The sequence below is a fragment of the Fringilla coelebs genome (assembly GCF_963513975.1).
Source record: "Fringilla coelebs genome assembly, chromosome: Z".
Lineage (NCBI taxonomy): Eukaryota > Metazoa > Chordata > Aves > Passeriformes > Fringillidae > Fringilla > Fringilla coelebs.
In genome coordinates this window covers 7802711-7863658 of record NC_140031.1, presented here as the reverse complement: position 1 = coordinate 7863658, position 60948 = coordinate 7802711, and the positions used below count along the sequence as shown (strand labels likewise).

General features: G+C 49.8%; 1 protein-coding gene across 1 annotated transcript; it reads left to right on the top strand.

Moving 5' to 3' along the window:
- Positions 1 to 18151: 18151 nt before the first annotated feature.
- Positions 18152 to 44609, top strand: NOL6 (nucleolar protein 6). Its single transcript, XM_084225116.1, has 26 exons — positions 18152 to 18167; positions 18267 to 18479; positions 19762 to 19878; positions 20113 to 20292; positions 20887 to 21055; positions 21775 to 21909; positions 22058 to 22221; positions 22413 to 22533; positions 22858 to 22916; positions 23079 to 23180; positions 23713 to 23828; positions 24202 to 24379; positions 24779 to 24901; positions 25056 to 25204; positions 25919 to 25994; positions 28261 to 28401; positions 28691 to 28802; positions 29026 to 29180; positions 29407 to 29570; positions 30003 to 30155; positions 31316 to 31413; positions 32293 to 32417; positions 32579 to 32668; positions 34753 to 34950; positions 43057 to 43158; positions 44240 to 44609. The coding sequence occupies exons 1-26, from the start codon at positions 18162 to 18164 to the stop codon at positions 44387 to 44389; spliced, it is 3396 nt and encodes a 1131-aa protein (XP_084081242.1). The 5' UTR covers positions 18152 to 18161; the 3' UTR covers positions 44390 to 44609.
- Positions 44610 to 60948: the final 16339 nt, after the last annotated feature.

Below are 60948 nucleotides of genomic sequence, written 5' to 3'. Positions count from 1 at the left end.
CTTTCCCACTGGGCAGCTTTCCAGCCCTTCTACCCCAAACCTGGAGCTGCAGGAGTTGTTGTGACCCAGGGACAGGACCTGGCACATGGCCTTATTGAACCTTGCACAATTGTCTATCCATCCAGCCTGTCTAGATAGTCACAGGTCATGACTGGGTACAACGGGGCATGGTTCGCCCACTGACACGCACCCATGGTCACAAAACAGATGGTTTTGAACAGAGCATGATTTTTGAGGAGAGAATTTGCATGACTCAGGGCCCATAAAAATCCTGTAGCGGCTCCCAGGCTGCAGCAGGACACAAATAGGCAGCTGCCATCCCTCACCCCAACATGTTGTTCTCACATTCTCCACAGATGTGTGATGTAGTCACACCAGAACATACCATTTCCAGCCTTCCTGCCGTACTCTGGCTTGGTTAAGGGTGAAAAATGCTTGCAGAAGTGTAGAGATCTATCAACCAGTACCTGTTCCTTAGTGAGTGTTTAATGAATAACATAAATAATATTCATTAAAAAAATAAAGAAAGAAAAATAACAGTAATTGTCCAGGAGGAGGATGACCCATTTCTGCTTGGCATTTCTTTCATCCTTCTGCTTATGGCAGAGCTCAGGCCACCTCACAGGGGCACCTGCTCCTTGGACAAACAGGTTGGATGATGTGTCCCATCATCCCTATGTCATTACATGGCTTTAACCTTCTTCTTTGCCCCCACCACCTCTCAGGCTTCCCCATCCCAATGACAACCCTGTAGACATGGGTGACTGGATCAATCTCCTGCGTTTTCCAAAGCTATAGACTTTCCCAAAGGCACAGGACTGACAGCCAGGGCCCTGTGTGTTGGTGGGAGATCATGCAGCTCTGCAGCCTGCAGAGATACTTTGAAGTGTCTCACTGACACTTGGCAGCCTTGGCTCTGGCTCCTTCTGTAGACCTTGGCCCAGGGAGGAGAGCAGGAAGCAGATGGTTTTCCCAAAGCTCCAGCTGCTCCCATGACAAATTTGCTGTTTTCCAGTGAAAAGCAAATTCCCTTGTCCCTGAGACTGCTCTGCTTGCCCTTCTCCTGCCTCTTGATCTTTCCCCAGTCACTCCCATTATCTTCTCCAGAGGTGCCCCAGCACTGTTGGTGGTACCTGGACCAGGGCTTGTGATTGCCTCCAAGCTATAAAATACTCCAGCCCTTGCAAAATCCCATCTCACCCTGGACAATGTCCCTGTGGGGACTGGCATCAATTTTCTCATGGAGCTGGGATGAGTTCTTGCTCAGCGCTACTGGGGTAATACAGAGAAGCATCCCTCATCCATCTGGAGTTTGACTGACTGCCGAAATAAAGTGTACGTTCCCCTACAGGGACAGGTCAGCCACTGGAACAGGTCAGTGGCTGTGGCTCACTCTTTACCACGTTGGACTGAGCTCAGATTTACTGAAAGCTGCTTAATTCAGCTCTCACTTCCTCAGCGGGGGGCTGGAGGGCTGGATCATGAAACACTGTTTGTCAGACAAACTCCTTGGAGGCTGGGCAGTACCACGCTCAGTGTGTTTTCTGGTGGAAGTTCAATCCCATGTTCTTTTTATTTATGTCAGCGGAATGGAGTAGAAAAGAATTGACTATTTCTGTAGGATGGGACTATAGCAATCATCCAGTCAACTGCCTGACCAATTCAGGGCTGACCAAAAGTTCAAGAATGTTGTTCAGGGCATTATCCAAATGTCCCTTAAACACTGACAGGCTGGGGGCATTAGCCACCTCACTAGGATGCCTATTCTGTCCACCCACTCTGCAAAGAAATGTTTCCTGATGCCAAGTCTAAATTTCTCCTGGCACATTTTTGAGCCATTCCCACGTGTCCTATCACTGGATACCAGGAAGAGCTGAGTACTTCCCTCTCCAATTCCCCTCCTCAGGAATCTGTAGAGACCATTACCTCGAACCCCCTTTCTCCAAACTAGACAAGCCCTAAGTCCTCAGCTTCTCGTCAAAAGACATTCATCCAGCCTTTTCACCACCTTTGTTGACTCCTCAGGACATATTCATGGATCTTCACATGCTTCTTAGATTGTCCTTAGTTGATGGACATAACACATGCTGTGACTTCTGTGCTGACGCCAACCAGCAAAGACCTGCTTTGTTAATAGGGCATCCCAGCTTGCTGGTAAAACATGGATTTGCTCATGCTTAGAGAAAAATGTACATGAGCCAAGCTGTTTTGGTACTCTACTGCCCTCAAAACATCTTTTCTTGCAGGCAGCCTCCAGCACAGGCTTTGTCTGAACCTGCCTCATGCTGGAAGAGATGGAAGAAGCAAAGTTTGGAGTTATTCAGGATTAATCTCTGCCTGATGCCTGTCTTGAATGTTAATGTAAAATGTAATCATGCAAGGCAAAAAGTAAAGCAAGCCCTGTTGTATTCAAGAGAGCAGACTGCAATTTTTTCATCAGGTCTGCTTTAGAAAAGGTATTGGTCTTTTTCCCTCTGATTTTTTTTTTCCTTTTCCTGCAAAAACATTCAGCACTCAAAGAAAATAGAAACTGCTGAAGCAACAGAGCATTTTGAAGCCTGTGCTGCCTGGCAGCCCCCTCCAAGGCTCCTGCCTGCATTTCTGCCTGTGCTTTCAGGGAGGCTCAGCTGCTCTGCCTGGTGTCCTGTTCCCCTGAACTCAGGCTGCCCTGAGGCTAGCATAACTTTTTTGATTTTTCATATGGCATTTCTCCCCTCCAATCACCTCTGATATATCATAATGAAAGGATGAAGCCTTCTCCTCCTTCTCGTTCAGCTGCTCTCCCATGGATGGTCACAGCCATCCATCCAAAGCAGGGCTTTACATGGGGTGTGCTCTGCCACAAACAGTATTGTTCCTTCTTATATTTTCTTTTATTTTCACCTGAATTAATCAGTTTGTTCTTTGGGCTCACAGAACAAGAAATAGTCTGATGTGGGAACATGGGTCTCCAGGAAGGACAAGTCTCAGTGGGAGAGAAGGCGGTTACACATACCATTAATCCAGTCCCCAGTAGCAGAACTGGTCATTGTAAACTGGACCTCATGGTGCCACCAGTGCAATAGATTAAATCTGACTTGAAAACTTCTAGGTCCCTTGCTTTGTTATTATCAGATGTTTTTAATATCTCTTTTCCTCCTTTATTTCTTTCTTCCTGTGAGCTGTGTTCACAAAGGATGACAAACTGAGAGTTAACTCCTCTGCTTAGCAACAGCAGAAGCTTTGAAAATGCAAACCTGTCTTGGTGTCACATTAGAAGGTTACTGCTCCATGAGCTGTCAGAGAGAGAGGACAAGAGGTGGGAAGATGTGGGAGTGCCTGTGTGACTCCATTCTCAGGACAGATTCCTCTCATGTGATACTTTTCACTGCTTTATCTAATTTCTTTCCTGAGTGGCTCAAAGGATGAGATACCTGTTCCTTCTGCAGGAAAATTGGATTCACCTGGGATAAAAGCCAATACCATCAACACCTTTTCCTCTCTTCCTGCCTCTTCCCTACTCCTGTGCTTTGGTGAAACATCAGCAGGGATCCTGGGGACTCTGGGCTGGACTTTAACACCTACTTACCCCCAGCAAGTTGGACGGTGAAACGATGATGAAGATTAGGCAGGCAGTAGGAGTTCTGCTTAGCCTACAGCTACCCCACCAGGAGCCCTTTGTAGCTCAAGGAGCAAGCAGCTATTCCTTGGGCTGTACTGAAACAGAGCAGGAAACCTGGAGGTCCACCTCATCACTGTCCTGCCCCACAGTTGGTTCTAAACAGCTCAGGATATATTTGTACAGCCAGTTCTTTTGAATTTGTCCTTCAGAGTGTCCAAAGTGGAAATTCATGTGCTCTTAGGTCAATGTGGTTCAGCTCTGGACTCAGCTCCTCTTCCTCTTAGAGACCTCAAAGGTCTCCCCACCACCCAAATTTTACCCAGTTTTTTCTTGCCCGGACCACTGTAGGGATATGGAAGACACAGAGAGGGGCCAAGATTATTTCCTCTGTCTCCTTCCCGGCTGGGTGCAAATCTCCAGCAGAGGCCACAGAGGTGTTGGCAGCCCATCATTCCCACAGTGGCAGCAAACATTGCCTATGGAACAAGGGGGAATAGCACCTGGGGTTTGCAGGCTGGTTTTGCTTCCCTGGAGGGGCAGTAACAGAGGAATCTGGGGTTACTTCTTTTATTTATACTAGATACCTCAGTCCCAGACCAGGCTACAGACAAGCATCATCATGATAGATCTCAGCCCTGACACAAATACCCTGATGCCAAAAGAAAGATTTCCCCATTAAACTCCCTGAGCATTTAGCAATGAAAATCAAAATGTGATTATCTGGTCTGCTGCCCAAGTGAACACTGCATTATTAGTGCATGGGGTGAGTTTCACCTCAAAAAAAAAACCAAACAAAAAACCCCAAAAGAACAGTTGCACAAGTGCCCTCATCTTCACATTGACACATACATAAGTTCTTTTATCTGGGGAGCAGAGCAACAGAGTGCTCAAGGGAAGTGATTGTCAATCTTTGAGAATAAAAGTCTGTCCTCAATTCTCCTTCTGGCTCTCTTTCACCTGAAAATGGGCCAATCTCATCCTCAGACAGAACTCCTCACACAGATGAAAAGATGCTTTTGAGCATCAGTCAGCAGCATCAGGGTTAACAGGAGCCTCCTACATCAAGGTAGCCACCAACAGGGTAATGCAAAATTTGGAAGATTCAGAGCAAAGGAGAAGAAAAATGAAGAGAAAACCAGATCTTTAGTGGAGCTTTTTCTTTTTCCCTATTTTGATTTGGCCTTTTTTCTGCTTGTTTTAATTTTAATAAAGTTGGCTTTGCTTTTCTTTTTTTCTTTTTTTTTTTTTTTTTGCCTTTCGACTCCAGTTTGCTCTTTTAAAATGGATGAAGTCCATCACAAGGTCTTGATAAAAGAGTGCTGTCACAATGCCTACTGCTCCCATTCAGCTGATGAATAAATTATAAGTGCATTACAATGCTATTTCAGCTGTGATTCCAGGGCCTAAGGAGTGTGATGACTGTGACCTTAGTGGTTTGAATTTCCAAGAGTTTGTGTACCTGGCTGTTCAGGTCACCTTACACCTTCCATTCTGGGCTCAGTCTGCAGAATATCTGAGCCTTTTTAAGCTGCCAGCTACAGGGACAGTCCTCTAGCTGCTCACAGGGTTGGTGGTATATGCTGTGGTCTTCAGATATCCATGATCTCACAGAATCATAGAAAATGCTGAGTTGGAAGGAAGGGACCCATCAGGATTCTGTTGAAACTTGAAGTGACTGTTACCCTCCTCCAAAGCAGCAATCTGTGGAACATAATTCTTTATTAATGGGGCTGTAAATGGGATGTCCATATTGTTCAGTCCCAGGAATAGTTTCTCTGTTGAGAGCTGGAATTTTAGGTTCTTCTTGATGCACAAGACATCCCTGTCTCCAGAATTCTGGTGTGGCTGAGATGGTGTGGGTGCCAGCACTACTGGGATTAGGTAGCATGGGGTGTGCTCTTAGAGAGACATCAGCCCAAGCCAACATCCCCAGTGTTTCACCTTCACCTTGCCTGCAGGGTCAGCTCTGGGGGATGGTCTATCTCTTGAGAGGGGGTGACCATCAAGGAGGGACTAACAGCTACCTCCATTCCTGGAAATGAGCCGTCTCTGTTAGGCAGGCATTGGCAGCAGAGTGAAGGAGCTGGAGTACACAGAGCAGCTGCCTGATGGATTCACCAGACCCCGCTTTTACCCTCAGAGTAGGCAGCTCCTTGCATTTCTGCAGAAGCCATGGTGGGGACAGATAGCATTTTGCAGAAGGTAAGTGAGGGTGAGGAGGAAGCTCTCTGGTCTCACACCATTCCTGGCTTGGGGGCACCAACACCATGTTCTGTGCTGAATGGCTCAATATCAGCTGCTATCAGCTGAGCTTATAATGCTCTCACTTGTTGTCATACCTTGGGTGGTCTCTGTGGGCTGGTCTCCGGGAGCAATGTGCTCACCTTCTGCCAGTAACTAAAATGCAAGCCCAGCAAGGTGTAGATAGAGATGCAGAGCTCAGATCTTGCCTGAGGCCTTGAAAACTGACCACAAGAAGACCTGCCATTAGAAAACAGGAAGGGCCAAGTGAATTGCATTGGACCTTGCTTTGCTGAGGCTGAATTTGGCCTTTCTTTGACTCTTCCCACATTAAATATGAACAGATCCAGGGGAAGGAAACCAAACTGCAACATAAGCACCAAGCCCAAGGCATGGCAAGTGGGCTTGGGTGGCTGAATAGCAGAAGGATTCTCTTGGGTGAAAAGGTCCAGAGAGGGTTAGGGGCAGGGGATCCTCCCTTAGCATCTCCATCTCCAACTTCCTAACAAAGAGATGCTCCTCTGAAAAACTGCTTGTAGGGCTGGTGTGCCACATGTAATGTCTCACTCTGCTGTGTGCACTGGTAGATTGTGAGCTCTGGAAACTGCTTTGTGGTGGCTGTGAAGCAGAACTGGGCAGGGGAACACACTTGCACCAATCCTAAAAACTGCTCTGGGCACTCATGGGTAGAAAGGAAGAGGCTGAACTTTCCTGCAGGAGCCTGAATCACTGGGAGGGTAATTGATGCAAATTTCCCAGAGAGGCGAACAAGTCTGGAGAAGCCTTCCCGCCTGTCCTGAGCATGCTGAGAGATGCTGTCATCTCCACCCTGGGGCTTGCTGTCCATATAAATTTGGAAAGAACTTCTGTGGGGTCTTAAAAAAATAAATAGAAAACCACTGAGTTCACAAGGCTGAAACTCTCCAGTGTTGTCCATATGGGAAAGCAGTGCTCACACACCCTCTTGGAGAAGGGAGGGATGGGAGCCTGCAGGCACTGTTCAGGGGGTTAATTGTCTTCCTCTTGACTCCACCAGCTGCTCTGCATTCCTGTTCCCTCCAACCACCCCTTGCTGGTTACCCCATTTCCAACAGCACCTTGCTGCAGACCTTGGAGCAACCACAGTTATATTCCTGACTTGTTTTTGTGACTGAGTCTGGAGGGCTCAGACCTGCAAAAGGGTCCCTGGGGCACATGGACTGGGTAGAGCATGGCTGTGCCCTGCAGGTTCTGTCCCTCAATGCTTTGTTGTGCCAACATCTTAATCCCCATCTACAGCTGCCTGTAGGGCCAGGTATATCTCCTCCAGACTTGTTTACCTGCTGTGAGATTTCCATTAATTAATTTCATGCTTCTCCATCCTGCAGGGAACCCATTGGCTGCACCAACCTGAAGCTCTCAATCCATGGTAGGTTTGGCACATCCCATTTCCTTATCCCATCTAGCACATCTCAGATCTTCTGCCTGGCCTCTAGGATAGATTCTTTCCCTCTTCTAACCTGCAGCTGCCAATTCAAGGGCAGAAAGGGTGCAGAAAGAGCCAACAGCCACGTTTGTGTCTGGATGTACATCTGGATGTACATTGTGACAGTCCCTTCTGCAGAATTCCCATTTTAAAGATGGAGAAAGCTCTGATGCTGTCCCAAACAATAACCTGTGGTTTTTATCTCAAATGGGTTTGTTTTTCCTATGTTTTTTCCATTTCAAGGATCTAGAAGAGTAGAAGGGACGGAGCTTAAGAGCTAAGCCTTTGCATCTGGACCCTCATTTGCACAGTGCTTTAAATTCACATGCTTTTCTTCTTGTCTTTGACACATTCAGTGGTGCTGCAGGGGAGGCTTTCAGCTGGGTGAGTTGGCTGCAGTCTGGTCCTATGGGTCTGCATCTCCTTATCTCCATGATAATCAAAGGCCCTTACTTTGCTTTTGCCCTGGGAAAGTTAATAAAACAGTGAAGTTACTTGGCAATAGTCAAGAAGAACCAAAAAAGGGGAAGTTTTAGCTATTTCTCTCTTCATGCTGCCCCTTAGGTATGAGAGTGGGGAAAGCAGAAAAGGTCTATGGGGTGGAGGCCTTTCCCTCCTCAGGAAAAATGTGCAGACCAGGGGTTGCAAAATGGGAACAGAGGAATCAGTAAGGACTTTCAGAGAAGTAAATTCTTCTCTCTGCACACAAGCAGCCAACATTCCACGAAGGCCACAAAACTTAGATAAAAGCCTTTCTCCACCTCAAGCATGTTTTTCTCTCAGCATCCATTTTTAATATATTTATCTCTGTTTTTTTTTCTTTAAGTGCAGCACTGGTGAGTATTGCCAGGACATTCAGATCCTTTCCTAAGCATCAGAACACGTGCTCAGCTTCAGAAATGCAGAGTTTTTCCCTAGAGTGAGACATACTTTAATTTACTTCAATGCTTACGAGTGAAAGAAATTAGAAGGGAGGGCTTGCAAACAGTGTGCCTAACTTGTCCTATAACAGTATAAAGGTGCTCCTCACAGAGCAATTTTCAATGCCATAGGGCATTTTTCTGTGGGGTTTCTTCATACCTGTGGAAATATTGTCCTATTGACACTACTGCCCTAACCTCCTTTTTTGTTTACAGTCATCCCTATATTCACTTTCACATATGGATTAATATATATATATATATATATATATATATATATATATATATATATATATATATATGCTTCTTTCACATCTACTTGCTGTCTAGAAACCTGCAAAAGCAGTTGAAAGTTCTGATAACAGAGTACAGTAAAATTATCCTGCTGTTACTCTTCATATTCTAATGATTAATAAATAATAAAAGCCATTTGAGTAATATTTTATCTAGGGCTCTTGGAAAATAGGAGCTCATTAAGCTGCTGGCTGCTCCTCTCCATGGAGGTATTTCCAAAATGTTGGTAAAGCAGGAGAAAACAAAAGGATTCTCACTTACTGAATCATGGAGTCAGAATGGCTTGTGTTGGGAGGGACCTGTAAAGGCCACCTGGTTCCACCCCCTAGCAGTAAGCAGGGACATCTCCAACTAGAGCAGGTTGCTCAGGACCTTGTCCAACCTGGTCTTGATGTTTCCAGGGATGGGGCATCCACCCATCCACGTCTCTGACAGGCTGTAGTGGTTTAGCCCCAGCCAGTAGCCAAGCCCCAGGCAGCCACTCTCCCTTTTGGGACTGGGCAGAGAATTGGAGCAGTAAAAGTGAGAAAACGTGTGGCTTGAGATAGAGTTTAATAGGAAAAGCAAAAGCCATGCATGCAAGCAAAGCAAAACAAGGAATTAATCCACTGCTTCCCATGGGCAGGCAGGTGTTCAGCCATCTTCAGGAGAGCAGGGATCCATCACACGTAATGGTTACTTGAAAAGACAAATACCATCACTCCAAATGTCTCCCTACCGCCTTCTCCACACTTTATATACATAATTCCATATGGTCTGGAATCAGTTTGATGAGTTTGGGGTCACCTGTCTTGGCTGTGTCTACTCCCAGCCTCCTCTGCACACCCAGTCTTCTCTCTAGCATGGTGGTATGAGAAGCAGAAAAGGCTTTGGCTTTTTGTGACCACTCAGCAATAACAAAAACATGTCTATGTCATTAACACTGTGTTCAGCACAAACTCAAAACACAGCCACATAACTGCAAAGAAAGCCAGCTCTGTAGAAAATTAACTCTACCCCAGCCACTGTACTCTAAACCAGCACACTGGCCTGTACTTTTTTTATAGCACAGACCCGAGAGCTGGATGCAGTGCTCCAGGTGGGTCTCAGCAGAGCAGAGCAGAGGGGCAGAATCCCCTCCCTGCCCTGCTGCCCACGGGGCTCTGGCTGCAGCCCAGGACACGTTTGGCTCTCTGGGCTGTCAGTGCCATGGCAGGGCATGTGCAGCCTCTCACCCACAGCACCCCCAAGTCCTTCTGGGCAGGGCTGCTCTGGGGCTGCCCATGCCCAGCCTGTGCTGGTACCGAGGGTTGCTCCAACCCAAGTGTGCATGGCCTTGTTGAACCTCATGAGATTCTCATGGGCCCACTCCTCAAGCTTGCCCAAGTCCCTCTGCATGGCATTCGGTCCCTGCCTGTGTTTTGTGGTCCAGTTTGGCAATGGGCCCATTTGAGTCATATTTTATTGACATTGGAGGTGGTTGCCAAGTGAGACCCAAGACTTTGAGGGTCTCTGTCAGCATTAAGACTGGCTGCACCAGAGATAGTTTGCACACAGAGAGAGGGATGACAACGCTTTGCAGAGCACTTGGTGTATAGGGTATAGTGTACAGCCATGCATACAGATGGAAAATACTAATATGGGGGTAATGGAAGGCTTAAAGACTTGGAAGCTGCTTTGAGGGCAGTGAACTTGCCTCTTTTATAGACATAGCTGTAAAAATAGCCCAGAAGATTGAAAAGTGCTCCTATCTGTTGGGATGACATTGAATTCTGCTCCTGCCAGTCCATTCCTCATGCAGCTCACAGGGCATCTTGACCGTGAAGACCATGAAATTATTGCAAAAACTTTCAGAGCCTGATCTTGCAGCTGAGTCTGGATCAGCTAGGATGAGCTGTGCCTGCTTGAGGTATGTATTGCTTTGAATATTTTCCCTTTTTATCTCATTTTCCTACGTCACAGGAACGAAAAAGGAGATTTGGAAATTCTCACTGCCAGGTCATGGTTTCCCTCTGCCTTCACTTTATCTCATGACTTTCAGGGTTGTTTCTTGGCTTGAGAGCCAGCAGCTGCTGCTCTATCAAGGCACTGCACTAAGTGATTCCCCAAACACTGTCTTATCTCCAAGGTCCTGCTTGTACAGGCCCTGATAGGCATTATCTTCGGTCCCCACTTGCTGGGGGCCACATGTCCTGTCCCCCCAAGCCTTCAGGAAGTGCTTTGCACAGCACAGCAGTGAGGTCTTGCAGCAGATTTGCACAGGTAGATAGCAAATTTGTCACAGCCAGCACAAGGTTTCAGTGCTGGGTGCTTCTCTGTTCTGGAATCGAGAAATAGCCCACAAGGACCCATCTACCCCAGCACTTATCTTCATGCAAGTCTACCCCTGGTGTAAGGACAAGTGATACTTCCCCAGAATATCTCCTCAATGTCCAACCTTTTTTTGTGACTCAGACTCCCTGAGCCAGAAGTGTTCTTGTACATAATAGACTTCAAATTTTTCTCCCATTAATTTGTTTGGTTATTTTTGAAGGCAGATAAATTTTAAGCATTTGCAACATCCTGTTCCTAACAGCTTCCCAACCTAATGGTCTGTTTGGGTGCAGAATCATTTCCTTGGGGCTTGTTTTGATCCTGCCACCTCATAGCTTTTTTGATGCCCTCATCCTCACAGTGGAAAAAAATTACAAATGGTCCTTTTCTGTCCAGTCACACTCTGCCCCTTGTAAGTTTGCAGGCTGTACTATAACCTTTCCTGTGGTGTCTTTTTGTTGCAGAAGATTCCCAGCCTACACAGCTGTTCCTCCCATGCACACAGAGACCTTCTAGTGCTATGATCATCTGAAAATTGTTTCCTTTTTGTCTCCATTCCTTTCAGAGAAAGCTCAGAGAGTCTTGGGTACAACTCTACAGATTGTTTAAAAACAAACCAAAGGGAAATTCCCCAAAATGAGATGCCCACCATCTGCCAGGTGACTTCAAATTGTCCCATGGCCATATACTTTCTTCCCTGAAGTTGCTGCTGTCCTCACACAGACTGCAAGACCTGCTTCCTGTGGGATCTGTCTCTTTGTGCTTCCTCCCACACCAGGTAGAGGGGAGGCAAAGGAGACCCCAAATGACAGCAGAGTCATTCACTGCCAGCATAAAACTTGGGTACAACAACCAGCCTGTTTCAGGAGAGAGGCCCATCTTCCAGGGGCAAGGAAGTCTTTTGCCCATGGCTTGGTAATGCACAGCAGGGCATGATGAGGTATCATTCAGCTGGGAGGCATGCCTGACATCCCTGGGTTTTGGGACTTTTGGATCCATCTGAAGTTAGATAGCACAAAGCCTTCAGCTCTCTGTGCCGCCATCAGCACCTCCAGGAAGCATCTGGTCTCAGCCTGTGTTCCCCTGACTTGTCTGGGAGTATGTTCTGCCCAGTTTCTAAGCCAGGATGGGTAACTCCTACTATTTGAGATCAAACAAGGCTAAAGATCAGCAAAGATTTGCCAAGATTTCCCAAAGCTGATGCCTGGTTTTTATTTTGGTGGAAGAACCTGTGTGTAGAGCTCAAAGGTGTTTTCCTTGCTGGGGAAGAAGATTAATCTAACCTAAGCAGATGACAGCTCTGGCTCACAGAGCAGCCTTGCAGGGGCTATAGGGGCCAGGAGAGAGGGGCTCATCCCAGCCCAAAGCCAGAGTGCTTCTCCCTTCCAGCCCAAAGGCATACCATGGGGTGAGGCCACATGCTGGGGACTCATCTCAGTGCAAAAGAAGGATTCAACACTCTAACCTAAGCAGATGACAGCTCTGGCTCACAGAGCAGCCTTGCAGGGGCTATAGGGGCCAGGAGAGAGGGGCTCATCCCAGCCCAAAGCCAGAGTGCTTCTCCCTTCCAGCCCAAAGGCATACCATGGGGTGAGGCCACATGCTGGGGACTCATCTCAGTGCAAAAGAAGGATTCAACACTCACAGAGTAAGTCTTTTGCAAGGTGTTCCTGCAGTGGCAGAGCTTTGAAGCTGATTTCTGATAGCACCATCTTTGGTGGAGGCTTGAGTGGTTAGTAATGTGGTTCGGAGTGCCTCACTATCTTCCTCCCCACGGTGGAAGACTTGTTCTTTCTCCTCCACCCAGCTGAGCTGCCAAATTCCACAAAACAGCTCTGAAACACCTGCATCCGGAGGTGAGGCAGCCCCTGTGGGCTGAAAATCACAAACTAGGAGGGATGTGGGAGAGACACAGTCAACACTGTTGCTTAATCTCTGTTTCTATGAGAAGCAAAGGCAAAATGGAGAACTGTGAGGGAATTTCCTGAATGCTCTTCCTGAATTCCTGTATTTGCATTCCAGCAAAACCCTCCACTGCCTTGCCTCTGCTCCCCATCAGGTGAATGAGTATGTAACATGCCTGTCTTGAAGAGTCATTGGAATGGGGGGGCTGAAGAAAAGAATAAAAAAGGCCAGAGCTGTTAAATCTGAGTCAGGTGTGCCTGAAGATTTTAATTAATCAAGTTGTCATCATCATCATCATCATCCTCATCATCACCACCATCACCTCTGCTGACGTTTGCTCAGCAATATGCAAGTTGGGTTTGGAAAGGCAGGGAGGGCACTCACATTGCCAGGTGATTTGGCACTCAGAGGTTCAAGCCACAAATAAATAAAACTCACATTTGCATGTTCCTGGCTCTCTCCACTCCCTCTTGTCTCAGGAGCTACCCTGAAGACTGAATTTTTTTCTGTTGTGGCTGGGAAACAGAGCACTGTTCTGCAGGGAGATTGCCCAGGGGTGCCTTGGTGGGACAGACAAGGCATACCAACTCATCACTGATAAAACATGACAAGACTGCAAGAGAAAAAAGGGCAGAGCTTTTCCTTTCCTTCAGTGTCTCCAATGTGATTTTTAGAGACTGCAAGTTGTTTTTTTCTACCAGAAAAAAAAAGAAAAAGGTTTCTTCTCCTTGTTGCTATGTGTAAATCCAACCCGGCAACAGACAGGAAATAAGGTAAATTTGCTCTCTTGCCTGTTGCGTAAAGCAGAGACCAGAGTATAAAAACAAGGGACACAAAACAATCTATGCATGATGCAAATTGGTAATTTAAGAGGAGGCAAAACTGCTGGTACATTTCAAAGCATATCAATTTCCCATTAGTTCCCTTTGTGTTATTCAGATCACCACAGTTTTCAGATAAAGCTGCCAGAGACTGACTTTGGACAGTCAAAATCAGTCTCTCCCTCTCTGCCCCTGACATATATGTATGATTTAGTTAAGCTTTGCTTTTTTGTTTTTTTCTTCAGACAGAGGGTGTCTAACACAGCATCCCAGCATTTGACCCACCCAGGAGGCCTGTGGCTGTTGTACCATCCTGTGAATCTCAGCGTTGCCCTTGTAAAGCCCTGAAGCTGCAGCTTCTGCTGGTGGAGGGTGGATGCAAAGTGTTTTCTGTGTGCCAATGCAGATGGCTGAGACTTAATGAACCAGGTGGAACTTGAACAATCATCCATCCAAGAAAAGAGTGATGATTGAACCCCCTTTTAATCAGCGCAACATTGTTTTGCCTGGGTGGTCCCTGAGCCCCACGAGGGATCTGGGTATCCTTCTGACCCCATCCCACAGGTGGAGCTGGGCTCCAGCTCTCCTTGGACCTTACTTTTTTGGCTGCCAGGAATATGCTGGGTGTCTGCCTGAATCCCAGGGTGAAGCCCTTGAGCTTTTGTTTAAAACTTTAATGTTTTGAAGTTACAACTACAAACATCTACTTTACCCTACGCTTTTGCCCTGATGAAGACTCCCACCTCTTGGCCATTGTGAAAATTGCTCAGTGTTTCTGTGATATGGCCATACCTGGGATGGACAGTCAAACATTATGGGAGTGTGTAATTAGGCTATGTGCCAGGTTATTTTTGAGAGTTACAAATGACTTTGTCATGTGTTAATACTTGAGAATTTAAAACACTTGAAAATACTACGGAAACCAAAGGGAAGAACTATTTAATCCTACAATGAAATGCAGAAGTGGGGCAGAGCCCTCACTATGCAGAAGCAGCAAGAAACTCCATCAAATCTGGGTGAAGCTGCCAGGCAGTGAGAAGTGCCATGTCCAGGTGTTATCACTGGGATGAGGTTTCGGGGTACTTGGTAAAAAAAAAAACAAACAGCCACAAACATGGGGTGGCCAAAGAGGGTTAGGGGACAGATGCCAAAGTGCTGGAGGGAGGTGCTCTGAACAGGAGCTGGCTTTGCCTGCAGACACCTGCAGGTGATACCAAACTACAAGGTTGTGCAAAAGTTTTTGCCGCAAGTTTAGCTCTCCACAGCGGCCAGGGGAGCGGAGCATTTCCACAGCAGTGGTGTTTTTGGGAAGACCCCAGGAGGGGACAAGCTGGGGCGGGGGTTAAGCAGACACAACACAAGTCGGGATCAATGTGACCGCTAAACTTGCTCGGCAGCCGCATCGACCGCAGACACCTCCTGGCAGCTGCGCGTGACTCCGGCAGCATTCCTGAGGCCGGAGCCGAGGGAGCAGGGGTGTGTGTGTACACAGGTGTGCGTGCGGGGCTGCACTCGTGCGCTGCGAGCCGTGTGCTGCACAGCGTCACCACCGTGGTGGGATGAGGGCTGGCGGTGCTCAGGTGCTGCTCCTAGGAAAGACAGCACTGAGGATGTGGCTCCACATGCTCCCAGTGGTCCCTCTGCAAGTGTAGCAGAGTGGGATTTTCCCAGGAGTGCACTGATGCCACATTGCTATCTGTCGGTATCTCTCAGGACATCTGGAGCTCTAAAAGAACTCATGCTGAAGAGATGCTGGTACACAAAGTTTGGGGATGCTTACCATTGTTGGAAACCCAACTGGGAATGGCTTCACCTGAGCCAGGAAGTCTCAGATTTCTAGGGACAGAGTGAAGGGAACCATCCTCCAATGCCCCAGGTGTTTCTGAGCAGCAAGGATGAAGCATAACAAGAAGCAGGAGTTCAGCAATAGCTCTTTGGGCTAGGCAGGATAGGAGGAGGTGCATGATGCCTGCCTGGGCGGGCCCATGGTATGGAATGCAGTAAAATTTTTTAAATTAATATTACTACTTTTAGCATTGTATGATTGGGTGTAATTAATGACTCACTAGGTGCTGAAATGCTTTGTTAAAGAACCTGTTCTGGGGCAAGCATGAGTGGTCCTGCTCTCCACTGCAGAGCTGGCTGGGTTGCCCTGAGGTAACACATCCAGGAGCTGACCTGTCCTGTGTCCCCCAGTGTCCCCAAAACAGACCCTGAACTCATTGGTTCAAACCAGATGGGCATTACACACCATTCCAGGAACAGCAGGGGTGCATAGGGGGATGCTGAGAGATTTGCACAATGGACACCCCAGCAACTCACCCTGGACCTGCCCCCGAGTGAGCCTCTCCTCCCCTGCTGCTCTGAGGCAATACGAGGATGTGTCCTTGGGGACAGGGATGACCAAACTGGTTTGCCCAGGCTTCCTAAAAATCCTGCACAGGGTTGTAATTACCCTCCCCTTAAAAAAAAGAGGAGCCTGGCATTGCAGGTATGGCCACAGCACCTGCAGCTGTCTGGCAGTGAATCAGCAGGGGAGTGGAGCAGAGCTGAGTGTGGAGTTCCTCCAGCCAAGAAGCTGGAGTTTTTTGGTAACAGGGAGGATAAAGACCTCCAAAGATAGGAGCTGATTCTTACTTGGTGGAATCACTGAGGCTGCACTCAGGAATTACTTGCAAAATTGGACAGCAGGTAAATATCCATACTAATTGGAAGTCAATTCTGGTGGCAACTTTGGAATGCAGGGGAGTGTATGCATGGATGCAGATGGATGAAGGGGGTTTGTCTACTCAGCTCAAGGTTCAGGGTTAAGCCTGAAGAATCTGACCAAGGCCAATGAGATGAAGGAAAAAATGATTTGGAGGTTATAATGAGCAAAAATCCTTTCCTGGGATCCTCTGGAGAGTTAAGGAAGGGAAGTTGCTGCTGGTGGCTGGGATCCAGAGAGGCTGTAATGCAGCAGCCAGGCAGGAATTGCTGTGAGCAGTAACAGGACCAGAAGCCTCATGCCACACCTACAGCCATCTGCATCCTCGCCATAAGTTGCTTGTGTGAAGGATTTGCTCCCCAGACACAACAGCGTACCAAACACCCACCTGCAGGAGTCCTTGTAGCTGAGTTGACAAAAGGCTGAGACCTTCCAGCAAAATTTCCCTGCATGGAAGTTTTTATATATGAGGGAGGGATGAGAGGCTTGAGGGGCTCTTGGCAACAATGCTGATGGCCACCCCAGCCAGGCAGCAGATCAGGGGCCAGCCCTCTTTGGGAACAGGAACAATGCCTTCAGCAGGAGCTCAGCACTTTGATGTCCCAGGCAGGGATGCTGCAGTGTGTGGAAATGAGCTCTGCAGCTGAGCAGGACACAGCATTACTCTGCTTTCCCTGGCAGAGGGATGGGTGAGAGCCTGCCCTGTTTTGAGGCAAGTCAGACACAGGAAAAACCTGCAGGGCAGAGAATATCAGCTGCAAACATCCTCTGAACACAGCTTGTTTCCCACCCCCTGCCTCCAATAGAGCTTAGCTTTTACTTTAAAGCTTCTTGTTTTCCCCCAACAGCCTACAAGCAGTGGGCTGATCTGGCTTAAGGATCCTCAGCTTACTTCACTGAGTTCTCTGAACTCCCATGTTTACCTTGAGGATGGATATCTGATCTCCTATCCTCTGTCTTAACATGCCTACGCATTTGCCCTTGAAGAGATCCTGCTTGTAGTGTTCCCAGAGTGCAGGAAAAAAGTGGTACGGAGTGTGGCCAGGGTTCAGGGAGAATCTGGACCTGACATGGGGATGACAGACTCCAGGAGTGCTATCCCAGAGCAGTCTCTCTGGAGAAGAAGGACTGTCCCACTGGAGACACAGCAATCCTGTTTCATGGTAGAAGGTAGAGAAGTGAATTAACTGACTACAGTTATCCAAAGAGCTGGAAAGAGAATTAAAATTACCTGGTCCAAAATCTGTGTCCTCCTGTTCAGGGACACACATGGCATGGTCTTTTAAATGCCCTGACAACCCAAATCTGATCGTACCCTGTGTCCAGAGCTGCTTCTGTAAATGCCTATATAGCTAATTCATATAAAGGGGCTATTCCTCCCACTCCAGTAATCTGCACGTAGGATGCCACTGGCTTCTGATGTCATTCCCAGTCCCTGCGGAAGGTGGCCAGGAGGATGATGGCTCCCGGTGCCCCCTTCTCCAGGCCAGAAGGGTTTTCCTGGCTCCCGGTGTCTGTTCCTGACGGCCAGGCCCGCTCAGGCTCTCGGAAGGCCACATCCAGGATATCCACCCCGCTAAAACATCAAGTACCACAACTGGTATCTGCGGCGCGCAGGCGGCCCCGCGCTCGCCCGCCTGAAGACGAAAGTCCGTCACACTGCCCCGGGAGCCGCAGTTTTGGGGTGAAAGGCGGTGATTTCGGCAAAGCCAGGCCCCCCGCAGCCGGGCAGCGGCGCCGCCATTGCTGCGGCAGCAGAGCGGCTCTGCGGGCACGCCCCCCGTGGGCGGGCACGGGCGGTGGGGCCAATGGGAAGACCCTGGCGGTCGTGCGCGGCCAATAGGAAGCGGCGCTCGGCGGCCGGCGGGGCGCGCGGCGCCGCACGTGGTGACGGGGGTGCACGTGGGCAGCGGCCATGGCGGTGAGAGGCGGCGGGTCCGGGCCGGGGGATGGCGGGGCTGATCTGGGCCGAGCCGAGCCGAACCGAACCGAACCATGCTGTGCTGTGTTCTCCCCGCAGGGCTCTCCAGAGGCGGCGGAGGAGGCGGAGCAGGGCCCGGAGCCCCCCGCCGGGGGCGCGGTGCGGCGGGGGAAGAGGGCTGCCCCGACAGCCGCAGCCCCGCAGCCGGCCAAGCTGAGCCGCGCCGAGCTCTACAAGCCGCCGACCAGCGAGGAGCTGACCCAGCTGAAGGAGACGGAGGATCTGTTCCACTCTAGCCTGCTCCGCCTGCAGGTCAGCCGGGGGGGCCGCGCACTGCCCACGGGGGGAGCCCGGAGTCGGAGTTGACCTGTGCCTGTGTTTGGGGAAGATCAGCTGGTAGCTGGATCATAGAATCATAGAGCAGTTTGGGTTGAAGGGGCCTTTGAAGATCGTCTAGTTTCAACCTCACCAGGGTCATTTTTCACAAGACCACTAGATTGCTCAGAGCCCCATCCAGGCTGGCCTTGAACACTTTGAAAAATGCGACATCCACAGCTTCTCTGGGCAACCTGTGCCAACACACTCACAGGGAAGAATTTCAGCCCATTTTTAATCTAAACCTACTCTCTTTCAGTTCAAAGCCATTTCCCCTTTTCCTATCACTGTATGCTCTCATAAAAAGTCGCTCTCCAGCCTTCTTGTAGCCCTTTTAGGTACTGGAAGGCCAAAATAAGTCTCCTCAGAGCCTTCTTTTCTGCAGCCTGAACAATCTCAATGCTTTCAGCTCTTCTTCATAGGAGAGGTTCTTCATCCCTCTGATCATCTTGGTGGCCTTCTCTGGGCTTCTCCAGCAGGTCCCTGTCCCTCCCGTGCTGGGAGCCCAGCTCTGGATGCAGTGCTCCAGGTGGGTCTCAGCAGAGCAGAGCAGAGGGGCAGAATCCCCTCCCTGCCCTGCTGCCCACGGGGCTCTGGATGCAGCCCAGGACACGTTTGGCTCTCTGGGCTGTGAGTGCCATGGCAGGGCATGTGCAACCTCTCAGCCACAGCACCCCCGAGTCCTTCTGGGCAGGGCTGCTCTGGGGCTGCTCATGCCCCAAGCCAGGATCAGCATCTTGCACGTGGTCTTGTTGAATCTCATGGGCCCACTCATTGAGCTTGCGAGGTCCCTCTGGATGGCATTCCATCCCTCGGGTGGTTCTAACATTGATGGTTCTTGTGAGGAACAGATTTGGTCTCCTAGCTACTTGCTGCTGTCAGTGGCAGGATCTCTAGGGCCTGGTTCGTGGTGGGAACCTCTGTGGTTGTTTCCTGCAGCTGGTTCTCTGTCATACAAACGGCCTTCCTCAGAGCTGTGCTTGTGTGAATTACATCAGGGTTTTTTTGCCTGGGCCTTGGTTGTGATGGAGATGATTGCAATCCAGCACTCACAGAAAATGGCAGGAACTGATCAAACTGCCAGCTCCAGGCAGGGTTTAAGGAGAGTTCTGTGTGTCTCCCAGCTCACCAGCTGTTCTTTGCAGCAGGCTCATGATTGGTGCTGGAGGACAAGGTAAAAGCAGCATTTCCAGTGTTACAGATGCCTTTCCCCCTACAGATCGAAGAGCTTTTGAAGGAGGTGACATTGAAGGAGAAAAAGAAGAAGAAGATCGATGCCTTCCTCCATGAAATTAACAGCCTGCTTAGTGCCATCCCAGAGACTCCAGAAACTGAAGTATGTTCCAGGGTTATGGCAGAGGTGGCAAGACCCCTGTCCTGTTGCTCTGCAAGTAGAGCTACTCGTGGACTGTCCCTTAGGGGCTGAAAAAATAATAATTTGCATTTTCTTTGAGGCTCTTTGCATTTTCTTTAGACTCTGTGTGCAGTTGTGTGGGGAGTGGGGTCTTGTTCCCTGCATGTCTGCTGCTGTTGATGCTCAGAGTGTTTTGTGTGTCCCGTCTCTTCTCAGCTCACTGACCAGGCCTGGCTCTCCGAGGATGTGAAGGTCCCGTTCCTGCAGGTGCCATTCAGCGTCAAGGGAAGGTTCCGCTTCGTGCCCCCAGCCGAGCTGAAGGTGGTGGGCAGTTACCTGCTGGGCACCTGCGTCAGGCCGGACATCAACGTGGACATTGCAGTGACCATGCCACGGGTGAGTCTGGCCATGCCAGCTCCTAAATGGCTTGGGGCCTGCCAGAGCCCTGTCCTCTCCTGTCCTCCATCATCCCTGCCCTGCCCACTCCATTCCTCAGTGAGGTGGCAGCATCTGGATATGCAGGGTGACTTCCAAAAGGAGCTGGGGAGTGTGGGCTGGCCTCTTGCTCTAGAGCAGCTGTTTGATCTTAGTTCCTTAGGAGGATCTTCCTTCTCTCTGCCCGGATGGAACATTGCCAGGGAGATGCATGCTGTTTGCTTTTGTACCCAATTGCACTTCTACCACAGCTCCCGAGACTGTGTTAAAGGGAGGGAGATGTTTGGAGCCTGGTAACCTCCCCTTGCTGCCCAGACTTAATTGAAAGAAAAGCTTGAAACTAAGCACACCCTGTTTGGCTGCATGACTGCTCCTGTCTCCTGCAGTCCTGGAGCCTGGTGAGCCAGTATCAAGCTCCTGACCAGCTTGGAATTCCTTGGGGCTGAGACAGGGCTGCCTGTGGGGCCAGGGGGAGCTGTGGGTGCAGGGGTACCTCGGGCTGAACTGAACTTGGCAGGCAGGTGAGGTGGCATTATCCTGTGTCTCCCTTCCCAGGAAATCTTCCAGGACAAAGATAACCTGAATCAACGCTACCACCGGAAGAGAGCCCTGTACCTGTCCCACATTGCCCAGCATTTGTCCAAGGAGAAGCTCTTTGGCAGTGTGAAGTTTGCCTACATGAACAGCAACCATCTGAAGCCCATCCTGCTCCTGAGGCCTCAAGGTGGTACTTGAGCCTTTCTCTGGTGTAGTGTGTGACTGGGTACTGGTGTTTGGTGGAGGGTGCTGGTAGTGGTCTGATATCATTTAATGCCCCTTTGGAGAGGGATCAATCTGAGGCTGCCGTCACAATTGGTGATAAATTTTGGGTGCTTCTCAGCTGTTTTCTCTCTTCATCAAGAGTCTAGTCCTCAGTCCCCTTCCCAATCCTGCTCTGGAGCTTGGCTGGCCTCACTGGCTGGCATGTCCTGTGGGTACTTCAAGGAGTTAAAAAGTAAACCCTACAAAACACACCTGTATCCAGCACTGCCCTTCTTTCCTGCTCTCCCCAGCTCAGTTCCCACTGTCTTTCTGCCTTTCCCAGGAACCTGTGTGCAGTCTGTCTCTTCTGTGATGACATGATGGGATGCAGGGGCTGCTAAGTGCTGCTTGTTCTCACAGCCCTCAGGAGGTAGTGGGTTGGGACAGACGTGGCATGGGAAGGCCAGGGCAGGCAATGCTGCCAGACTGAGCAGTGGGGAGGAGGATGGGGCTGGGGCATGAGCTGTGTGACCTCAAGGTCATCATTGGCTCTGGCACTCTCTGCTCTGACATGATTTCCACTGCTGTGGAACTTTGCTGGGAAGGAGCTTTTGCCTTTGCCCAGGCTGAGGATGCTCTGTGTTTTCCCAGTTTGATCTCTGATACCTCTTCCCCCGTACATCTGCCTTCGGGTGCTTACAGGCAAGGATGAGAAGATTGTCACTGTCAGACTCCATGCTTGTCCCGACTCGGATCTCTTCAAACCCAGCCGCTTTTATCCCAGCAAGAACAATGTCCGGACCGCCTGGTTCATGGAGCAGAGTAGCCCCAAAGAAGGTACAGCCTAGGCCTGGGGGAACATGAGGCTGTTTGTTTCAGGCAGAGACTGCCCCCAGTGCCTGAGAGTGGGTTCACTGCAGCCCTCCTCTGTGGGCAGGTGTTTGGTTGGTGGCTGGGTCCAACATGTTGTCATCTCTCCACACAGGAACCACTGAGCCCCCGACCCCACACTACAACAATTCCATTCTATGTGACACAGTGATGCTCTCCCACCTGCATTTCTTGTCTAACGCAGCCACAGACTTCCCAGGCATGAAAGATGGCCTGGCCCTTCTCAAAGTTTGGCTGAACCAGCGGCAGCTCAGCAAAGTATGTCCTGTGCCAAGGTGGGCTCTGCTCACCTGGCTCACCTGCCTTTGGCCTGTTCTCCTTCCTATGGCAGAAGGTCTGGTGGGTGGGGTGGAGGCTTGTGGCTTTGCTTTGGGCTGTGTTAGGTTTTCATGGAGGCCCCGTCCTAACTTGTGGCCTGCCATGGGGTTGTGGTACCTCTGTTTTCACAGGGCTTGGGGTGCTTCAGTGGCTTCTTGGTCTCCATGCTTGTTGCCTACCTGCTGATGAAGCGCAAGATTGTCAAGATGATGAGTGGCTACCAGGTGTTGAGGAGCACTCTGCAATTCCTGGGTGAGTTTCCAGGGGTCTCTCTGGACAAGGAAGGGTTGCTGTCTCTGCACAAAGCCTGAACACAGTGAGGGAAGAGGCAGAGAGGCCATTGTGGCTTTTCTTTTGTGCTGAGCCCCTGTGGGTGGGATGGACAAGAGGGGATGAGTCAACAGAGCTGGGTGCAGCTTGCAGTGGGTGAATCCCATCATATGGTGGAGGCCAGCATTGTATTGTAGCACTGTTGACGTTCTTAGACCTTTGTGGTATTGGTACATAACCATGCCACTGTCACCGGGGGAGAGGTGTGGATGCTGGTATGACTTGTTCCTTCCTGTCTGTGCACAGCCACCACTGACCTGAGCGTGACAGGGATCAGTCTAGCCAAGGATGCTGATCCCTCCCTGGTAAGCAGCCCTCTGAGGGATTTTGTGCCTGAGTATGTCTGTATTGCTGCTGCTCTTGGGGCTGGGTTGTGCCTTTTGCAGGGATGGCAGATGGCAACAGTTTTGGGGTGTCTTGGTGTACCTGGTGCACTGTAGGACTAAGGACTGTGTTTGCTTTTCCAGCCTGTCCTGGATGATTTCCACCAGGCATTTGAAGTGGTCTTTGTGGATCCCTCTGGACTGGTCAATCTCTGTGCTGATATGACTGCCAGCAAATACCACCAGGTACTGAGCAGGTTGTGGTGGCTTCTTGAGGTGTTGTCTTAGGACTGAGCTCAGATAGAGGATGGTTAGACGTCTTTGAGTAGGATGTAGGAGCAAGGTAGAGCATTCATTGTGGCTTTCTAAGCTTTTAACATCTCCAGCTTGGAAGTGAATTTGGAGACTTAGATGCAGTACTGCCTTACCAGTCTTGCTCAAGTGGTGTGGGAAAGTTGTTTCCCTCTTTTTGTGCACCTTTGGGTGAAGCCAAGCAGCTGTTTAGCAGATGTAACTGTTTTGTAGGAGAGAAAAAAATTAAATCACCTTGTTGTCAGGGATATCAAAAAGGGACTGTGGCCCGCAGTGAGAGCAGTTTGTCACTTGGCTTCATGCTAAGGACAGAGACTGGGATCAGGGTGTGCTGCTGACCATGGAACTGGGCTGGCCCATGTTGATGGGGGAGTACTAGTGACCACTGCTGGAGGGATTTGCTTTCCTTCTGCTTTCCTTCTCCTTTTGCATTCATGCTCCTGCACTGCCTTCCCTCCTTGCTCAGGTCCAGTTTGAAGCCAAGCGGTCTATGGAGATTTTAGATGACCGGATGGTGGATGGCTTTCAGGTGCTGCTCATGACCCCGAAGCCCATGCTGAGGACCTTTGACCATGTCTTCCAGTGAGTCTCACTGTGCTGGTGGGGTAGTGCTGAGGCAGCCTGCTCAAAGATGAGTGAGCTGCTCCTAGCTTTGGTCTGGGTTAGATTTGAACTTACCCAGTGGGAAGTGGCTCTGCTAAGCTCTGAGATAGGCATTGGTGCCTCCTTGCACTGGGCTATTCCACTTTTACTGTCTAGAAAGCCTCCCAGAGGAGGGGAGCAATTTTAAGTCTTGGAAACAGTGACCAGCATCTCCTGAGATGCCAGAGGGCATTCTTGTAGCACCCACCCTGGGCTAGGATCCTCAGTTCCCCATTTTGTCCATCCTCTCACATAGCTCTCTCTCAGAATTTGGTGGCAGAGGTAGGTGACCAGCTTCTCTTCTTCTCTGTAGCCTGAAGCATGTCTCCAAGCTGCAGGGTACCTGCAAGAAGATGCAGCTGCTGAATGAGCTGATGGATCGGGGTGGGAACTATGTGGCTGCAGCCCTGCCTTTCGTTGTCTCGCTGCTGGCACGTGGTCTGTCCCAGAGAGCACAGCTTGTGGCTCACTCACTGCCCCAGATCCCTGAGGTAAGGCAGCTTGGCAATGACACTGCATCCTTTGCAGCTTATGGGGTCTCAACTGTCTCTTGTGCATTACAGAGCAAAGGGAGGCCATCCCTGCTCACCGGGGAAGGAGACAGGCTTGTCTTCCTTGTTGGGAATGTGGAACCTGTGGCCCTGCACTGGGCTGTAGGTTGTAGCTGTGTTGCTTGGTCTAGGCACAAGTCCTGGTCCAGTAATGAGGAAGGGTGAAAACAACTTTTCTTGTAATTAGGGAGACCTATTGGATGAGACTTTCCCTGTCTGTGCTTGTCTGGATCCCTGGGAGAACATAGCAGGAGTTCATCTAGCACCCCAATATCCCAGCAGCGGCTGCTCCAGAAACCTCATCTCTCCTTGTGCCTCATGTTCCTCATTTTCCCACAGTGGCCAATTGATGCTGAGCCCCCGAAACACAAGGATGTCGGGCCCCTGACGTTTGGTCTCCTGTTTGTCCCAGAGTTTGCTGCCAGCACGCTGGAGAAGGGTCCTCAAGCTGATCACCCCGAGGTAGGGGAGCCCTGCTTGTGCTGAGTAAGAGCAAAGCTGGTGCTGTGCTGTGATTGAAGACAGCTGGGAGGCTGGCTGGTAATCTTGGAGAGGTTTTGTCTGGCCCAGAAATGACCTTTGTCTCTGCTCTGGCTTGGTCAATGTCCCTCCACAGGCCTTGGAGTTCAGGACCTTCTGGGGAGAGAAGTCAGAGCTGCGTCGGTTCCAGGATGGCAGCATCTGTGAGGCTGTGGTGTGGGAGGCCAGCACTGCCTGCCAGAAGCGCCTCATTCCTGAGCAGATCATCAGGCACCTGCTGAAGCTGTAAGTTGCACTGAGCAGCAGTTGTGGGTTGTTCCATGTGTCGTTCCTGCCATGTGTCCTGTCCCTGGTGACCCCATTGCAGCTTCTTGCTTTATGGGGTGTTGTGGATTGTTTCAGATTTGTGAGATCATTTTAGTTGTCCTAATGTTGTGAGCTGCTTCCCAAGAATGGGTGGGAAGGGCAGGCACCTGGTGCTGTATCCCCTGCTGGATGTAATGCAAAAGGTAAGGAGGCAGCATGGTTCTGCCCTTACCGTATGGATGGGATGCTGGGACATTCCTCAGAGCTGGAAGAGAAGCTGTCTGGATCTTGCAGGACATTTTTGTGAAATCCTCTGATACCTTGTAGTGGTTCACAAGATTGTGTCTTCCCTACGGCATTGGAAAGCCTCTACAGCAGTTTATACCATCTGCCAAAAGTGAGGCCCTCTTGCATAGAAAGGAGGGTTTGCCTGTGCCTCTTTGTCCTGACTTGAGGATGGGTCTTGTGAGCAAACGCTGCACATTGGTGGCTTTGGCATCCTGTGAAGCTGCACAAATTACTGGTCCACTTTGGGTGGATTACTTGGGCAGGGAGGAATGCACAGAGATTTGTCTTCACCAGGACCTTCCTTTGGAGAGGGGTTGCTCATCCTTGGGCTGACCCGTGCAGTGTCAATAGGATCAATAATCTGGCGTGTCGTAGCTCTGATGCTCTTTGTCTTCTCCTACATAGCCATGCGGACATTCCTGAGTCCTCCATCTGCTACACAGGAGCCCTGCTGGAATCGGTGATCAGGACTGGGAAAGAGGTATGATTGCTTCCCTGTGGGGCTGGGGCTCTCTCTGGGAAGAGCAGTGAGGGAAGGGCTGTAAGGAGGTCATTGAGTGGCGCTGAAGCAGCTGGGTGGTTCCCAAGAGAATGTTAGTAAACTTAAGGATCTGCAAAGTCTTTCATGGCAGCCAGTGCATATCTGCCGAAATCCTCTTACTTTAGCATCTCCAGACCTCATTTTCCCCTGCAAGCGCTCCACTGTCCTATTCTCACTGCTTTTGCCCTTCTGTCCGCATGCCTGAGCATATATTACTGTCCCACAGTGCTCCTCTGGCTGCACCTCTGAGGTACTGCATCCTTCAGGACATGGGCTAGACAATTCTGTGCTGCCATCCCTTAGGTCCAGCTGGCAAACCCAGGAATGGGATTGTTCCTGGCATATTGCAAAGTGCTAGATTGTGCTCCATCTGAATGTGCAGCCGAAACAAAGAAGTTGCACTTTCAGACAGAAAAGATGCATCTCAGAGGCTGGCAAATGTCCCTCCTTACAACTTCTACTTTTCAGCTTGTGAAATTAAAGTCTCGAGATGAGCCATGAGCACTTTGACACACTTCGATGGTCTTTTTGTACTGATGCCTTTAGCATCAGGATTTTAGCATTTAGGATTTTAGTATTAATATTTTTCATATATTTATAATCCTGCAGTTCTTTAGTGTTTACCTCTAAACTCCGTATAGAGTGTTAGCTACTGTCTTCACATTTTGGTTAGACAAAACAATTCCTCTCTAGGCCTGGAAATCAAGGATACCTTACTGTCTCAGGCCCTGAGAAATGTAAACAAAAGTGAGTTGGAGAGGGAGCAAACTTGGGAGTAAATGTCTTCATTACCCGAAGCTGTAACTGGAAGATTAACGGCCAATATGCAAATGGACCAAACTTATAAAAGTATGAAAACCCATGACCTATCATCCATTTTTGGGGTGTAGCTCCTGAGGGGGGTTTTGTCTGCCTGAAAATGTACCTGAAGGCCCTTCAATAAATATAACCACTCTTTATTCCCTTAATTTTGTCTGGCCTCCGTTTTTAGGTAGTCCCAAAAAGGCGACAGTACAACCAGCTCTTTGTCTGGTTGTTGGATGGAGGAAGAAATTGTTTCCTTTCCACTTTTTCTGATCGAAGGGGTGTGCATTTGATGGAAAGGATCTCCTGTGCCAGAACCGATTGTGTTCTGGGCAGAATTGGGTGTCAGATTTGGGATGAGGTGCTGGTTTTCACAGCCTGTTGAGTGGTGAGGCAGGAAGGTCTGTGTGCTGTGTCTCTTCAGGCTGGTATGGGGTTAGCAGAGTTGATACACCCCAGTCTGATAGTGGATGCATTTTCCTAGAGCCTGAGGGGTGCTTAGGGGTTCCCTTGTTGTCATTCCTTGAGGAACAAAGGAGAAAGTTGCTGTTGAGTGTGGGGTGGTGGGTGCAGGGGTACTTGCTCCTCCAGCTGTTTGTGTGCAGGCAGCTTGGGGAGCCAGCTGCCTGTGAGGATATGCAGGATGAAGGCAGAGGAAGGGTGCAGCCACAATCAGGATGGGGTTTGTGGTTCATGGCACACCCACAGAGGGTGCTGCTGCTCCGCCAGAGAGCCCAGGTTGGAGAACTCCAGGCAGGTTGGCTCCTTGTGTGACTCAGCTGCCTCTGAGCTGGGTGGTTTGGTGTCACCAATGTGTCCTCCCTGTTCAGGCTGCTCTGCTGTTATCTGGAGAGGTGGAAGCAGTAAGGGCAGCCCCAATTCTCCTTCTGGTGCTTCTCTGCTGCCCTCCTCAGGGTTCCTGTGGTGCTCTGAATGTTTTCTTTGCTTTTGCCACACAACAGAGCTCTGCCTTGGCTAAGGGTGCAGTCAGTGGAGTTTTCTGTTAACAGCTGCCTCTGTTGGCATCGTGGTAACTGCTGGGGAGACAGTAGCACTGCTCTCACCTTGCCAGTGTATGATCTCTTTATTCCCTGATCATTCTTGGCTTCTCCTTTACTATAGTGACTGCTGGCAGTACAGCTCTTGGTGCTGCCTTAGTGTCTTGCAAAAGAAGTAGTTTTGTTTGCCTCTGGGATACCTGTGGCTGCTGGGGAGTTGCAGACAGCCTTGCCCTTGTCTTTGCTCCCTTTCTTACCTCCCCATTTTGCTGAGCGCTCTTGCCAGCAGCTGCTCCCTGGGGTGGCAGTGCTGGCTGCTTGGGGCTTGCTTGTGATGCCAGCCCATGAGGGAGGAGAGGTGAGTGCAGGAGAGTTGCTTGGAGAGGCTCCCTGTGTGTCTACAGGCAGGGGGAACGGGCGAGGAGGCCATGGTGAGTGTTGTCTGCTCCTACGATGACCTGAGCCGCAAGCTGTGGAAGCTGAAGGAGCTGCCGCTGACGGTGACGGCTGTGCAGGGTGTCCATCCAGCCCTCCGCTACACAGATGTGAGTGTCCTGGGGCATGGCCACCCCTGGGGGTCTACAGGGAGCTGGGGTGAGGGAGGACTGAGACAATGAGTCACTCTCTGGTTTTGTGGCTCCTTAGAGCCCTTGGGGCAATATGGTGCCTCTTCTTTGCTGTTCCATCCTTTGGGCTGGCTGTGCACAAGCTGACCAAACCCTCTGTACTGGAGGGCTTTGCTGGTGTGGGAGGTTTGGGTGGGGGGATACACATTGCTGAGAGAGGTTTTTGCTCCCTGTTCTCAGTTGCTGTGTGGCTGTTCTCTTTCTTCAGGTCTTTCCTCCCATTCCTATGAAGCCAATTTATTCCTTCCATAACAGAAGCAAGCACTTTCTGCTTCCTTCGGAGGAGAAGCCCTGCCCAGCCTACATAACACCTTTGAAGAGTAAGTGGGGTGAGATGTGAGCGGGAGATGATCTGTTGGAGGGAAGTGGAGGCAAGCATGAATCCTGGCCCTGTTATTGCTGTATTGGTGTGCTACAGGCAGGGGCAGAACCCTGTCTCCTCCTGCCCTTGTGCTGTAACCTGTAGTTCCAGACACCCCTATCCAACACCTTGTTCCTATGTGGGATTCACTGACCTCCTGCTCTCTCTCCCTTTGCCCCCAGTCATTTGCCACATGGAAGGCAGTGGCCAGTGGCCACAGGACAAAGGAGCCATCAAGCGCATCAAGGCTGCTTTCCACCTCCAGCTGGCTGAGCTCCTCCGGCAGCAGCACCAGCTGGTTTGCAGACCTGCAGTCACCCACACTGATGTGTACAAGGTAGGGGGGTCCCCAGAACCTTCCCCAGGCCTGACCTTACCGAGCTGGGGGGCTGTGGCAGTGGTCCCACTGGACAAAAACAATATTTGGATGGTGGGCCTAGGAAAGAGTGTGGTGAGACTGCATTGATGTCAGGATGCTGCTGTTGTATCCCTGAGGAGCAACATAACACACATCATGCTGCTTATGTCCATCCAGCCTGACTCTGCCTTGTGTCCCATCTCAGGATGGCTACATTTTCCGTCTCCAAGTAGCCTACCACCGGGAGCCCCTGATCTTGAAGGAAGTGGTCACTCCAGAAGGGATGCTGAAGTATCAGGACACAGAGGAATCTCGGCAGCTGGAGCTGGAAACGTTGCATCTGCCCTATCTAACTAGCTCACTGCATGGGTAAGTGAGCCAGAAAGTGCCTGGGAGGGCAGGATGTGGGGACATGGCTGGAAACAATCATGGAGGTGCCCTTGGATCCTGGAGGGTGATGGTGGGTAGAGGAGCTTGCTTTGGGAAGTGGCATTTCAGCCAGCCTTGTGAGAGGTTCTTTGGAAGGACTGCGGGAGGGATGTTGGTGTGGGCGGCACCAGTTCTCACCCTGAAGTCACTGCTGTGAGGAGACAAATATTAAAATGCAGCATGCTTAGAGGGGAGCTTGAGGCAGCATTTTCCCTTCTTCCCCCAATATCTCAGCATCTGCTGAAAGTCTCTGTGCTTGTAATGCTGTGTAAGCGTTCCTCACAGATTTTTGCCTCTCTCACCAAATGCCAAGAGGCTGTTGTGGGTCCTGGAGTGTGTGGGCTGAATAGTGGCATGTCTCCCTCCTCACAGGCTCCAGCAGCAGCACCCTGTGTTTGGCAGCACTTCCCGGCTGGCCAAGCGCTGGATCAGCGCCCAGCTCCTGAGTGACAGCATCTCTGAGGAGTGTGTGGACCTGCTTGTGGCATTTCTCTTCCTCCACCCAGCCCCCTTCACACCACCCAGGTGAGGATGAGGTGGCCAGGCTGGCCTGATGGGGGTTTAGTGCCTTTCATTACATGGAAGGGTGAGATGCTGCTCAGGTGGGAGGTGTTGAGAGGGTTCACAGCAGGGAGCATGAGGCACCTGTGCTACCAAAATACTGTCCCAAGTCCATTTGGGAGTTGCCAGAGGAGATGGAGATGCTTAGCACTGAGGGCTGTGGCTTTCCCTATGCTGAGAACTGCAGAGAAAGGGGTAGAGCAGGTAAGGCTTGGAGTGAGTGTTCTTGTGGCCTCTAGGTGCTGGTGCCACAACTGCAGGGTGTCTTGTGCCTTCTGGTGGACTGGTGAGGCCCCTTGTTCTGGGGGTGGTGGCCAGGAGAAGCAGGGTGAGAGCTGCATTGTGGCTACCTACCATTGTGCTGGGGCTCCTGAGTTCCCTAGGAAGAACGTCAGGGTGGTGATGGCAGCTCCAGCCTCCCTCCTGGAGAAGGCTTCCAAGGGAAGGCCAAGGGGTTGGGCCCTGAAAACTGAATGGAGCAGTATGTTGGTAAATGCTGGCCTCTGGCAGGCAGATGTTATTGGGCCCAGAGGAAGTGAAATGAAGTTACAGGAAATGTTTTTCTTCTATGTGGAGTCAAAAGGTTACTCTGCCCTGCACTTGGGGTGCAGTTTCCTTTCCCAAAGTAGCAGGAACAACAGTCTGATGCCTAGAATGCTTTCCTGTCTCCTAAAATAACAGAATCCCCGTCTTCCCAGCTATCTGGCTTTGTCCATGTGTTGTGCTGCAGGGGAAGAGGCGCTCTGGGAACTTGGCTGGTGTTCAGACCTGCACCAGAGATGGGAGCAGCCCTCTCTCCACCTCCTCCTTGTTCCAGACCCAGGAGTCTGGGTGGAAAGAGCATCAAGAGATTGGGCAGCTGGGAGGGAGTTGGGGGCTACTATAATTTACATTTTGCTGGTTTCTTTTTCCTGAGGAATGAGGGAAAAGGGTGAAAAGACTTTCCCTGGAGATTTGGAGAAGAGGAAGTGTCTCAAATTCGTTCTGAACTTCCCTTTCCCATCACAGATATCCCTTGTTGGGCTGCATGTGGGTTGGGCCTTCACTAAGTCACCCCCAAGTGCAGCCCTTCTGGCTGCCAGGAGAGCAAATGCTGATGCTGAGCTGTTTTGTCCTGCCTGCAGCTCTCCACAGGTGGGGTTCCTGCGCTTCCTCAGCTTGCTGGCAACCTTTGACTGGAAAAACAACCCTCTGATAGTCAACCTAAACACTGGTCTCACAGGTGAGCAGGCAGTGGGTAGGAGAGCTGCAGCATGAGATTCTTGAGCTTTCCTTGGTCAGTGCCTGGCTCCACATCTCTTGGATACATAATAGCTTTCACTATGAAAAGGAGATTTTCCACTCTCTTGCTCCTGTCCTGTCATGTTTCACTTGCCTGCAGGATGGGTTTGGTTGTGCCATGTGTGATTTTCTTTTCTTCCCTGCCTGCCTGTGAAGAGATGGGTCTCAGTGATGCTGCTCTGCTGCTTCTGGTCTTGTTGAAATCCGTGACAAGCGTGGGTGGTGTTGGATGTGGTGTTGTATTTGAAGCAGTCTGTTCCTGCCCTCTAGTGTTTTGTCTGTTGATTGTCTTTTGGGTACATGCTGGAGCCACAGGAGACCATGGAATTGTCTCGGTTCTGCAAAGTCATGGTATGGGGGAGGTAGTTACACCCAGCTTTTAAAGCTGATTTACAAAAACAAGTAAAGGTGTTTGAGAGAGAATTGGGTTTTGAAAACTAATATTTTCCAAAGTGCCCTCCAACTTATTTTAATGAACTAAAGAGCTTTTCCCCACTTGAGGGGGAATAAAAGACAAAAGATAGAACACTTTTTGGATAATACAGGCTGTCACTAGCTTATAATGTGAATTTCCAGCTTGTGTCAGTCTCAGTACCTAACATGCCTGAGCTCAGCTGAGTGGGTGTAAAGCAAAGGCCCATCTGATGGGAGTGAGGCACAAGCCCAAGTGAAGGAGCTTTGGTTTCACATGGACTATGGGATCAGAGGGTGGGAGAGGATAAATGCGTTGTGCTGCCTTTTCCTGGCTGTGATGGGGGTGAGGAGATCAGAGGGCTGTGAATGGAACAGAGTATCTCACCTGTCTGCCTGCTGTCTCCAGATTCTGACTGCACGGAGATCAAGAACAAGTTTGTAGCAGCTCGTGCTCGCCTCCCCGTCATGTTCCTGGCCACCCCCAAAGACCAGTGGAGCTCCATGTGGACCCGGGAGCGCCCCTCGGCACAGGTGAGCTGGGCCCTTTGTCCCCTTGCCTCTGGGGGCTGCTGCCTTGGGGCAGTTCTCTGCTCCTAGAGCTGGAGCCAGCTCTTAAAGCCCCATGAGGGAGGGATGTCTCTGTTACATCCAAAACTGCCAGGTTTTACCCTCTGACTTCCTTCCCTCCCCAGATCCTGCAGCGCCTTGTCCTGCTCGCCTCGGAGTCTCTCCGTGCCCTGGAGGAGCAGCTCATGGACCCGCTCAGTGACCAGGATGTGAAGGTAGCCCTCTGGGGCAGCAGCACGAGGGTTTTCAGGCTCTGGCTGAGGAGACTGGGCTTTGCTGGTGGTTGCTGGGGTGTGTGAGGAGGTTTCAGGCCATGAGATTGCCCTGGGATGTAAAGCTGCAAGGATGGGAGGAGGGAGGCTGGTGTCCCTCTATGCCACCCTGCTTCTGGGGGACCCAGCTCTGCACTGCAGCTTGGGGTGACTAGGACAAGTTTATTCTGTATTCTCTCTTTTTCTTGGGACATGACCAAACCCACAATATTCCTGTGCCAAACCAGTTGGTGTGCCCATGACCTGATCAAATGGTTCCTCTGGGAGATTGTTCTGGAATAGTTGTGGAAATCTGGCTTGTGTGCTCAACTCTAACCAAGCTCAGTGTGTTGAAGGTTTTGCCAGGACAGTACCAGGCACTTTAGGAGGATGTTATTTTGGTTTGGGTGGAGGAGTAATACCCTGTGGAGTTTAACCCTCTTCAGTTTCTCAATGATTTCATTCTTTAAGGAAACGAAAACATCCATTACTGCAGTGGACTTGAGAGATGTGTATTTATTTGCCCTTTGAAGGGAGATACATGTGTTTTGAGGGGCAGTTTGTTGGTGTACTAGGTAGTGAACTAGGGGATTGAATCTCAAAGGACTAAAGAAGCCAAACAGTGGTTAGATATGACAGATTCACATTAAGGACAAAAAACCCCAAATGAAAACCAAAACCAGAAAGCAGCACATGCAGTGGATTTTCTTTTTCTGCCTAAGCAAAATAAAAAGAACTTACTGACACTGGTTTCTGTTCTGCTTTATTTTGCACTAGAAGTAGGATGAGGTGAGGATGTACTGAGGCAGTAGAAGTGTATGTTACAGGTCTGTGAAGGAATGAGGCATGTCCAGTGTGTTGCAGTCACAGTGCTGGCCCAAGATTGAAATTCAAGAGGCACATTGTGAACTGGGGATGGTTAGTTTCTAAAATGGACTGTCACCTGGCCAGAGCAGCCTCCCAACACCTTGACTCAGCCTCCTTGGGACTCCTTTCTCTCTTCCATTGCAGTGGGAATGTTTCTCATTGCAATGGAATCTCTCTGGTCCGTGCCAGTATCCTCCCTATGGAGGCCTGTGATGTTCCTTAGGGATAAACATGGGATGTTGTTTCCAGGGCACAGCTTGGGGCAGGGAGGAGGAAAAAGCCTTTGCAGTTTAGTTTGGAGTTGCCTCCTCTGCAGTTGCCTCCTGTATCTAAGAGAGTGCTACAAGCTGGTTTTTTTTGTCTTTGCATTTGGGTCCCATGGGGACATGCCTGCTGTCATGAAGATGCACACATGGGTTTGCTCCCAGGGCACACAGGAAGCCATGGACTTGATCACTGGGTGGGACAGGAGGTCTGTGTGGAACAGAGCTAGGACTGACTCAGTGCTGGTCACTGATGTTCTTCATGTGTTCTCTCTGGCCTGGCTGTAAACCAGTTCCAGGCAGTGGGTTTTCTTCCAGTGCTAAGATGAGCAGTGTCCCGTGCCTCTCTGTTCATGTCTCTGCATCATTTGTTCCATTTGAAAATGTGCTCATAGTTTAAAGTTTTTTTCCATTTTAATACAGCTGTATCCACAGCTAGATCCTGCCTGTCCAAATATTTACGTGTCTGGGATTGCTCCCCTCCATTAATGGGGTTTTGCTCTCACCCTCTGTCTGTTTGATGGAAGATGCCTTTGCCCTCTGGGGCAAGTCTTGGTGGACAGATGGGGCCATCCTATTATTAAAACAGTTCCTTTGCCCCCTGCGTATTGTTCAGTCCCTGTTGGCTTCTTGATTCCCCTCTTCATCCTGAGACTCTGCCATGTGCAGTGCTGTTATCTGTCTCAGCTCACCTCTTTGTCCCTCTCTCAGTTGCCCACCCCACTAGCATTTACTCAGGTAGGTTTCCTGGGGTCTGTGGCAAACTTGCAACGTTAATCTCACAAAAATTTTGTCTTTGGTTTACTGCTTCCTATGGAGAAGGAGACAACATGAAAACAGGGACTTGGGAAACCTCTCTTACCCCTCCTGCCTTCTTGTGTCCTTGTGTTGACTAGCACTGTTTGTTTCCCCCTGCAGATGGTCTTCCGCCCTCCTTTGGATTTCTATGATGTCCTGATCCACCTGAATCCCAACCAGATTCCTCGGCTCCTGGAGAGCGTGGACCGGCCGGTGAAATCGGTTTCCCGTGGTGTGGTGAAGAACAGCTCTGCCATGAATATCCTCTTTCCTGTGGTGGATTATGACCCTGTGCAGTTGTACCTCCAGGAGCTGAGGGTAAGCATGGCCTGTTGGGGAGGCAGGAGGGGTGCCTAAGGGGGAACTCTCCTCTGGCTTTTGGATTGCTTGCTGGTGCAGGATGTGGCTGGTGACATCTTCAGGTATTTGCATGGGATGGGCATTACTTCTCCAGCAGAAGTCCTGTTGAGTACACCACCTCCTGCATGGAAATGGGAGTGCTGCTGTCATGGGAGGATGAGCTCAGATAGAAACCACCCGGAGCTTTTGCTGAAGAAGATTGTATTCAGCACAAAAGTGTCTTTAAGCCATTTGTCTCTAGTTAGCTAACTCACTTTTCATGGCTTCTTCCACCAGTTGATGTACATGATGGGCAGTAGCCGCATACAGTTTCTGGGGGGAAGTACAGGTATCCATGACATGGTCCCAGTAAGCTTTCTGCTGTTAGGCCAATGGTTGTGTTAGCCAAAGGAGATCAGTATTGGTCACAGAGTGGTTTCTCTGTGTTTGGCCGCATGCATAACAACAGAGGAAGTTGGTAATATGGGAATATGGAGAACATCAGTACCCAAAGTCATTGACCATGGTCTTTTCCATGGTCTTTCTTCCAAGCCAAAGCCTTGGCAAGCTGGGGAGATATGCAAAGTCTTGGATGACAGCAGTGATCCTCCCTGGATGTGGACAGCCTGTGCTTTCCAGTTGTGCAGCACCTGGCACTTCCCAGCTTCAGCTGTGGTAGCTGGGTTAAATATTAGTGTCGGGTGTGCAGAGAGATGGGGTTGTGATGCCCTTTTGTCTTTGAAGGGCCATCATCCCTTACTGATAGGAGTGCTGTGAGCAGTGTCAGAATGGTAAGCATGGGACTCTAGGCTGTGGCAGGAAGGGGGCTGTGGAGGTCTCTTGTCCTGTTCCCCACTGAGGACAGAGCCAGCTTTCATGTTAGAGCACGCTGCATGGAGCCCAGTCCTGCTGGATGTTGTGTGTCTCCAGGGATAGGGATTTCCTACTTCCCCACCCCAATGTTTGGCCTCCAATGAAAAAGTGGTGCCTGAATTGAAGCTCCAGTTTAGGCTGGAAGGTTCTGGGCCCTCTGAGTTCAAGCTCCCCTTTCACCTTAACTAGGTACCTTAGGGGTTGGGCAAAGAAAACTTGCAAGGGTTTCTTTGAAGGTTTCCTCATGCTGGGCACAGCCCTGTTACCCCCCAAGTTGCATGTCAGCCCATGCATGATATCCTGTGCCCGTGGGAATCTGCTGTGGCTTCAGCAGAGCTGCCAAGGCATAAGCTTAGTCCTGTCACCCACAGCAGCCTGGGACAGTCTTGGGTGGTGAGGAAGTGAGAGACAGGGATGTGTGAAAGGCTTCATGAAACTGAGGAAGACCACCAAATTGTTATACAATTTCCCTGCAAAAAGCACTGCTTCCTTAGCTGAAAGGACATTTGGGAGAGGAGGTGCCCAGTGCTCTCCTCCCTTTGAGAAGGAAGGTGGACCTGGAGGTCCTGCAGACATGTTCTAGAGAGCACTGGGGGATTTCCTGAGCAAGAAGGAAGGGGAGAAGCATCCTTTACAAGGGTTTTAAAAGGGAGGTGGAAGCAGATTTGGAACTGTTTGCTCTTTCACTTTCCTTTCTGGTGTCTGAGGAGTCATATCAAGACCAGCCCCTTGCTTTTCAATGATGAATGTTTAACCTGCTGCCGTGAAACCTCAGCCAAGAGGTGCAGATGTGGGTAGGAAATGGAGTTTTTAAAGTCTGGAATCCTTCTCCACCCAGTGCTGGAAGTGAGTTCTAGAGCTAAACAGAGCTTTTCAGCAGCTACCAAGGTGCTGGAGATGCATGGGGACAGAGCCTCTGTATCTCTGAAGGGGTCAGGGCTAAGCAATTCTCGTGGAAACCTGAAAGAAGAATGCTTGCTTAAAGAGAAATTGGAGGATGCTGGATGAGCTGATTGTGAGAGCTGTCTCTTTGGGGAAGCTTGCAGCCCGACTGGCTGTAGATTGAGGCAGTCAATCAGGAAACTCATCAGGGTTCATGGGATTTACTTTTATTCATCTAGACAAGTTGATGTCAGTAAGTGGCTCTGGAAGTTAAAGGTAGAGAAAAGATTTTCCTGGAAAGCAGCTTTCATTAATCTTCAGGCAATTATGATTTATGTGGTCCAGTCAATAGTGACATCCAAATTGCCTGAATTTTTTCTGCTTTTACTGCCTGTTTTTATTAATACAGGTTATAATAGATTGGGAATTGGGTTTGGTCAGGTTGCAAACTTCAGCTGCTCCTAAATCCAATATGCTAACATCCCGATGAAGAAAGATGGATATGAGCAAAGGTCACATTACATTGCTTGTTGGAAGCAGTGTTGATTCTCTTGATATCCCTTGTTCTTTGACGTGAGGGTTCTTAGGAGGGAACAGATCAGGAACTGGTTGCAGCTTTCTCTGAAGAGTGAGCTGTGGGGTAGAGAGCCCGAAATCTGCCTCAGCATCTCTGTCTGGGAGGCTTTTCTTTATCTTTAAGGCTCTTAGCTACTGTTTGTTTTCTTGTGGCTATCATATTGGAGATATCTTCCAGTAACAGTTTGCTTGTCACTCATAGTGTCCAGATCAGTAGCTGCTAAATATCTGCTTTTCTAGGCATACAGGTGTTTCTTTTCCTGGAAAAGTCACAGAGGTGATACTGCACATGCTCTCAGAGAACTCAGCTGTATCCAGTTAGGTTGGAATACCTCAAAAGCTGATTTTGCACTGCAGGACCACTGCAAGCTGCTGGTGCTGAGCTGTCAGCAGAAGCTACTCCATCCATTAGAAATCATCTGACTTCATGTCTCAGTGTATTGATGTTGTTGCTCCAAGGCAAGACCTTTTCATTGACTTTGGCTTTGCTTGGTAGCCTCTCCAGCACCTTTTTATTTCTCCTTCCCTGACTCTTGCTGCTCTAAGCAATGTTCAGCTCTTCCTTGTCCTGTGGGCTGGAAGCCCTGGGGGTGATCCAAAACCTGCAAGAAGTTGATGCCAGAAAGAAGTGTGGTGACAGCAGTGAATCCTTCTGAGAGAACTTGGATGAGAAGGCAGTTTGGACGCAGAACTGACTGGCTTTGATTCAGAGTAATTTGCTCTCTCTTAACAGCACAAACCACAGAATTGAGCAACAAGGCTGTAGCCATGGCTAACAGTGCAGCCATGGTGAGTTTGTAGCAGCGAAGGGAGACATCTGTCTCACAGATGCTTTGGGATTTTGTGTTCTTCTAGGGGCAAAAAAGAAACATCTGCCCTTTAGTGAGATTTCCACAGGAAAACAGGACTTAAATGCCTTGGTGTTTTGATTGAATTGAGAGGGGCAGGGAGTGGCTTCTTCCCCTAGTTCAGACTAGTAACCAGGACATCCACTCTTCTGTCCATCCTGTTTACCCCTTTTCTTCTGAAGTCAAAGGGTTTAGCAAGGCATTAGTGCTCTGGAGCTTAAGGATTGCTGTGTGCCTTTTCCAGGGAGCTTAATCAGAGTACAAAATGAAGGGAGAGGAGGTGCTGAGTCCTGACTGCTTTCATTTTTCCTTCTTCAAGGAGATGTGCTGCAGGAACTGGCCTGAGTTGCTCTGGTGCCTGGGAGGCTCTGGGTAGAGATGAAAGGCTGGCTGTGGTGTTCAGGCAGCAAATTCTTCAATTCCAGAACAGATCTGGTAGAGAAGGCCTGTTCTGTGATCCTGTCCACATGAGAAGGCTTTGCAGACAGACACTTTTGAGGGAAAGCAGGTGCCAGAAATCCCACAGAGAGGGATTCCCTGGAGATTCAGCCACCCAGCAGCCTCCCTGCCACGTGCAGTTCAGAGTGCCTGGTTGAGCAAACCCTGGGGTGGCTTCTGGTGGGGATTCTCCAGCAAAGCTAAATTAAATTTAAGTGTTTGGAATGAGGCTCCCATTGAGTATCCCCTCAGGACGGCTGATCTGTGTTGTGGTGGCTGTGGAGCTGCAGAACACCCCAGTATTTGCTGGGGATGTGGTGTGAGAAGGCTCAGTCCATGCAGCTGTTGCTCCAGGATGACTTGGCTGTCCTCTGGACTCAAGAGCATCCAGAGCACACAGGGCTTGTGGATTTGCTTGCCATGCCAGTCTGCCTGTGTTCTGGAGCTCACAAAAGCCAAAGGCTCTGGTCACTTCCCTGAGCTGTTCACTCATTGTGGGATAAATTGGGTGAAGCTGCCTGTGACATGTCCATCTGCCTGTCTGTTATGGCTGTAATAGACCTCAGATTTCTTACTGGGTCTTTGGTCTCACCATGTCACTGATGGGATGTGCTGTCATTCACTGAGATTTAGCTTTCTTGGGCTGTACATGCCAGAGGAAGGGCTTGTGGCAGAGAAGCTGTCCATCTTGTGAGATCTTTTCTGTGTGGATGAGCAGAAAATGTTTCCTGCTTTACAATAAGCATCTCTCTAAAGTAGTGTTTTACATTTCTTGCACCTTAAGGCAAGACCTGTCAGGAAGACTTTGAGCCCTTTCCTTTCTTCCTCCCATTGTGTAAAAATGTGTCTCTTGCTACTGCATGTTAGAAAGGAATTAATGATAATAAAAATTCTCTATCTCATAAAACATGTAAGCTGTGATCATGTGATGTAGCTGTAATTGGTGAAATCTTTGCAGGTCAGTCTGCTCCCTTCTTGTTTTGACTGACAGGGCTGACTCCTCCTATGGTGACACCAGGTAGACAGGGAAAAGCTGAAAAAGCTCTGTGGGCTCTCATTTTGGTCAGGAAACTTTCTGTCTGGATCTGCACCTTTGGAAGAACAGAGGTGTCAGGAAATCAATCACCTGCTTTCAGGGCTGCAGAACTGCCACCAGACCCATAGCAAAGTGCCCTGGGCTGAGGGTAGGTGCACATGTGTGTGCCCATTTGCTCAGTGGGGCATCAGCCCCATGTGCTCCTGGGCTGAGCTGACAGGGGACTTGTGGCTACATTTCTTCTGTGTTGGTAATGCCTTCCTCTCAGAGGCTGTGCAGGGTTTGTTGTGTAGGAAGTGACAGAAGACTTTTGTCTTAATGATTTGGTGGATTGACAATGTGTGCTGATGCAGTCAGGAGGACATGAGTGGCTTCTTTCCTTTCCACATTTCTTTCCTGTTGCCCCAAAGCCCCAGGACAAGGATGTGTGTATAGCTCTCAGGTGGAAAAGTTTGCTTAGTTTGAATTCAACTTGAAACCTTTTATCAGCTGAATCCCAAACCCAAGGGTTTCCTTTGTCTTTTAAAAGAAAGTCATAGAGGTTGCCTCAGCCTGGGGTTACTTGGACAGTGCTCCTTGCTCTGTTGGGTTGTGGGGGAGGCTCTCTCTGTGCCACATAACTGGGAGCTTCAGGGCAGGTCACAAGAGGGTGACAGAAACCTCAAAATGTTAACCACAAATAATTGTTTGTTGGAAGTAAGTAGCTTTGATAAGGTTTTACACTGGTGGGTTCCTTGCTAGGAGCACTTAAAATTCTCTGAACACTGAGCAAGTGTTTATTGATGCATTTGCCTTCTGAGCTGCTGTTGAACCAGGAAATACTACTGTAGGACACATTTTTGTGTGCAGAGACCTCCTTAAAAGGCTCTTCCAGCATCTGTGATGCAATGAGCCTAATCTCTTTGTAGAAGCAGTGAAAAAAATGTGTGGATAAAGGGTCAGATGGAAAAAACCGTGTCCCTAAAAAACAATGTAGATACTTAAACAGTAGATACTTAACAATGTAGATACCTAACAACTAGTAGATACTTAACTAAATATCACTTTGCTCATTGCAAAATCCGCGCTTCAGATGGAGCTGCTTAATCTGGTAATCCTGTTTTAGATCCAGGCATTGTTTTACTCACTACATTTCTCCACCCTTTTCATTCCTATAACTCAGATGGTTTCTTACAGAGCTTGTTCTAATCTTCTTCCAGGTGCCATATGCACCTTCTCCCTGGAGAATGAGGCCTCTGCAAATTGAAACCCTGACCTTGTAGGGTTTCTGTCCCTGTGAGATGGGAACCAGCCATAGGTTTTGTTGATGGCAGGGATTTCTGTGGGCCTTGAAAGCTGAATTGCAACCAAAGATAGAGCATCTGGAGAAGTGAACAAATGTTTTCTCCCTTTTCTCTGAAACTTTTCCTGCAAGAAGGTGTTTGCAGGCTCAGACAAGTCCAGTGGCACTGGGCAGAGAACATGGGATGTGGAAAGGAGGGTGAACTGTTTGCTTTTACTCCCCAAGCCTCTGAACAAACAGAAGTGCAGTGACTAATACACCTGACCCTTTTGGCACTGCCATTTCTCAAGAACTCCACAGCTCGGTGGGCCAGTTTGAAACACTATCACATGGATGACATTGGGAGCAGGACAAGTGCTGAGATTTTGAATTTGATGCCGTCCTTTTAACATCTGCCCTCTGCTGTCTGGGGAAAAAAAAGCCTGTGTATCAGGCCAAACACTGGTTTTATTGGGAATTAGCTGAGCCTGGGAGCGTTTTTTTACTGCAAATGCTGCTGGCTTCTATCCAGTAAGATGTGTCTGTAAAAAATACTATTCTCACAAGGAGCATCGTGTGGATCTGAGACCTCGCCCTGCAGAGTAGCTGGGCTTTTTCAGGTTCTCACACGTCTGCTCCCCTTTAGTTCAGAAAGCTGCACCTTGGCGGTCAGCGTGCCCTGAGCTTTATTGCCATTCCTTGAGCTTCCCTCCCTCCCTCTTTGGCTAAAAAAAGAGGAGTCTTCCCTGTTGACTGGGCTCTGAGCATAACCCTTTGCCCTCAGTACAGAAATTCCAGGGTGGATTACCTTTTTCTCAATGTATTTTTAGACAGTGGTTTTTCTAGCCAGTTTGGTGAAATAATGCTTTGACCAGGCTTGCCCCTGTGAAAGCCCATGGAGTGGGATGAGTTGGCAGTTCTTGGGATCTTTCCATCTTGATGACCTGATTTTGTTGCCCTCTGTGGGGCAACAACAGTCCAAACTCAAATCTGTCTCTGAAAATTGCAAACAACACCACCCCTCCTTGCTTGTCAGATCTGTATTCTAAAAATGCCATCTTGCCTTTTAGAATCACTGGTAACACCAACCCACTCTACCTTTTTTTTCCTACTGCCGTCCTGGTATGTCCATACAAGAGCCCATCCAAGTTTGTCTTTGATGTTGATTTTCTTTTCATGCACATCCTCATGAAAACCTCATGATATGATGATGCCAGCAGAGACCTCTCTTGGTAAAAGCTGGGAAACGAAGCTGGTGGAGAAGAAGGCTGAAGAGGGAGCAGAGGGTCTGTGTTCTGGGTGGTAGTTTGTTCCAAGGTCAGTGAAACCCTGTGCAGAAGCTTCTCCTGTATTGATGCTGGGACTGTTTGCTCAGCCTGGTAAATACATCTTGTTGCCTGATGTTGATCTCCAAGACAAACATGTATCAGGGAGCAGCTGTTTGGCTGTCTCGGTCAGCTTCTTTCAGGGTACACATCTGTTGGTATCAGCATGTTGGGTGATGAGCTGTAGGGCCAGACTTTTGGGTTGGAGAAGTTGCTTGCACACAGCATTGTTTCCTTCTGCTGTGATGCTCATCTGCCTCCTTGCAGCCCTGGGAATCCAGCTGGTGTGGGCTTAGGGGAAGCGAGACTAGGCTTTAGTCATCCCTTTGTGCAACATCTCTCTTTGATCTCTGCTGCCTGGCACCACCGAAGGAGATGCTCACTGACACCACTGCTGAAACACAAGGGGCAAGGAGGACAGATTGCTGCAGTGCCTCCTTTGAGCTTTCCATCTCATTCCACCCCACAGAACAACGTGTTACTTAAAACCTCTGCCCTACTGTTTCCTTTTTGGATAAAGTGCTGACATCTCACATGGGGTTTATCTTGGTGGAAGAAGGAGCTTTCCAAGATACCTTGGTTGCACAGATTGCAGAGCTTGAGATGCTGGCCTCTGGTTTTGTGTTTGTCTTTGGTGCCATGAAATGTGCTGTGGCAGGACTGCCTGCTGGGAAGGGCTGCCTCTTTCTGTCTCATGCATTGTGAAATCTTGGATACAGTTGCTGGACACTGGGAAAGTGTGTCTTGGTAGTGCCAGGTCAGCTGATGGAGGACCACAGTGAGGGACACTCAGTGGGTTGTCACTAATGGGTCACTGTCCTTAACCTGTGTTTGTTCTCTCTCCAGAATGCCTTTGATGATCTTGCCTTGTTTTTCTATGACAAGCATGGAGGGGAAGTGATTGCAGTTCTGTGGAAACCTTTGAGCTTCCAGCCTCAGCCTTTTAAGGTGAGTTTTTGTCTCTGTTTTAAGCTTTGTATTACCTCTATACTCTGAAACCTTGAAGGGTTCTTTTTATTTTTCTGTATAGTAATTGCTTTGTCCAACTCTCATCAGCCCCAAAGCCCTTTGAGAAATGGAGGTCATGGTCCTGTTGCTTCTTGGAAGGGGAGAAACCAAGACACAGATGTGGCCCCAGTGCCTTCAGTCATCAGGAGAACTGAGAAGGGAAATAGACTATCCCATTCTTGTGGCTTAGGGATCTTACCAGAAATACCCAACCCACAAGAAGCCTAGGTCCAGGGTGCCCATGTCCTCGTTGATGTATGGAGCTGTTTTCCAGCTGCACTGTGTGGGTTGGCAAACCCTAGAGGCTGGTTAGCCAGGTGTGAGGCACGCTGGAGTGATTCATGCTGCTTTCTATGAAGGAAAGACGCAAAGAAACCGGTTACTCATGGCTCAGAGCTGGCAGCCCAGGCTCTTCTGTCAGTCTCTGGTGATTTATCTCCCCTCTCTTCACGGCCAGAGGGCATTGGCCATTCTGCCTGGCTGCTCTTGTGAAATCCAGTTATTCACAGTGGTGAAACAGAGGAGGAGATGCTTGCATCGGAGCTGAGTCTGGCTGGATTAAACACAAGGGTTTTGTTTTTGCCACTGTTGGAGCCAAGGATATCTTCCCACCTGAGGTCTGGACACCCACCAAAGAGCAGAGGCAGCTCTTACTCAACCTTGTGCTGTGATCCCTTTTGCATACTCCTTGCTTACCTAGGCTCTGCCATGCTTCTTCACACTTGTCATTCCACCATGCCCCTGGCCATTGCTTTGCCTCCTGACTTCCTCACAGTCTTTGGCCTGTGGCTCCAGGGTAAACCCTAAAAGGGGCTGGAACGGTCCCTTTTGCACTTTGTTAGCTCTAAAAATGAGCACTGATAGTGTTGAGAAGTAAAACTTGTGGAACTGAGTGCAGTGGTGTAGCAGGGTTTGGATGTGACAAGGCAAGAGAGGAACTTCTCTTACTGGGGCTGGCAGAGGTTGCAATGCAACTCCAAGCAGGTGCTCCCATTTGTACAATATTTTCTGTGTCCTGCAGGTCTCCAGCATGAGGGGAAGGAAGGTGACAACTCTGAACAATGAGCTGGTCTGCGTTCCCAATGTGGAAGCAATTCTGGAAGACTTTGAGATTTTGGGAGAAGGCCTGGTCAAAAGTGTGGAAGCTCGTACCGAGAAGTGGACTATCTGAAACCACGGAGAGGTGTCAGAGTGGCCTGTCCTCAAGCAGCTTGTTACCTCTGCGTCTATTCCTTTCTATAAATCAGTCCTAGAAGAGCCTTTTAGCTTTCTAAATCCCAGAACTGTATGTTTTACTCTATTTATCTTTTTATGTATGGTTCAGAAAAGCAATGGGACCTGTTATTGTTTTCAAGAATACAAATGACTTTTTATTTTGAAGAAAATATAAAGATGGGATAAAGTTTTTGAAAAACATTCTTGTTTCTTGTTCATTGTAGGAATTGGAGGTGTGTTCACGTGAAAATGTAAAGGTCTGAAAAATATGGCTGAAGTGAAAGGCAGTTTCCTGGTTTGGTAGGGAGTTTATATGAGATGCTGCTGTTGTAGGGGTCAGCAAAACCAAAAGAACAGTTGTTAAAAGAATGATCAGGTTATTCCCTGCTGCTCAGCCACAGAGAGGCATTTTGGCAGGCTGTGTTTAGTACTGGTTTTCCCAGTAAAAAGGAGACATGGATACTGGAGCAGGTTGAGTGAAGGGCAGCAAAGACAATAAAGGAATTGAAGCCTCTGTGTTGAGGGGGAGAAGGTGCAAGAGCCAGGCTTGTTCAGCCTGGAGAAGGCTCAGGGGGTTATTGCCAATGTGTTTTAATTCCTGGTGAGGCAGTAAAAAAGATGGATTGGGTCCAAATGACAGGAGAGAGGGGTAAATTGAAATGCAGAAAGTTCTGCTTAAAATGGTTTTTCTTTACCATGAGGGTGGTTAAACATTGGTGCAGGTTACCCACAGGTGGAGTCTCCATATTTTACACTCAAAACCCAGCTGGACATAGTTCTGGGCAACCTTCTTCAGGGGACCCTACTCAGAGCAGGGATGTTGGGTTATTTCTCTCATGTGGAATGATTGTGAAGACTCTGGATAAGGGAAAAGAGGAAAATAAGTTGGAGCAAATGCACCTGTCCATCCCCTCTTCTGGTGGAGGCAGAACACATATTTCAACAGCGAAGCATGGATGAATCAGATGCAGAGCAGAGAAAACAGGCTTCATGACAGCAGATTTTGCTTGATTTTGCAGATCAAGCCTGGAAAGGCAAGTGGATATTTAGGCAGCCTGATAACTAGGCAGTTGTTTCTTGGTTAGGAGCATTTCAGATAGGAAGTTAAGTGTGTTGCTTCAAGACCTGCTGGCCTTTCCAGCTGTTGGCAGTGAGCCCAGGGCTTTGTTGAGGAAATTCACAACCTGTTTTTCAGAGGTTTTCTCTAAATCATTTTAAAGTGGGCTATGGCAGAGATGGGACTCTGGGCTTGTGCTGTTTGCCCATTGATCAGTGTTGGAAACACTGTGTGTCCTCACACAGTGGAGTAGGAACATGTGTGCAGCACCCCTGGCTATGGGATAAATCAGGTACATTTAAATTACAAGGATAATTTTTCTCTCTTCCCTGTGCCAGGGGCTGAGGGAGGCTGCATGTGGAAGCCATTGCCCATTGTTTCTGGAAAGAGCTTTCTGAGTACACCTAAACTGAAATCATCAAAAGCTCTTAAAGGGCAAAACAGACCTCTCACCTGAGAACAAAGCAGCACGTTCTCTTGCTGCTGTGACCCCTGCACCCTCAGAACTTGCTGACAAGTCCATTGACAAGTGATGCCGGCAGTGATTTCGACAGGTTTCAGAAGCAGCTAATTAGGGATTAATTCTTAATCTTCTCTTTGTTGTGCTTTATCATCCTCTAGATGTTGGAATTGCCCAACCCGCCTTCAGCAATGGCTGTAATTTTCCTCGGTAGCTGGATTGTTCCCTCTTTTTGTTCATTTGCCTTCACTGTGAGCATGCAGTTTGACATTAGAATCCTGTAAATTTGCCAGCACGGTTTTTGGACGCCACTGGAGTTGGTGCAGTGGTTGCTTGTGCCAGAGCTCTCCCTGTTCCCTCCATGCCCCATCCCACCTTTGCTTTTCCCCCTGCTGTATATTGCAGATGCTGGAACATTCCCCACTGCATATATCTGCTTTTCCCCAGGTCACAGGGATGTGCCAGAGCCGGCATTAGCTTCCAGGGCAGCAGAGCTCCTCCAGCTACCTTCTTCACCAGCCAGGCTTGATGGTCCTGCTTGTCCTTCTCTGGGGCTGTCATGGGATGTGGCCCTCAGTGGCTTATTCCATGCCTGGATATATTTTTATGAGGCGATCAGCTGAACAATGTTGTAATCTCCTCTGCTCTGTCCTCCCCAGCCCAGTCCTGCTTTTGTCTGCTTCTTTTACATGTCAGGTATTTTATTTCTACTTTTTCCTTCTTGCCTTTAAAAGGGCATAAAACTGCTCCTCCACCCTCCATTTGCAGCGTGCAGCAAAGGGAGAGGAAACATCCAGGCAAATCTTCTGCTGGTCCCAATAAAATGATGATAAATGAAACTCATAAGCAAACCCTTGTACAAGTCCTAACCTGCTGGTGTTTCATAAGATGGTGCCACTGTGCTCAGAAGCCAGATGTGAGCCCAGTTTAGGTGACAGACATGGGTACCTCAGCAAAGACCTGAGACTCACCGTATTGACCACTGCTCCCCCAGGTTACATCACCTGGAAGGGATACACCTGTGTCAGCAAAAGCTACCCGGATAACAAATTATCCCAGCTTTGCTTGCAATGCTCTTGTTGCCAAAGCTGTAGGTGATCCACAGGCTCCACTTTCAGAGGAAGGATAACTCTGCATTGCCTTAAATCTCCCAATGTCCAAATATTTATCATCCTCACTAGGAAGAATTTCACCCTAATGCCTTGTCTAAACCTATTCTCTTTCAGTTTGAAGCCATTCCCCCTTGTCCTGTCACTATGTGTCTTGTACAAAGTTCCTCTCCATCTTCCTTGAAGGCTCCCTTGAGGTACTGGAAGGCTACAGTCAGGTCACCCTGAAACCTTTTTTTTCCAGGCTGACCAAATCCAATTCTCTTAGCCCTTCCTCACAGGATAGGTTCTCCATCCCTTTAATAAATATGCTGGCCTCGTCTGCCCATCTACTGGTTGCTCTTAAGGTCTGGATATTGCTGTGCTCTTCTTGAGCAACAGTTTACCCAAAGGAAATCCAAACACCTTTCTCAGGAGCAGAGGGTCCCTGCACCTCTAAGGGGTCTGGAAAAGCAGGATCTGTAGGAAAGGGGTGTCTCAGGTACACAAGAGAGGACAAGCGAGGTCTCTGCTGTAACTTTATCTCCTGTTGCCGGATTTACTGCTCCAGTTGGAGCCCTGTGACTAATTCCCATTGTGAAAGCTGGGGTAGGGCCTGGGTTATTCAGAGCACTCTTGTTTGAAAACCACGCTGGGCTTCCACTTCCAGAGCAGTGAGTGGGCACTTGCTTGTTTGATTAGCTGTGGTCCCAGCTATAAACAAGAGCTGCACAAACACAGAGCTGCCCTGGGGAGCCCATGCCGTGTCATGTTGCAAGAGCTGGGACAAGGGCAAAGGGAGAGCTGAGGCAGCAGCAATGGGCTTTGATGTGTTGGTTTTGCAAAGCTACCTCAGAAGCTCTTTATGGGGGCCCTCTGTACATGGGGGGCGAGTGCAAACACGCCAAATGCAAGACTGGGCTGGCATGAAGATATTCGTATACTTAGTGTATGGATGGAGCCAGCCAAGACAGGGCTCAAGTGGTGCATGCTTTATACATGCTTTCTGCTTTCTAGCAGGGCTTTCCAAATGCTGGTGGGTGCCCCTGGGCCTTTACCTGAGCCACTCTTTGGGCAGCTTTCTCCTAAAAGGATCAGCTCATGCTTTGCAAGGATGCAAGCGTGGCAGACAGCAGTTGTTGGTAGGCTCAGGAGGAGGGGAGGGGGATGAAGCCTTCCTTGTGCCACCAGACTCCTGCTTGCCCAGTGGCCTTAACAGCTTCGAGTGACCGTAACAAGACTTATGAAAGGGAGCAGGAGAAACAGGTTGATAAAACAAGCTGGGATGGTGGGATGACCACAGCAGGTTGAGTGCTGTGAGGTTTTCTTGCTTATTGAATTGTTCAGACTTTGGTGTTCATTCTTTGGGGCTGCTGAGATCTTTTCAGAGGCTGTTTTGGGTCTCTGTGAGGCTGACTGGCTTGAGGCTGATGCCTTGAAAGCAAGAAGCACATGTGTACTGGAAATAAAGGCCTTTTAAAGAAGCATCTTGCTCAGGCATCCACAATTACTAGTGATTTTTTAAAGCCCTTAGTTTAAATTTCCACAGCTGGCTAGGGAAGGAGTGATTGTCTGGGGTTTTTTTTGGCACAGAAAGGGAATAATCTCCCCTACTTTGCTGTTCCTGCAATGGCCATTTTTCTAGGCTGGGCAATGACTTTTTGGCTGGGGTTTTTGTTATTAGACAAACGTTCTGGACCTGAAGTGATTATTCTCAGCCAAGGCAGCAGCTCTTGGGAAGTACTGGTTCCCCAGCAAAGCAGCTCTGGCAGGTGGCAGCTTTTAGTGCTTGTGGTATCCTCAGAAAGGCAGAGTGATGCAGCTAAGGGGTGAGGGTGTCATTTAGTAAGTGCAGGGTGCCACACAGGGAAGGGGAAATCAAGATATTGGGTGGGGGAATTGCAAAATGGGAGAAATGCAGTCTGGAAAGAGGCTGGGATTGGGACACATGGTAGTGGGAGAAGCGCTGCTGGTTGCTGGCATCCCAGGGCTATGTGAGGGGGAGCAGAATGAAACTGCAAGCTGCTCAGACCATACGAGCTGTCACAAAGATGTATTCTCTGGTGCTGTCGAGCCTTTGCACTAGACTCAAGTGCTAGAGGCTCAGCAGCCACCAGGAGAAAAATAAACATTGGCCAAAAGCACAGCAGAGAGGTGCTGGGGAGCTGGTGATGCATGGTGGGATCAGGCAGAGGAATGAACTGGAGGTGCATCAATTATTCCACTTTCTTGCTGAGCATCATGACCAGGCTCTGCAAACTCTACCTCTTCCCACCAGAGAGCAAGAAAGGGGGAATCTGTTCCTCAGGGTTTCATTTGCTGTCACAAACGAAGGTGCCGAGAGCTTGTGTTGGCAGTGAGCCTGCAGGGAAACACTTGTGCCTTGTGCTGGTGGCTCCTGCACTGCTGAAGGTGCCAGACAGACTGTTCCTGTTAATGTTGCTCCTGGATATGCATGGGAAGTCTGAGGGAGGTGCCAGAAAAGGGCATGGCAGGAACCTGGTACTGTATTGATTTATTAGCCTTGAGTCTCTCCTTTTTGGCTACATCCCATTGTTTCATGCATATTAAAATACTGAGGATCAGAGTGTCTGGGAGGCAAACTACAGTGGTGGCCCCACTAGACTTCAAGTTTGCAATTTTCTGTCTCTTCCCTGCCTCATTATCAAGGGAAGCCAGTTCAGGAAGCCAGCTTCCTGGATTTCAATAAATCTTTCAATACTGTATCTCACTGTATCCTTCTGGACAAAGTGTCCATTCCACAGCTGGATAAAGACATCATAGGATGGGAGATCAGCTGGCTCACAGGTCAGGTACAAAGGGCTGGAGTGGCACCAGACTGGGGACTTGTCACTAGTGGGCCTCCTTAGGGCTCCATCCCTGGCACTCTGCTCTTCAACCTCGTCATAAATTACCTGGATGCAGAACTGGAGCAAGTTCACAGGTGATAGAAAACTGGGAGGAGCTATTGACTCCCCCTAAGGCAGGGGTCCCTGAGAGAGACCTCGACAAATTAGGGGACAGGACAATCACCACCCACATGGAGTTGAACAAGAGAAAGTGCTGGATTCTGCACCACGGGACAACCCTGGATACAGGGCTGGGACATGGGACAGGCAGACAGGGGAATGAGGGGTGGAAAGCAGTGCCAGGGAAAGGGACCCTGGGAGTCCTGATTGATGAGAAGCTGAACACGAGCCAGCAGTGCCCTGACAGCCAGAAGGGACTTCCCTGTCCTGGGCACATCAGGCCAGCTGGGCAAGGGAGCAAATGGTCCTGCTCTGCCCTACACTGGGATGCAGTTTTGGGTGCCACAATGAAAGAAGGATATAAAGCTGCCAGAGAGCATTCAAAGCAGGGCAGCAAGGATGATGAAGGGCCTTGAGAGGAAGCCATGTGAGGAGCAGCTGAGGTCACCTGGTCTGTTCAGCCTGGAGGAGACTGAGGGCAGACCTGATTGTAGTTACAATTTCCTCATGAGGGGGAGGGGAGGGGCAGGCACTGATCTCTGCTCTGTGACCGGTGACAGGACCTGAGAGAATGGCCTGAAGCTGTGTCAGGGACGTTTAGGTTGGATATCAGAAAAATGTTCTTCCCCCAGAGAGTGGCTGGACACTGGAACAGGCTCCCCAGGAATGTGGTTACAGCACCAAGCCTGACAGAGTTCAAAAAGGGTTTGGACAATGCTCTTGGGCACATGGTGTGACTCTTGGGGTGGTTTAGGAGCAAGACTCGATGATCCTTTTGGGCCCCTTCCAGCTCAGCTTATGCTGTGATTTTGTGAACACACACAGAAGCCAGGCTTGTTTTGTTGGAATGCTGACCTGCTTTGTGTTAGTGCAGGGCAAGGCCCTGGCTGTGGGCTGGAGATGCTGCCATAGGGTAACCATGTACTTCTGCATGATGGGAGACCCTAAAGTGTTAGAGGGAAGGGATGAGGGACTATGTATTGCTGGTGGGCAGCTAGCTCTGTGAGGATACCAGGGGTCAGCAGACCCTGTCCCAAAACAAGGCCATTCCCCAAACCAAAGGAAGATCAGAGGGGATGGGAGATGCCTCTCCTCCATCCAGTGGGATCAGGGCTCACAGGGCAGGACTGCATGGTGCAACGGGTGTCCTACAGTGCAGGGCTGAGCCAGCCCTTTCTGTTAGATCTTGTCAGAGGGGATTATCTTTGCTAAAGGCCCAGTGAGGTGGAATAATTGGCAACCAAATCCCATGCTCCCTCCCAGTACAGCCTGGGGCTGTAGATGGTTAACATTCTTCCTGCTGCCACAGCACCAGGACCTCTTGTCCAGGCGGTCCCATCCCAAGGACATTTCCTTTCCCTTATGCCCTTCAAAGAATACTTCATAACCCTCCCTTGCATGGTTACAGGGCAAGGTATTGCCCTGCCCTATGCCTGCCCCATACCTTATATTTATGTAGGTATGCCTTTCCTTCACTCTTTTGGGTACTTGTTGGAGGGTGGTGAGGACTTGGGGAATGGCATGCCTTTTCCTGGAATATGTAGCTGGGGGACTGGTGGCCTGTGCCATGTCACCACTGGCCTGTAGCAGAGAGTGAGCGAGGCAGCCACTGCCCCCAGCCCTTTTTGACACAGGCAAACCCAATTCCCTGGGTGAGTAATGCTCCCAGCTCCTGCCCCACAACAGTGATGATTTTTGGCAGGAACTGCAATTTGTTTAGCACCAGCAATTTGCCACAGCCCATGGAAAGGAGGCAAGGAGATACTTTCCCTGCCCTGGAGCACCAACGGTTGGAGGCAGGTAGGATGAGACATGGAGGGCGTGAGCAGCACATGGGGAGGGAGTTTCGGGGTGAGCATGGGGTCTGGGCAGGGAATGGGTGGGACATCACAGCCATGGGTCTGGGAATGGTCCTGAGAATAGGGGAAGCCTGTCCCTGTTGTGTAAGGCAGGAGGACGGCTGGCATGCTGATATGCAGCCAAATGGGCTTGCAGGATTCCTTCCCCTGCTCTTCTCTATGCCATGGACATGGATTTAAGCCATCAACCAAAGCAGCACTCAAAATTGTATTTGGCACCCCCTGCTCACCCCAGTGATGTGGTGTACATCCCAATGTGGTCACTGGGGCAGCCACCATGGGGAGAAGCATTGGCCTTTTCCAGACCTGTGCTCCTGGTTTGGCTCACACCATTTCCCCAGTGCAGCAGCTGTTCCCTCAGCTACCCAGAGCCAGGCTAGGGGGAACACGTGTCAGTTCACTTCTAAGGCTGCAATCTTTACCACCTCTGTATATAAAGGGCTATGAAAATGCCTGACAGCCATGGTCTGGCAGTGTGGGGCTTCCTTTATCTTCCCACCTCAGCTGGACATGGTGTGGTTTGTGAAACAATGGGACCCAAGCCACAGGACGAGTCACCAGCAGCGCTGGAAGCAGGGACATGAATCCAGCCACTCTTTCTCCCTCTTCCAGTAAGACATGTCGTGGAGTGTGAAAATATTTCCATGTGTCTGCTGCTGCGGTTGAACACTAAGTTCAAAGCAGCCAAAAGAGTTTTCTTCCAAGGGTTGAGGGATTGCCAGTGCTCAGGAGTGGTCCAAGATAAACTATCAGCCTGTAACACACTTCTTCAAGGCCTCTCCTACACCTCTCCTGCTGCTAGGCAGCTCCATGGAAATGGGATGCTGCAAAGCTGCCATCCCTCCTGTGATGAGGACAGAAGAGCCCTGCCTGACTGGAGGGATTTCCCCCACAAACCTATTGCACCTGGAAATAGGAGGTGGCTTGTCTGCAGTTTTGTAAGGGCAAAAATATATTGGTGGTAGTAATTGCAGAAAACGGCCTGCTCAGTAGCAAGCAGCAGCCCTGAATACACAAGCTGCAGTTTTGGAGATGCACGATGAGAGATGGAGAAGCTAGAGGAAGCTTGGGCTTGCAGCTCCCAGTGGCTGCTGACAGGGATGCAGAGGTCACTCAGCATGGAGGCTGCCTGAGGTCCACTGATCACTGCAGCAAGTCAGGCTGGTGGTGGAGGTGCGTGGGCTGCCCACCCAGGTCCCAGCTGCATTGTGTGGCCTGTGAGACAGGTGCCACTCACATGTGCCTCTCCTGTGTCCCTGGTGTGAGAGGACTGGGGTAGGGCCTCCCTACCACATTTTGGGGAGTGAGAGGAAATTCAGGACCTGCAGGCTGCCAGGGAACCCTATCATTGTGCGTACAAAGGAGACCAGTTCCCCTCTGCCTCCTGAACCAGGAGCACATCCAGCCTTGGATGTGCTGGGGATCTGGCTGTGCTCCTAGCCCAACATCCTGGTGTCCTGCAGTGGTGGCTGGCTCCTGCTGCTGAGGGTGACACTGAAACCCAGTGGCGAAACTTGGCCGGAGGACTCGCATGCCTTGAGTTTCACCTGAAACCACAACGCTGCTGGTAGGTTTCTGTGCAGAGCGCAGCAACATCCTGCTGCCTCGTGCCAACACTTCCAGCAAACATTCATTTATTAGTATTAGCTTTTCTGCAGGAATTTTGGCCGGGCCAAGTGTGCTGGCAGGCCTTGCTCAGGCTGGGATTTATGGCTGGAACTGGTAGCCCTGGGGCAAACAGGATTCAGTGTGAGTCAGGGCAGACCTCACCTGCCAGCGCATGCGCTGCTGCCCTCCAGAAGGTGTGCATCTCCTAGGAAAGAGATCAACACAGCCTCCTTTGAGAGCTGCTGTAGACAACAAAGGTGAGTTCACTACCAGAGCGGCTCTCTGGGGATCCTGAGAGCAGAAATCTGTTTTCCTGAGGTTCTGAGCATTGCTGAGGCAGAGCTCAGTGTGCACAGCAGGAATGTTGCAACTAGTGCCAGAGAATCTGAGGTCTGTTTGGGGATCACCCACACAGAGTTCTTGAGAAGACAGGATCTGGCTGTGTGCACTGTCAACAAAAATAGCTACCCTGGGAGGTAGATGCGCAGGGATGTAGCACTGAGAGGAGTGTAGGGCTTGCACTGCCCTCTGCTTTGCCCAAGCTGCCTCCATGCTGTCTTCAACAGTGTACCCATATCCAGTGAAACCCTCAGGCTTGGGGTTACCCTTGCACTGCCCACTAGGACAATCTGAACCTGTGTAACCCCAAAAAGGGCTGCAAAGCCCTCAGAGGGAGAGTCCCTGCACAAGCTGTACTTGTTCAGCTCATGTGTCTGGAAAACCATCTGGGAGGGCTGGAGGACAGCATCGACCTCCCCACACACCCCCACGGGGGCTGGGTGACCATAATCTGGTTCTGGGGTGGGAGCAGAGGGGTTTGAGCTGGGATCCTGAATCTAGCGGGTCCCACAAGCACTGTCCTCCCTAGTGCTGCTTCTGTGCCATGTTACATCTCCAGGGACACACAGGGAAAGGTGGGAAAGGGCAGAGCAGGTGGAAGCTTCTCATGCTGCTCTCTCTATGGCAGCATAAAGCACACAGGATGATGGAAGAGTAGATTTGCTTTTAGTCTTTCCAGTGGAATTGCAGCACCCGTGTGAGAAGTTCCTGTATTCATCCTGGGATTTCAGCAGTAACACATGCCAGGAAGGAGTCCTCTCCAGTGGATCGTCAGGTACTGGCTGTGCTCTCTATACACAGGTTGGATCCTGGGTCTGCAGGGAAATTTGAGTCGACCCCATTAAGGTGGGACTTGAAACAGAATGGTTTGGTTGGAAGGACCTGAAAGGTCATCTTGTTTCCCAAGTGATCCGCCACAGGCAGGAACAGCTTCCACAAGACTTGGAAGGGATCCTGCTGAATGTCACGGAAGACAAGCGGCAGAGAACCATGTATCACGATGTTCTCTCCTCTCAGGCCGAGTTTTGGCTTGGGCTGTGTCTGAGGGCTGTGTGTCTCTGACCCTGTGGGAGATGTTCCCCTGATGTGTAGTGCCAGTGCCAGGCTGTCCTCTGTGTTCCAGTCGTGGGAAATTTCAGCCCTCCTGTCCTGTCTGGAAGCAGAGATGACTCACGGTGGAGCTGCGCTCACTATTACGCATTCTGTGGTTCAAGGGACTCTTTTTTTTTTTTTTTTAAATTTTCTTTCCCATGTGAGGTGGAACAGCTCAAGGAAAAGGGAAAAGGCACGGGGAAGCCATCTCTCCTACCCCTCCTCTCCACCCTCAACCCATCTCTCTGTAACTCCATCTCCGGGTAATCCCCTGCTCCCAGGCTCCATCTCCCTGAGTCCAAAATCCCAGCTGTGGTCCTGACCTACCCTGCCCATGTGAGAGATGTGAGAAATGGCCATGCTGGGAAAGGTAACACTGAGGGCAGAGGTGGGATGCTCGAGACGACAGTGGCTGGGAAAAGTATGGAATCCTAGAGGAACAAAGGCAGGGAGTCAGGGTTTGTTGGGCCATCTCTCAGAGCTGTGAATATCCACAGGCCAGGGGGTGGTGGGTTGACCCTGGCTGGATGCCAGGCGCCCACCAAAGCTGCTCTGCCACTGCTCAGCTGGACAAGAGAATACATAAAAGTTCATGAGCTGAGATAAGGACCCAGAGAGATCATTCATCAAATACTGTCATGGGCAAAACATACTCAAACTGAAAATTTTAATTGAATTTATTACTGATCAAAATCAGAGCAGAATAATGAGAAGTAAAATAAATCTTAAAACCACTTTCCCCCCACCCCTCCCTCCTTCCCAACTCTACCTCCTCCAACAGCACCACAGGGAGATCAGAAAGAGGATTATGGTCAGCTCATCACGTATTGCTCCTGCTGCTGCTCCTGAGAGGAGTCCTTCCCCTGCTCCAGCTTGGGGACCTTCCCACAGGAGACAGTTCTCCATGAGCATCTCCAATGCGAGTCCACGCCATGGTGTGTCTCAGTGTGGCTGCAATCCTTCAGGACCAGGCTGCTCCAGGGTGGGTCCCCTACAGGGGAGTTCTACCAGCAAACCTGCTCCAGCCTGGACGCCTCTCTCCATGGAGTCACAGGTGCTGCCAGGATCCTGCTCCAGCCCAGGCTTCCCATGGGGTCACAGCCTCCTTTGGGCATCCCCTGCTCCAGGCTGGGCTCCCCCAGGGGCTGCAGGTGGATCTCTGCTCCCCCGTGCCCTCCCTGGGCTGCAGGGGCACAGCTGCCTCAGCCTGGGCTGCTCCAGGGGCTGCAGGGGAATCTGAGCTCCAGAGCCTGGAGCAGCTCCTGCCCCTCCTGCACTGCCCTGCCTGCCTGCAGGGATGCTCCTCTCACACATCCTCACCCTGCTCTTCTCTGCATGCAATTAACTCTGCACAATAACTTTTTATTTTCCTTCTTAAATATGTTATCACAAAGGCATTACTGTCATTCCTGACTGGTCCAGCCTTGGCCAGTGCTGGGTCCATCCTGGAACTGCCTGACATTGGCTCTGCCAGACAGGCAGGGAAGCTTCCAGAAGCTTCTCATAGAAGCCACTCCTGTAGCCCCTCTCCTATCACAAGCTGGCCAGGCAAACCAGACACAGGGTGTGGAGCTCTTCAGCCTGGGTGATGACAGTGGTCAGCTTTGATGGTTACTGTCCACCTGCCTTGCAGATCTCTGGGTGTCAGAGTTTGCTCTGAAAGGTCAGCAGCACTAATAACAGGAATAGGATAGAGAGGGGTGATCTGGTCTGGACTAAAGCATCTGACCCAAGAGCAGGTTTTCCTGTACATCTTTTGCTGTCCAAGTTGTTGCTTCATCCTGCTACGTCTTGCCTCATTACCCCTCCATGAGAGTTTTTAAGATGTTCTTTTTTTCTACAATGCCCCGTGCAGGTGAGCTGTGGTACCACCTGTTTTGCTGAGCGTCCTCCCCATCTTAGCACTTCCTATGAGAGGATTCAGGTGGCTTCCCATGGTACAGCCTCCCCAGGGTGAGGAAATCAGTTGGTGAGGCTTATTGTGTTACAGTGCCTTGAGACCCAGGCTCCATAGTGAGGGATTTTTTCCGCTGTTGTAGCTGTTGCCAGGCACAGAGCTGTTTTGTGCTGTGACTCCAAGAGACCTTCCCAAGGTGGTGTTTATGTGGGCTGCAGTGTGAGGTTCTGCAGCTGGGCTTGCTCTGCTAGGCAGAACTTGCCACAGGGATTCAGTTATTCCCTTCCAAATGCAAGAATGTGACAAGATAAAAAGGCATGCTTCTTCCCTCGCTTTCAGCCTGAAATGCTCCCTGACAGAATGGGCTAATGAGGACAACAGATCTGCCCCTGTTGATGCTTCCATTCTCTCCAATTTGAGAATTGCCCTCGGCCCAGGAGAGATCTGGGCTGTGCACGATGCAGCAGCAGATAGCAGAGCTCACACCCAGATATGCAGGAGGTGGTTTTGGCCACCAGTTATGAACAAGCTCAGCCCTTGGAAGAGGATCTCTATCAGTTCCTGTTTGCACGTTACAAGATACTTTCTGGATGAGTCTGTAGCATTTTCACTTGGCCTGATGAGCTGATCTTTCTCAATTTACTGTATTTATTTATTCCCTGTTTTAATCACTGATCTTATTGTGAAATGGAGCCAACCCCCATAAGCAGAGAGAGGAGAGTACACACCAACAGCTGAAGGTGCAAGGTTCACCTGGGTGACCCAAGGACAGGAAGGTGAGTGTTCCCATATTACTTCCATGGTCTGTACTCTGTCCATGCCTCCAAGACATTAGCTTCCCTTGCCTCGGATTGTTTCATTGCCCTTGAACAACGCGGTCATAGAGAGGAAGATGAAAAGGTGGCTGGCCAGCAAGTGGGGCCCCAAAGCTCTCCCAGCAGATAAGCAATAGAATAGACAAGGTAAAAGGCGGAAAAGAATTTGAAAAGGATCAAACTGAGCTGCTGGACAGCCTGCTTCCTCCTGCCCTCAGCAGAGTGCTGCTGTTTCTCCCATGCTTTAGAGGGAAACCAGCAAGGGAAGGTGGTGCAGAAAAGCCTTCTCTATCTCAAGCCATGCACACAGTGTCATCAGGCTGGCTCTGCAGCACTTCTCACCTGAGCTCTGGGTCAACATTGCTGCTTCTGGTCTGGCCAAAACCTGACATGCAACTTGTTTGCAAAGGGTCTCCCCTGAGAGATGGATCTCTTCTACAGTAGAGCTTCTGAGCAGCAGACTGTCACAGAAACCAGAGGTCTATTGGCTGAGTTGAGCCTGGCAGACCAGCTCTTCCTTGGTACAAGTCACTTGGGATCCCTCCTTTCACATGGTACATGCCACACCTTCATGCTGAGTCTGATCTAGTGCATATTTATCAGGCCCTGAAAACACCATAAGTTTCATGGCAACTAACAAATATGACAGAAAAGCGCTGGCAAATATTCTACTGTGGCCAAAAATATAAAATGATGCCTGTATAATTAAGATTGCCAGTGGTAGCAATCACTCTGAATGTCTCTGCTACCTGTCTCACTCTATACACATGTATCACTTTCCATTGCCATTCCTTAGCCAGGCATTAGACACCAAAAACAAGAGGAGGAAGAGCCAGGTTCTTTATCATGATAGAGCCTGGGGAGGGGGGGACTTTACTGTGAGGCTTCTGGGATGCTTCACACGCAGGTGATGGTACTCCCCTGGGACACCCGGGGAAGGGAACTGCTGTGGGACAGCACCTCTCACCCCAGTGGGTTTTCCCACCTGGAAACACGGTATTAACTGTCCTGGACTCTGTACACTGCACGGCAGGGGAATCCTCCACATTCCTGAAATACTGCAGGCTGAGAGTACACCTTTTTAAGCCAAATACCCACAATTTCTATCCCTTTTTGTTCCAGCCGGGGGAAGGTATGTGGTCCTGGTCTGTGTGCTCCTACAGCTGGCTTCCTTTCCTGCCTGTCTTCCTATTTTCTACCAGTTTACCTCTCTATCCCATCCTGTGGTTTCAGGAGATCCAGGTCTGCCTCCCTTCCCACTACAGAGGCCAGGACACAAGCCTTTCATGTATGATTAAGTGAGAGGGCGCTGAGGTGAGGGGCTCTTGCCAGCTCTCCTGCTGGAAGCCCTCTGCCATGCCCGTGCTGGAAGTGATTCGTGTGTTCCCTTTCAGATTATTTTGTACAGAGTGAGGGAGCTTTCCAAAAGGGAGATATGGATATCTCACCTGTGTCTGTCTGACACTCACAGGGGCTGTTAGCTCACTCGCAGGGGGCTGATCACTTCATTTCTGTGTCTCATTTCTTGGTGGAGAGAAGGGGTTTGAGTATGGAATCCCCTACTCTGTGGGTGAAGAGCACAGGCTGAAGGAGGTCACTGCTGACTCCTCTGCACTCTATCTGAGGCCTGATAAAACTTTGAGAGTTTGCCTGATGGACCAGTGTGCTGCCAAGAACCCTAACTGTGCAGTGCCTACCTTGTACCAGCACAGCTGTTTCTTGGCCAGGAATGTGCCATTAGTGTTTCCTGTGACTTGGCTTTGGCACATGGTTTGATCCTGAGATTAAGCAGAGTTCTCCTCTGAGCCTTTGGTGCAAAGTGTATCCATCCCCATCCATTCCCTAACCTGGGAATTCCCTGGAGATGCATGGCCCACAGAGGGCTCCTCTGCAGCCAGAGGATCTCACCTCCCGTTTGCATCTGAGCAATCTTGTGCTACAACCCACAGTGACAAAAAGCCCTGAGAGCTGTCAGCCTGTGCATCAAACAGGATTCTGGATTGCTTGACTGTAACTAAAGCTTGCCAGAACCAACTAGGGGACCTTGTGGTCAAATTCTGTTTTCTTTCACTTGGCTTTGATGGGACCTTTGTGTTAATACAAGCTGCAAAGCCTAATCTTACTGAGAATTCTGTGAGTGAATATCTCCCCAGGCCACAGTGTAAAGTCTATTTGTGCTGGGGATTATTTGGGATCCCTTAAACACACAGTTTGTGTGGGATAGAGGTGTGGGTGGCAGAGACACTTTGGAGAAGCCTGAGTGGAGGCAGCTGTTAAATGCTGTTTCACACAAAGGGAGGATTTGGTGCAGGCATCACTGGGGCCAGGTTTCCCTGGTCACGCTGCAGAACCAGTTTCCCAACTGGACAAACAGGAGGTGTAACTAGCCTGAGCGTCCCAGGGGTTGGCATCCTGTCTCTACCCAGGGAGTTTTACATGGAGCACTAAAGCCCACAGCTTTTGGCCAGGTGTGAGGCAGTGATCATCAGGAGCCCAGCGCCTTGTGCAAGAGCCCTCTCTCTCTTGCATTACAGGCATTATCTCCCCGGTGGCATAGGTTTGCTTTTCATCTAGTGACTCAGAAATCTAGCCTTGGCACAGAGAGGCTTTGTTTACTGAATAACCCCTAGATAACACCATTTTTGGAAGAAAAGGAGGACAGGTGGTAAGGAGTAGCTAGGAGCAGCTCCCTATCCTCTTCCTCCAACTCAACCCATTGCTATTGCAATGGCTTTTGGGCACAGGCAGGCTCCAGGTGTTTGAATTTCTCTTAGTGCCACATCCAGGCTTCAGCACATTGATCTGTCTGCAGAATCCTTGACACCTGAGGACCTGTTTGACCTCACCCATGGAGATCTTGGCTGCAAGAAAGGTCTCCTGAGTAATGATCCCCACTGCCATGACCAAAGGAGGAAAGCTGTCTCCCTGTGCATGCCTGCATGCCCTGTCGTGTCTGTGGTAACTTCTCCTTGACTCATTCTTTTCTACAGAAGACATGGTGGGAACTCCTTTCCTGGGAATGGCTGGTCACAGGGAATGTACTCTGGCTACCTTCTTGCCTCTCATGGTTTCCCTTTGGATTTTATTACACAGGGCAAGGTTCTGGTTTGTTTTGTTGCTTTCCCCCCCACCCCTAAATGTGCTGACAGCTGTGTTGAGAAGTGCCAGGGAGGTGTAACACCCCTCCATCTGTATGTCATCCAACTGGCCCTCCTCCTGTATTCCCCTGGTGACACCTGGGGCTCCTGTGACCAAAGGGAAAGGGGACAGAACACAAAATCCTATCTCCTCTCAGATTCCTTATGGCCATTCTCATGGGAAGAGCTGTTAG

Coding starts and splice junctions, on each gene's coding strand:
- NOL6 (XM_084225116.1), top strand. Junction 29,571..30,002: donor CTAACTAGCTCACTGCATGG/GTAAGTGAGCCA, acceptor CCCTCCTCACAG/GCTCCAGCAGCAGCACCCTG. Junction 32,669..34,752: donor TCAGTGACCAGGATGTGAAG/GTAGCCCTCTGG, acceptor TTCCCCCTGCAG/ATGGTCTTCCGCCCTCCTTT.